Source organism: Orbicella faveolata, unplaced genomic scaffold (genome assembly GCF_042242905.1).
Source record: "Orbicella faveolata isolate gen_17 unplaced genomic scaffold, um_ofav_v1 contig_46, whole genome shotgun sequence".
Lineage (NCBI taxonomy): Eukaryota > Metazoa > Cnidaria > Anthozoa > Scleractinia > Merulinidae > Orbicella > Orbicella faveolata.
This window is the reverse complement of record NW_028301576.1, coordinates 24,817,168-24,880,029: the sequence shown is the minus strand read 5'-3', so window position 1 is coordinate 24,880,029 and position 62,862 is coordinate 24,817,168. Positions and strand designations below refer to the sequence as shown.

At 42.5% G+C, this 62,862-nt stretch overlaps 6 protein-coding genes, 2 non-coding genes and 2 pseudogenes across 9 annotated transcripts; 4 read left to right on the top strand and 6 right to left on the bottom strand.

The window, feature by feature from the left end:
* Nucleotides 1–5,159: 5,159 nt before the first annotated feature.
* LOC149099073 (uncharacterized) lies at nt 5,160–24,466 on the top strand (annotated as a pseudogene).
* A 571-nt stretch (nt 24,467–25,037) lies between these two features.
* LOC149099064 (uncharacterized) lies at nt 25,038–59,194 on the bottom strand (annotated as a pseudogene). The gene is made up of 4 exons (XR_016203902.1): nt 58,818–59,194; nt 28,637–29,022; nt 26,807–26,976; nt 25,038–26,075 (listed from the first exon to the last, which is right to left on the bottom strand). The product of XR_016203902.1 is annotated as an uncharacterized LOC149099064 (transcript).
* LOC149099072 (uncharacterized) lies at nt 36,456–37,629 on the top strand. Its single transcript, XM_089277746.1, has one exon. It carries the CDS (start codon nt 36,488–36,490, stop codon nt 37,541–37,543), a length of 1,056 nt encoding a protein of 351 aa, XP_089133872.1. The 5' UTR covers nt 36,456–36,487; the 3' UTR covers nt 37,544–37,629.
* Nucleotides 39,542–40,519, bottom strand: LOC149099071 (uncharacterized). The gene has a single exon (XM_089277748.1). The coding sequence runs from the start codon at nt 40,517–40,519 to the stop codon at nt 40,022–40,024; it is 498 nt and encodes a 165-aa protein (XP_089133874.1). The 3' UTR covers nt 39,542–40,021.
* Nucleotides 41,069–42,553, bottom strand: LOC149099070 (uncharacterized). The gene has a single exon (XM_089277745.1). It carries the CDS (start codon nt 41,810–41,812, stop codon nt 41,069–41,071), a length of 744 nt encoding a protein of 247 aa, XP_089133871.1. The 5' UTR covers nt 41,813–42,553.
* On the bottom strand, nt 43,244–45,329 carry LOC149099069 (uncharacterized protein F54H12.2-like). The gene has a single exon (XM_089277588.1). It carries the CDS (start codon nt 45,325–45,327, stop codon nt 43,939–43,941), a length of 1,389 nt encoding a protein of 462 aa, XP_089133714.1. The 5' UTR covers nt 45,328–45,329; the 3' UTR covers nt 43,244–43,938.
* LOC149099068 (uncharacterized) lies at nt 47,741–49,044 on the bottom strand. Its single transcript, XM_089277589.1, has one exon. The coding sequence runs from the start codon at nt 48,919–48,921 to the stop codon at nt 47,827–47,829; it is 1,095 nt and encodes a 364-aa protein (XP_089133715.1). The 5' UTR covers nt 48,922–49,044; the 3' UTR covers nt 47,741–47,826.
* Nucleotides 50,029–51,454, bottom strand: LOC149099067 (uncharacterized). The gene has a single exon (XM_089277590.1). The coding sequence runs from the start codon at nt 51,286–51,288 to the stop codon at nt 50,461–50,463; it is 828 nt and encodes a 275-aa protein (XP_089133716.1). The 5' UTR covers nt 51,289–51,454; the 3' UTR covers nt 50,029–50,460.
* On the top strand, nt 52,918–52,989 carry Trnam-cau (transfer RNA methionine (anticodon CAU)). The gene has a single exon. It is a non-coding gene; the product is annotated as a tRNA-Met (tRNA).
* Trnah-gug (transfer RNA histidin (anticodon GUG)) lies at nt 53,452–53,523 on the top strand. The gene has a single exon. It is a non-coding gene; the product is annotated as a tRNA-His (tRNA).
* Nucleotides 59,195–62,862: the final 3,668 nt, after the last annotated feature.

Below are 62,862 nucleotides of genomic sequence, written 5' to 3'. Positions count from 1 at the left end.
GTGATCCCAGTTCCTTATGAAAGCTTGAGCCTGCTGAAGTTCCACTCATAACTTTGAAAGAAGCTGTTGCTGCTTCCATCATATGAGCTGTGAGTGCCCACCTATCTCGTGTTCCCTCCATGCTAGTAACTCCAACAATTCCTCCTTTAGTTTTGGAATCTCTGTTCACTGTCTGTTCCAATGCCATGTCTGGTTGGACAGAATTGAACGATGACTCGGAAGATGATGTTGAAACAGCATTGGCTCTATTCTCAGTGAACTCTACATGTAATGTTGGGGTGTCCTCTTGCAGCATCTTCATATCTGTTCAGTAAACCGTTCCCCAACTGAAGTAGTTTAGGTGGTCAAATGCTCTGTCATAAGGTAGCATTACACTGAATGTTTCAAGATGCAAAAGCCAATTAGCATCTCTGTCACCATGGATGAAATTCAACAACAGCCACACCATTTTCATGTATTCATTCCAAAATGCAAACAAAGCCGAGCATTTACAACCGTGTTCTTTGAACTGGATATACAGTAGACTAATCTTCTAAATCAGCAAGTTACCGAGCTCAATTGCGTTCTGTCGGATCTCGCTTCGTTGTTGTAGTACAGAGTTCTGCCCTTGTTGGAAAAGACCGAGAAACTCCTGCTTTTTCTCTCTGATGCAATTCATTTCTTTCTCATCAATTTTTCCGATTTTCTCTAACCATTCCATAAAGGGGCTCCACTGTAATCTCTCCAATGCTTCAAGAGTTAGTTTATGAGCTCTTATTGCTCTGTTATAGTGCGTCTCGCTGATTATCTTTGTTGCGACATTGCTACCACATATGTCACTCTCGATCCAAAGATCCTCAACACCTGATTCTGCCACGCACTTGCCAATAACACCGAGTAAGTTTTTAGCTTGATGAAACCCTCCCAGTCAAACAATTACATTGTCCAGCTCTTGTGAAATAGCCCACTGAATGCGCTCGGCCTCACAGTAAATTCCTTCGTCAAAGCATGGTTACCACTACATTCTTCTGACGAAAGCTCTCGCGGAAAGTCTTGTCCAGACTTTTCAGGCATGCGTAGACTGTGTTTGGTTCTTTAACAGATACAGGAACCATTGGAGGAAAACCTATACGGATTGGCCGAGAGTTGTTCACGGTGACTATAGCATGAAAGCCAGTCCACCCAGGAACGTTCTGCTTGGTTTGTGTTTGACGTACTTAAACAGTAACCAGCTTTGTTGGGGCATTTCTGGTAAACACCCAGGCTTGATTCAATCCTTGTAACTTCTCTCTCCAATGCACACTGTTGAAAGAAGTTTGCCCTGACTTTTTTGACAGAGGTGAGTACTGGCGTCTTACTGGTGAACGCAAGTTCTTACAATTTTGTCTCAGCAGATTTTAATACTCGTCTTCTGACCTTGCTAATTTTTTGCGCCGGGAGTACCAGGTTATTTGGATCTAGTGCAAACCCCCCTTGGTAAAAAGCCTTACTCATCACGTGTACACTGTCGTTCCCATCAACGGTATCCTGCAAGTAGTTTGCATTGTCTGCAGCACTTTGCACAAATGCATCACTCACAATGTTCGAAGGAAGAATTGCTTGATAATATCCATCTTCCTCTTCAAATTGATTCAAACTCATTTCTGGCCATTTTGTGTCGATCTGTTCACATTCCCAGTAGTTTACACAGTGCCCATAATGGTTTAACATGGTAATTATTTCCTTTCCACGCACCGTGGTTTTCATAGCCAGCCCAAGACCTACATTTTTGGGCATTTTCTTCTTGGCCCCTGAATTACAAGATACAATATCTTGGCCGATAGCTAAAATATTTCTTGTCTCGTTCTCCTTTAGAACACTTTCATTGCAATAATCATCTTAAAAATTGCTGCGTCTTGCAGGTACAACTTCTGTAGTCTTCTGTATACTTAGGTCAGATACAGTATAAACCCCTCAGGTGTTTCCCTTTGGTAAGATTTGACACATGGCTAACAGGCCTAACTTTGCTAACATCAACTGACTTGAACTGAATTTTTTTTTAATCCACCCCTTTTGTTTCAATTCAAAAAATAGTCAGTGAATTTTAAGTGAAAAATGTGACGTATCGATTTTCAATTTAAAAAGCTCGCAATTTAAAAATGAATGGCGCTTTTTCGCACCTCTATTTCATTCAAGAATTCGTTGGGTTTTAGTTTGTACCGCCGTCAAATCTGCCTTAAACTGGTTTCTTTTTTTCTTGCAGGTGAGGTCGACAAGCCTTTTTTAAGGCTGTTTACTTATTTCTAATTCGTCGAGACCTCTTTTACCTCGACTAATTATTTATCTTTGTTATTTTTTAACGAAATAAAACGTATTCTATTTTTTTTATTGTTATTTTTCCATTTAGTGTTTGCAAGTGTGTAAAGAGAGCACTTCTGTTAAAATTTACACTATTCTTCAAACAGTCCTTTGTTAATGACTGAAATCGTCCCCCAGTATTACTCATTTAAAATTAACTTAGTTGTATCGGATTCTATATTATGTGCTTTTGTATCTATTTATTACAAACAAGTATCGTGGTTTTCTTGGCACGGCAGATGTGTTTTTTTTTATACTTCTTGTATGACTAATTCACCTTCCTTTTTGAAACTTAGCTTCGAGATGCGATCCAATAGGCTGATTCAAATAACTTTAGTATTGAGAGAAAAAGCAAATTACGAGGTAAACTATAGATGAATAAAAACAGTTGACGTTTTTGTGAGAACTTACCTTGTGGGGCAAAATAACAACCACCATGTTCCCAGAATCAGACAAACTGCAAGTACTAAACATACCCTGACAGAACATGATACCCAAATGTATTAAGGGAAATAAAGTTTGTAATAGAAATGGATAGACGGAAAAATGAAGGGGAACAACAATAACATTGTGTTTTTAACTTTTAATCCCTTATTTTTAATAATGACATTTTTTGAAAGCGTATCTTTTTCAAAAAAAATATAATATACGTGTAAAATATGTAACTTAGTCTTAAGAGCATGTCCACCAGAGGACCAGGCAGAGGTGATACATGCCATCTCACCGATTTCAGTGAAACTTGGCCAGATTGAAAGGTATACCCAATAACTCAAAAAGCCAAAACGGTTTCAAAATTGCAATTTTCCGGGGGGAGTTACACCACCCCCCTACTTTTTTCACATAAATTTCTTTAAATACTACACTAAATGAGGGTAAAAGTAGGGGGCTCTTAAACCTGAGCAATTCATCTAATTCAATTGTGGCTATACATGAGTGTAGATTAGTCCTACATGAGTTATGTACGGGAGTTTCATGTAATTTGATTGATTACCTGTCAATCAATGTAAGCTAATAACTACCCATGTAAAATGGCATAGCAAAGTATGGTGATTTTGAGGCCAAATATCTCCTGTGGCCAAGTCCCTCCCAAAGAGATATCTATACCACGGTTCATTTCCACCTTTGGTCTGTACGAATTATCAAAAAAATTTTTGGGACCTGCCATTTTTTGTTCGCAGATCGAGCTCAAACCCTGCACATCTTGCACAAGATGTTAGTTTAATGACTGACATCGTAAAAGTTCCTGCACAAACCGCACCCGTAGATTAGCCATAACCCCAAGATGGAAGCTCAAATATTGAAAAGCAACGTAAAGACAATAAAGTTTGAAGTTCCAGTGAAGTTCTAATCGGTATAAAAACAAAGACAACCAAGTGCGGTTTCAGAACACTGATACAGCGGCTGTTGCGAGCCTTCAAATGCATTTAAAAGTCTTTAGATAACAAATTTTCACTTGTTATACCTTCTCGTCTTCCTAATTCACTCTTCGTAAACTTGAGATTTTCTCTTGATAACATTATCGCTTCGCCGGAACACTCCATGACATTCAACTTCGTACACCATATCGAAACGATACGAATTAGTGCTTAGTAGCCAAACTTTGAAATGTGGAGAGGAGTCTGGGCATCTCAACGCGTAATAGAGGGGCTACGACAAAACACTGACCCCTGGTCAACTGACCCCCTACTTAACCCCCTTACCGATCCCCTCTAAAATTCACTGGAAATAATAATTAAAGAAAAATATACATTAAGGCCGACTTACCCAAGGAAAAAATTATTTTTCAATACCGCACAGTGTTATTACGCATACATAACGTGTATGAGCCGAGCGATAATTTTCACGTGCGTTATATCGTTTGCAGGTTCACTGAGAGACTTGAGAACATCACAGCATAAAACGAAAAAAAATGTTAGCATTTCCCCAAAACATTTGCGTTTCTGACGGGCAAAAAAATTGATCGAAAGGGGGAAATAAATTACTATTCCTACTGTAAACATTTTCACTGATGCGCCGAGGTTTCTTGCTTTGTTTACTTTTTGGCGCAAAGATAATTATCTGGCGTCACGAAATATCCCAGTTCATGTTTCACCGAGGTTTTTGAATAGTAAGTTCAAGAACAATTTCATGACCCTGAACTTGGAAAAAAGAAATTAACCCGACATTCCCTGAAAAAATTCAGAAAACTATTCCTCCAATAAGCCGAGACAGAAAATTACGGACATTCATAGTTACTGTCCATTTTCAGCTTAAATAAAACACTTCCTCGCCTTGTTTATTTCAAAGTACCTTTCCTTTTTCTTTTTAACAGCATTTCTTAACGACTATTATTAAATATATTTTTGTGAAATTGTTCTTGAACTTATTGTTTAAAAACTTCAGCGAAACATGAACTGTGATGTTTCGTGCGCCAAATGATTACGTCTACACTGAAAAGTAGACAACTTTGTCTGCGATTGTAAGTGGGACCTTCGCACAACAAAGTCATTTTCTTCGTGACCTTTACGTTGTGAAAACAATGTCTAATCTTTCCTGTTCCTTCGCCTCGCACTGTGACTCTCACTGCGATATTTCATCCCAAGGAAACGAGCTTCTTTCTCTGAGCTCTTGCTAGAGATATAAGTGCTCATCTTCGACAAATCTCTGTATCCCAAACAAGTGTCTCTTCTGAGAAAGAACTAATTCTTGCACGCGTGGGGTTGTTTGATGAAGGCGGCCGTGACTTCACAATTTGTCCAAAACACCGGGATCAGTTAGGCGTCAAGTTCAAGGCCTCGATAAAATGTCAGCATCCACTCCATGGAAATCGTAAGCGTAAGAGGGAGAGGGGTGTTAACCTGCGAATGGCAAAGGAAATCAAGAATAAATGGAATGTTGTTGTCCCCGTTGGAGCAGGTAAACTGCTTTGTCTCTTTATCTTCGAATCCAGCTAAAGTACGAATTCCTACCTTGATTTGTTTTCAAGAATTATAAGCTCGATTACCAGTCAGTGTTCCAGAAAGCGGAGAAAATCTGGCCTTACAAATAAATGATGTCATATTCTATGTACACAGGTATTTGTAGAATTTGTCGTGGGAAACATCAAGCTGCCATGAAATTCGTGGCAAATGCTTCACCGCCCCAGGAGCAGAGAGAGGAACAAAGTTCAGCAGACCTACCCATGGAGAAGGCTGACAGCACCATTGTTGATCCACAAGCGCACGTGCGATTCTTGTTACCACCGGAAGAACCATCAGGTGAGGTATTACACATGTGTACTCAGTTATCTATTAGTTTGTTATGGTAACACAAGAGTATTTTATACGTAGATACGGTTCCAAGAGATTTTCGAGTCGATTTTTGAAAGAGAGTTTTGAAGAGGCAGATGAGGAATACATGCCTTTGGTTACACAGCTCATTAACTGCAGAAGAGATGAGTATATGCCCAATTAGCGTTAAAATATTTAGTATTTGAGAATTATAATGCACTGTTGATCCTTTTTGATAAAATTATTAGCATTGTAAATAATTATCATTATTAGTTCTTCTAGTTTAGCTGCGACTGCTATCACTTTTAAAGCAACATTTATCCATTGGATTATCCAACTACTCGTCTGTGTGAAGTTTTTCTGCTGCTGTAGTCGTTCAAAGATCTTGATGGTACGTAGTATCCCTCTAAAGTAAATAGGTGTCCTCTTGTGTGTTGTGATGCCCAGACTCCTCTCCACATTTCAAAGCTTGGCTACTAAGCACTAATTCGTATCGTTTCGATATGGTGTACGAAGTTGAATGTCATGGAGTGTTCCGGCGAAGCGATAATGTTATCAAGAGAAAATCTCAAGTTTACGAAGAGTGAATTAGGAAGACGAGAAGGTATAACAAGTGAAAATTTGTTATCTAAAGACTTTTAAATGCATTTGAAGGCTCGCAACAGCCGCTGTATCAGTGTTCTGAAACCGCACTTGGTTGTCTTTGTTTTTATACCGATTAGAACTTCACTGGAACTTCAAACTTTATTGTCTTTACGTTGCTTTTCAATATTTGAGCTTCCATCTTGGGGTTATGGCTAATCTACGGGTGCGGTTTGTGCAGGAACTTTTACGATGTCAGTCATTAAACTAACATCTTGTGCAAGATGTGCAGGGTTTGAGCTCGATCTGCGAACAAAAAATGGCAGGTCCCAAAAATTTTTTTGATAATTCGTACAGACCAAAGGTGGAAATGAACCGTGGTATAGATATCTCTTTGGGAGGGACTTGGCCACAGGAGATATTTGGCCTCAAAATCACCATACTTTGCTATGCCATTTTACATGGGTAGTTATTAGCTTACATTGATTGACAGGTAATCAATCAAATTACATGAAACTCCCGTACATAACTCATGTAGGACTAATCTACACTCGTGTATAGCCACAATTGAATTAGATGAATTGCTCAGGTTTAAGAGCCCCCTACTTTTACCCTCATTTAGTGTAGTATTTAAAGAAATTTATGTGAAAAAAGTAGGGGGGTGGTGTAACTCCCCCCGGAAAATTGTAATTTTGAAACCGTTTTGGCTTTTTGAGTTATTGGGTATGCCCTTCAATCTGGCCAAGTTTCACTGAAATCGGTGAGATGGCATGTATCACCTCTGCCTGGTCCTCTGGTGGACATGCTCTTAATGTCATAGTATCACTGAAAAAGAATATTTCCTTAATAGGGTTGCTATGGAAATATACAATTTGGAGACTAACATGCAAAAGATGGAAGGGAATTTCGAAACTACCAGTTTTTCTTTATACTGCCTTGATTTGGCGAATATTCGGTTAAACATTGAAGCAGCTATTCTAAAAAAAAATAGGTCCGCGATGGGGATTTCATTGACAAGGTAGTTGTAAGGGTTTCTGATCGGAAGCAAAACTGTCGCTCGCCGTGAGTCGACGATACTACAGGGCTGAAATTAGTCAGTGTGGATAGTAATTTTTGTGCGGGAATGATTTAAACAAATACAGATCCATAGGAGGGATCTGGGGTATTAACTTATACATGTATCAAGCAATATGCCTTTCCTTCCCTCCCTGGAAGCTTTTTGGCGCGTTGTTGAAGGTTTAGTCATCGTTTTCAACAGATAAATTACCTCTTGGTGGCTTAAGCTATTTCTTTGCTTGTACGGCAATACTAAAAATACTTGGAACTGTAAATGTTTTCGTAACAGTCATTGAAAAAAAAATTAAAAAACTTTCTGCTACTACTTTTTACACATGGTCTCGTTTGCAGTCGTTGGTTTTAGTCTTGTCACTCAACGCTCCATGCCACCCTCCTAAAGATCACAAACGTAAAATTTTGTTAGTATGTTTCTTATTTTGAACAGCATTTGTTCAGCACACATAAAAAATGCATTTCTTAGTTATTGTGAACAGTGCACAAGTCAAACATTTACATGTATTGTTCTTTTCGACCCCCACCTGCTACCCCCAAAGGGGGAGACATTTCAAGGATTGTTATGAGCTCCCCAAAATACAAGAAAATCCTTTTCGATGCCCAGAAAGCCACAAAAACAAAAAGACTTGAAAAGAGCGCTAGTGCTAAATTTGTGACTGGTTGGACGACTGGTTGGACGTCAAAATCACCCAAAAGTTAGCATGGTTCAATGAAACTGAAAAAATGTAACTGGAGGACAATTTCAGCCTTGGACAGCAAACCGTTCGCTAGCAAGACCCTGAGAGCGTGGCGAAAGATACTGATGCGTTTTGCAAAAAAAAAAAAAAAACAGATCGGTGGAAGATGTTCTCTAGCGACGCGTGTGTTCTCCTTCGCACAACAGATACAGTCATTCATTTAAGGAATGCCTTCTAAGATGCATTATGAGTGAGTAACTGTTAGAGTTGCGCAGCATTAGCGAAAGTTGTACTTCAAGAAACACGGTTTTAAAGCTCTCCAGCTGTGTCATCTTGAACCTACTCGACATGCATATGAGGAAGGAACTCCTGCGTGAAAACCAACTTAGCATACCCATGCTTAAGACTGCAAGTATTTTATATGGTGCGTGAACACACAGTTTTTCCATCCAAGGCGCAAGGTGGACAACATTTGTGCATTAGGGAATGAAGACCCGGCTATCTCCTGAATCTACTGTGTGGTAATTATCCTCATGTTATAGGTTGGCAACTATTCAGTGTCAGACAACAGCAATGCGTTAGCAAACCTCGCGTGGAATTCCGTAAAATTCAAACGTCACTTATACTTCTAGCTACTTTATCATACACTATGTAAATTTTTCCCTCATCACGTTTCACCCATAAGCACTTCTCAACATTCCACGAGGGCTAATTCCCAACTTAATCCACGTGGTAATGAACTCAGATGAATGTCGACAGTTATGTATTTTAAGTACACAGATGTCCTCATATGAGGGTCCTTGTTCCCCTCAATAGTTGTTGTATTCCCTTGTTCCCGCAATTATCCGTGCTTGCTCCCTACTTTACTCAAATTTTCTTGCCCTTTGCCATGTTCCCTAACATTGTTTGCCTTTGTTCCCCTGTTCCCCAATCGAAATCGACCATGCTCCATTGTTCCCAAAGACACCTTCATGGGGGACCCTCTCGTATGGCTTGGGTTCACTTGACAATACGACTCTTAACTGGCGTTTAAGCTGGTTTGTCTACGCTAGAACCACATGTCCTCTCTGCTATTTGCTCATATTCGAATGAGCACATGTCGTGTAAGCTTGGCTTGGTTTAGAAACGACTAAATCACAATATCATCTACACCAAAGACAAATTCAAAAAAGTCAACATAATTTCTGATGACTGATTTATCCCATCTGTGTAAAAGAGAACATCATACAATCCAGCATATGATTTTAAGGTGCTCCCAAGTAGCTTATTTAAGAATGAATTCTTTGACTGGAGGTCGCAAGTCACCAGTGAAAACATTCATTTATCTGACTCAAGTCTTTTATACGGACCTACAAACTCACTTGAACACCATCAACCTCCAAGCTTGGTTTTGCTGTTGGCAAAATACTTTATTTACAAATGTAATTTGAGTGAACAATCTTTACTCTTCTCACTGTTTAAGATACAATTTCGAGAAGCCATAATGACTGAAAGATGCACCGAAATAAAAGACATAACTATCAAATGGAAATACCTTATATTGAATTATTTTGTCCAAGAAATTTTGCCACCACCAACGTCGCAATATGCAATAAGACAAATTAATTTACCTGCTATGTGTCAATGTTCCCGTGTTTTTAAAATTTCAGTATCAGTAAAAGCGCCTAGCATTTATTTATATATTGTAGTCTTCATAGTGCTGTAATTGTCTTTTTATGTGGTATTTACTTTAATCTATGTTTTATTTTCCTGAACGCGTTTTCTATGAATGAAAAATAAATAAATAATAATAAAAATGACCAGGTGTTCAGTTCGAAAGAAGCGTGTGTAAATTTGTGACCCAAACGTTCCGCTTCTGTTGTGAGGTACTTCATTGATCCAGTCAAGGCTATACCAGATTTTTACATTCACAGACATTGCCCGTAAAATTTCACCACACGCGTCCATTGCTGCCCTCCCCCTAACCCCTAGCCCCACTATCTCTCGGCCAAGTTACGTCAATGTCACGTGCGACTTTCGCTCTGTGTTTTGGCAAAACTGCTGAGGTTTCCCGTCGGGAAAATCCTACTCGAAGGTAAGGAATAATTCCTAACATTAAGTGCATTTGATGGTTGCCTCCTTGTTAATACTGCCGTTTTCTTAAAGCGAATTTTAATATGTAATCCGGCGATCAACCTGTTTATACGTCTAAATGCGAAGTGGGTCAAATTTTATAGCGGGTAGATGCCTCCAAATTCAAAATCTAACTTCTTTTACCTGAGGATATGCCAGGAAAGCAAAACAAAAGCAAAGAAACGTATATTCCGACGAATGAAAGTCAAATTAAGAGCTGCCGTGTGTTGATTTCCGAATGACATGAAAGGTCAAAGGGTCGCTCATATTGCTCAAGTGACCTGTTTTGAAAATACATACATACATACATACATACATACGTTTATTCCCCGTCCCCAAGGGGCTTTTCAGTGATCTCAGAATTCGCCGATTAATTACCCCAATTCTTTTTTCGCCCGACGTGTAGTTGAAATGATTGTTCTTCCCCAGAGTATAGTCTCGTTGGGTGAAGCCATGCACCAGAGTACTTTTTTGAGCCTTGAATTTCGTCTAAATTCAGAGTTGGTGAGCACTGTCGCGAAGCATAAATTAAAAAAATTCGTCAACAATTCACGGACAACTTTCAATTGGATTTTACACCGCGAATAAGCAGAGGAAATAAGGTCTTTTGATTTCCTAGGTTAATCTTTTCTAGAATGCTTTCACTTTTTAAACGAGAGCTTCCGAAAAATGCCCAATTTCGGCGTCAATTTAGGCTGCCGCGAGCGCAAAATACAAAAAAAATTGCAAAAAATAAATAAAAATCTAAACGACCTGAAACTTGTATTTTTAGAACTAGTTGACCTAGGGCTTTATTCTGGCCAAGTTTGGGAAAATCAGTTTTTTTTTTATCTTGCATGACCTTAGTTGATCCTTACAGCAAACTGCTCTTAAGTATCCGTGACAAAATCTTAAGTGAAAAGTAATGGAAACATTTATAGAAATAGTTAGAAAATTTCTTAAAAATGGGCGTTATTTGGAAAAGTATCTTATGAATTTACAGATTTAAAGAAATGGTTTCATGTAATATAAATTACCTTAGATCATTAGCTACAACGAGGGATTTATTGTGGAGAGTACAAGAAGATAAAGACTGAAATCAGCTTATTTAAATTGAGTATAAAACGTTTGTCAGCAATTTGTGAGGAAGTTGTGAATTTTAAACGAGCTCTGTCACGTTATTTCGGTCCGCTGTAAAATGCGTAAAGATGTCTTTAAATATGGGAAAACCCAACAAATAATGAAGCAGTTTATTTATCTAGACTGTGTTACTGCACTGAGACTAAATACTGTCTTGTGTTACGGATGGCAAGGATGAAAATGGATTGCATTTTGAAAAATTTAGCCTACATTTTTCACATTCTCACACGTTATCTTGAAGCTCAGGCCAAAAATGTACTACTGGTGACTTTTCCTGCAAAAACTCAAGCGATGTCTTTCTGCTACTTTTCAAGGGATGTTTCGCATGGGTCTAGTCATTAGGTAGTATTTTTGTGTAGTCTTCGCCGGAAAACAGAAAAACCCCCATGACAGATCTCCTTTAAATTCAAAAACTTTTTACAGACGTGAACACGACTAGCGGTAAAATGGGTGCATTGTAAAGCACTTTGTTAATTCAGATAATGACAAACTGAAATGATCCGAAAATTGCTGCTAAAGGTTCTCTCATGAACATAGTTTACACTTTTTATCTTTTTCAAAGACGCTATAATTTATGAGACAAACAAAGCACATAAAAATAAGCTGTTTACAAGCAGCCGATTCGGCACCCTGACGAAGAATCAAGAGGTTACCCCTATGTTTAAGATCTGACCCTACAGATAGCCCACCCAAGACCAAAGACAGCACACGAGGGGTGGCCACGGCCAGAGATTCCGCCTAGCGGTTGTTTTAGGTGACACTGTACAGCCAGGAAACGGGGCCTATCGTTTTTCTGTTGATATCCGAGAAGATTAGAGGGCCTAGCCATTTACAAACATGCGCTCCTGTACGACACTAACGGCAGTGAATTTTTGCCTTGGACAGAGTTAACCTCATTAAAACCTGAGAGGTCCTTTTGCAACTACACCTAATATGAAAACGTTTCATGACCTCTTACACATTATTACAGGCGACCCAAATATTTGGCTACCAACGATTCAAAACAGTTTTTTTCTCTTTACAAGGTCCAATGAAGCATCATTTTTTTAAAGCAATTTACAACACTTTGAAAGTACTTTTGCAGTTGAAGAAAGCACGCCAACAGGCTCAGTCTCTTCAGCCGTCAAGATATTCATGTGTCTACCACTTGAAACGAACATTTCTCCGGCAACAAGTCGCGGCTTCATGATGGTACAACTTCGATTAACGGTGCAGCGTAGATGTTTAATAATAAACTAAAAACGCATTTGCCACTGAAGTCTCGAAACGTCTGCCTTTTCTTTCCACTTTTGGCGCATCTTCAAAAATTTTCCCATTTATTTATTATTTGCATAACGGTACGTTGAGCGAGATGCGAAAAGAGTTTGTTTCTTTTGTACTAGAGGCCGACAAATTCTTTCTTTGGCATTTCTTATGCCTCCTTTCTCGAATCTAATCTCTAAAACTCTGAACTATCAAAAACGCTTAAAATATCCTTACTCACTAATTGCTACTTGAATTTAAATTGTTTACGAATTCTAATGTTTAGGCAATGTTTATTTAGGCAAAATATTATTATTATTATTAATTTTTTTAACAAAGCCATTCTGGTCTTTCATGACAAAAAATATTGTTAACCGTGCGGCCATGGGCCGAGCGGGGTTCATGTTTTACCCGTGGTTTAATATTTTTTTTTTCGTCGTTTTGTCGGTGACCAGACCCAAACTTCCTCTCGGTCAAATTCTGAATCACGCAACCTGTGATGTTTATTCGCCAAAAGCTGTTGAAACATTAATACACGGACAATGTTACGGATACTGTTTTCTTTATTGTGTGTAAAATATATTTTCTTTTGGTTTTATCGAAGCGTTGGATTCGAAGGGAATAATAAATACGCTAAGAAAGGTATTACGTTAGCCATGGAATGCGCTGACGTTGCAGCTTTCTCTTTCGCCACATGACAAATAAGATTTTGTTTACTTCGCACGTTTATTTCACCAGGAGCGAGTCTTTTCAGTTTTCCGAGTATTTTTCGTGTTTTTAGATAAGAGAAGTGAATTGCATTGTCGAGCTCTTTTATTGAAGCGAGTTCAGAGATCGGAAGGAAAATAAAATATTTGCAAGCCAAGCAAAGAACGTCTCAGAACGTGCAAGGATTACGTCATTGGTAGGGAAATAACCACCGTACTAAAGATAGCAGTGGATAACGTAATTCTTGAACTATGTGACTCGTGTGACTTCTTCGCTAGCCCTTCATTCAAGGAAAAAACAATTAAATTTAATCTTGACTTTTAAGAAAAAAAGCTGTTGTTAAAAGTGTTCGTATCTTCATGCCCATACATATCGCGAAAAAAGTTCCAGATTAAGACTATTACGTCATCGCAGATTTCACAAAGTCTAAGAGTGATGGTGCAATAATACAGTTTGTGTTGATCAAGTGATGTGGTGTCTACAGTGATCAACGAATCATCGAGGACTGCTTTGGAATATGCACTGCATTGCGACTGTGGTGCTAAGAAAAAAGTTAAATTTTAAAAGCGCGGTTATAAGATCTAAGATCTCCTTGTTTTGTTTGTTTTTGGAAATGCTGGTAATCAAATATCTCTGGACTGTTCCCAGCATGCCAACCCTTGTATAGGTTATTTTCACATACCTTGAAGTAGAAATAAGAGCTGTAATAAATGCGCGGACCAGAATCGCGACTTATCTGTAGCTTGAATGGAAAACTGAGTATCAGTTTATGTTTCCAGTTCACACTCTTTTAACCAGTTGACTTATAAATAATTCACAAGAATAGTGGGAGGTCAAGGAAGTTTTGTGTTCGGTTATTTTGTTTGGCGATAGATGTTAAAATCCACTAGCTTTAACTGGATTGGCGAAATCCGTTTTGAATATATAAGGCAAGAATATATTGAGTAAGAATTCGTGGAGAAGTTTAATAATATTTCCTACTGATGACAAATTAAAGAAAGGTTTAAATCTCGAGAGTACCACAAGCTTTGGGCGATCAGGTAACCTATTCAAGTGCGTAATTGGACAATAAGCCACCCTCTTTAAAGTTCATTACATTTTTACGAGCATATTTGAAAGACTTTACAAAACGTTTAAAGTAAATAATAAGAGGTTATAAAGAGAAAAAATTAGACCAAATGTAAATTGTAAAAGGATTGCAATAAAGCAAGTTTTTGGACGACCAATCGACCAAACAGGATATAACATACGTAGACGACCAAATGAAACAAAAAGATAAATAATTTAGTATAACAAAATGGTAAGACGATAAATTAGTGTCCCTTGCCACCAATCATTACACGATCAGCGACACATTCGTGTACATGCATGAACGAAGGTCCTGAACTGATAACAACGACGATTCCCCAGTGTCCTTTGACCTTCAATCATGGACAAAAGTCTTGGAACAAATTTACACTTTTGGCGCTTTTGCGCACACGCCAGACGCGAATACAACTTCACCTGCTTAATCTCGCCCCCCACCTCCTGTACAATGTGGAAAACTACTACCTGCAATTTCTTCTGATTTTCAACATTGTTTTGGATGGGTAGGGGGAACAGCAACGCGTTTTTAAAAGGAAAGCAGAGCTTTTTTTCAAACTTTAGTAGTAAAACACAGATAATTCGTTAAATTACATGTGTCCCAAGGACTTTTGTCCACGATTGTATGTTTCTTCAATTTTTGCTAATAATCCTCGGGAAAGAAACGATATAATTCCTTGCGGACAAGGCCTTCAGCAACAACTGGTTTAATGAGAACGGCTACAAAGGATCAAATTTCCTGTTTAACGGTTACAAATCCTAACCCTATATCAGACCAAAACATTCCATTTTCCATACCAGTTTTTAGACCTGACGCTGAGGTTCCAAATTTTAATACTGGCTTTGTTGTAGTGTAATTAAGCTCCCATCAGTGCCGAAGCCAAGAATTGGTAAAATTCAGATCGACTGGATATATTTTGGTTACTTTCCTTTCTCTGTTATACATTTGAAGTTTAAAAGACAAGTACGTTTATACGCTGTCGTTGTTCCCTTGAAAATGATACCCGATTTACGACCGTAATGGCCAAACTCTATACCGGTTTTCAGGCCAAAACGGCTCAAAAGCCATGCTCTTATTTATGTTAATTCTTCGCGCCAAAATCGCTTTAAATGTTGTAATTTGCATGATCTAACACATATTTTTTCTTGATAATGGAGTCATGACGACTCCGAAACGTCGGATTTTATCGTTCGTTTTTTCCGTTTTATGTCTTAACGAGTGGAATAAACTGGAAAAGTATTTACCACATAGATAGGTTACACAAGGCGTCAAGCTGTTTTGTGACAAGTATCGGTCTTAAAGGAGCTCAGTGACGGTTTGCGCATATTGAAAAGTTTAACCGCAATTGTTAAAATTCGTCTTTTTTAATCCGTGTTAATCTTCTCCACCCTTAGTCATCCTTGTTCTTTTATGGTTTATCATTATCTCTTTGGTGTTTTTCTATCTTATTAAACTGTTATTTTCAGGTTTCCTACCATTTAAAGGTAATTTTGTATGTGGCCAAAATAGCTCAAAATACTGTGACTGAGCTCCTTTAACATGTGACGCAATAGGCGTGGACAGAGGTCAAGCACTGTTATTTGAACCGAGATACAGACATGTTGTATCACTACCACGAGCTCGTACAGTTATCGTTCTATTTTGGTTGGTCATTCGGAGGGACCTTTTGGGAGCAAATCTCCCATGGTGGGGACCTTTAACCTGTCAAATGCCCGTCAAATGCCCAGGAAGGGATGACCACACTTGGTATTGACAGAGCCATTACGGCTCAGTGATGTTGTCCATTTCTCATTGAATACTCTTCCGATGCAACCAAAGGTACGAACAAACTTCTAAAGACTGCTGTGACAGATTCTTTATCTGAATTAATTAACCGACATAAGACAAATTCTCCAGTAAAGACGACGTCAAGAGCTAAGTACTGAGGCTCGAGATACGTACAGTCAAACCTGTATTAAGCGGACCCCATATTAAGCGGGCACCCTCTATTAAACGGACAGCAGTGCAAGCTCCATTTTTCTTTTCCCACATTCACAGTAAATAATACCTGTATTCAACAGACACCTCTATTAAGCGGACGCGGACACCTTAAACCTAACTTTTATGGTCATTTCTACTGTTAGAAAACTGCATTAAACGGACACTGCAAAAGAATGCATGATTTTAAAATCTTAAAAGTTGTTGTCACTGACTAAAAATCTTAAAATAGACGTTTCGGCTAAAATACTATAACCTTCTTTAGTGATGAAATGAATGTTAATGGCGTCTAAATGTAAATGAGATGTTTATAAGAATGTGAGGAACTCGCTAGGGATTAATTTAGCATTTTGTAAATGTCTGGAATATGCGCGTGGTCATTAATTGAGTTCGGTTCGCGAATGGAATGCCATTAACATTCATTTCATCACTGAAGAAGGTTATAGTATTTTAGCCGAAACGTCTATTTCAAGAAGTTTAAGTCAGTGACAACAACTTTTAAGATTTTATTACTATGCCTGACTACAACAACAGTATTTTTAAATGCATGATTTTTTTGTCCACGTTTTAGTAGATCGGTCATTCAAGTTTGCCAACAAACTGAGCTGTCACAGAAATGTAATCTTTTGTTATTCGGTTTTGTTTTTACAGAACTTTTGTTCTTGTTTGATTTTGTGAACCTTCACATGATTCGATCAATATAGATACTGTTACTGTATATTGAAACCGCTTTGCCTCATGCACTTGTCATTGTTTAAGGAAATACGGTGGCAGAGTTATCGATCGTTCACAAGAATGCTATTTGTCCCTTTCAAGGTCTTTTAATACCGACCAGTATTGATATGACCCTTTTAAGACGAGGCGAATTCTGAGGGAACCTGTTTTCAAAGGACATCCTGTATTAAGCGTACACTAGCAAGGGTCCTGAGGGTGTCTGCCTAATACAGGTTTGACTGTACTCCCTAATTCTCGAATGTCACATCAACCGTCATGTGCTGAACTTCGAAAAAAAAAAAAACTATTATCATGCAAGTATGTTTTGTACTGCTCGGTTATGTAAGTACCACAGCAGGCTCAGTTGGGTACATTGGTTTTACTGAGGCTCGTTCTTGTATTAGAACTAATTTTATATTCAGTCAACCGTTCTTCACAGTCAGTGAAACGAAATTCCTCGATCCCATCGGAGAAGGTCGATAAGGTTGGTTTCCAAAGCAAAAGTTTTCAGGAAAATTGACTGGCCATGGGAGATTGGACGTTCCAATATACTGAAAATTTAATCTGTAGAAAACTTCATGATGTATTCAGTAGCTCCTGGGCCGGGTTGTTCAGAGCCCGATTAAGCTAACCCAGAGAAAGGTAGAATTTTGATTTGAGTTTTGTAACTTTGCGGTGAGGTTTTCTGTATATTTTTTGGCCTTCTGTTTTGAGCTTTAATAATCACTATATACACAGAACAAAGCAGCAAAAAACATTTGTATAGAAGAAAAAGTTATAATTCGGTTAACTTTGACGAAATTTCACACCGGAAAAACACTTTTGGAGAACTTAAATGGTGAACTAAATGCGACTAAATCTGTTCTTTAATACATCTTTCTTTTTCTAGTATCTGAGTTACTCGACCGTTCGCTCGTTAGATTTTTTACGAATGGTTTGCAGAGTCTGCAGACGACGCGTAAGCCAATTCAATGACAAACCTGCGAAAACAAACCCACTTGTAACCCAATTTACCGCAAGAAAAAAAGATAAACATGTTATTGTCCGGCTTAGGGTCGGTCCGTATAGTGGAAAACTGTGACCTCGACCTTGAAAATGCTGCCCTCGGCCTGCGGCCTCAGGCAGTATTTTCAAGACCTCGATCACAGCTTTTCACTATACGGACCTCCCAGCCGGCCAATAACATATATGTTTTTATTTAAGATCCTTAAAGAACCTGCTTTAACTCGTTTCATGGCCTCAGGATACGAGGTCTACCCTTAGCAGTAAACCAATTGGCTATAATCACTGTTGTTAAGGATGTGATCACAGGCTGACTGAACCGTAGTGTATTTTGAGCTAGGCTGGGTGTTTCAGTTCGCTATTTTGAACTGCGGTCCACCGAAATTCCGCTTAAGGATCGAACCTAATTTTTCATTTTCTAGCCTAGAATGTATTAGCAATCCGATAAGTAAGCAAAAGGAACAGATTTTTGGTGTCGGCGTGTTGATCTCCTGCTTTAAATGAGCAACGAAGGAGAGGAGAATAGTTTTAAATGAAGTAAAACTGGTTTACGAGTGATCTAGATGAAATCAGTACTGAAGTCGGGGTAAAACGTCAAACATGATATGACGCGAGCCTATTGTTTATAGTCTTTCTGGCATCTCGATGAGTCAATGCGTTCGTTACCACGAACTTGTCAAATTGCAGAACACAGAAGATATTCTACAGTCAAATCATGCAATAAGGTTCAGTTATGTCCCTAGAAACATCTGACCATTGGGCCTTATAGACTCAGGTTTTATATTTTAACAAAGTTTATACTCTTCTTCCAAAAAGATCACAGGCGGCCCAGACGTTGAACACGATTAATACGTGACATTATTCTGTTGGCGATTGCGTTACAATTTTAGCCGTTTATAAGACAACGTATGAGAATGCTTCGAAAATTACTCTAAATGCTACGTGTAGAAAACAATTTGTATAAAATGGCTTACCTTGTGTTTGCATTGCGTTATTTTGATGTCTCTGGGTTCCTGGAGGTGGTTTAGAGCCATTTAGGCGAGTTTTACTTTCTGGCGGTTCGCTTCCCCTAAAGAGAAACGAAAGGCGGGCGACCCACTGGCCCGACGGCACGCACTCAAAGCTCTGTACAAACATGGTCTAATCTCGTCAAAATTGCCTCATGGCAGCCCTCGATTACTCTTCTTCCTATTCGCTTTCTCCCAAGATTCCAAAGTTTATGTTAATCGCCCGAGAATCGCTGGTTTTCCAGCTCTTGCTTTCCATTTCTGCTCCGTCTCGATCCGTAACCGATTATCTTGGGCACAGGATTTGAATTTTAGCTTAACGACCACGCCATCGTGACAAAGTCGCTTCCAACCGCCGAGAGGCACGGGACATTTTTTGATCCTGCAAATTGCACCGTGCCGCAGTGTTAACAGAAATTAGCGCCTAAAAGCACTGTTAATTGCAAAAATACAAGAAGTAAACAATGTTCAGCTGAATTTAGCGCCTAAAAGTACTGTTAACTGCAGCGAGAGATGGCAACAAGTAACTGACCAATTCCCCGTGCCTCTCGATGGAACCTTGGGAGAAAGCGAATGGGAAGAAGAGTTATCGAGGGCTGCCATGAGGCAATTTTGACGAGATTAGACCATTTTTGTGGAATTTACGGAGCTTTGAGTGCGTGCTGTCGGGCCAGTGAGTCGCCCGCCTTTCGTTTCTCTTTAGGGGAAGCGAACCGCCAGAAAGTAAAACTCGCCTGAATGGCTCTAAACCACCTCCAGGAACCCAGAGACATCAAAATAACGCAATGCAAACACAAGGTAAGCCATTTTATTCAAATTATTTTCTATACGTAGCATTTAGAGTAATTTTCGAAGCATTCTCATACGTTGTCTTATAAACGGCTAAAATTGTAACGCAATCGCCAACAGCATAATGTCACGTATTAATCGTATTCAACGTCTGGGCCGCCTGTGAAAAGATCAACTTTCCAAGAAACGCTCTCCGGCGTATTCTTACGGTGTTTTCAAAATTTAAATTCTTAAATTTTAACCTCAGTCTCAGCGTTGTTACCAAAAGGGTTCCTGTTCTATTCAGGTTCACGTTCGACCAAGTGACCACTAAGCCTGTGCTAAAAGGTGAGGTAAGGTCTTATTAGAAATTAAACCAATAACCACATAGACCGCGTTTCAGTAGAGTGACTTGACAAATGTGTTTATCACTTTTAAGTCGAATTATACCATAAATTTCTGAAACGAAGTATTAAATTTAATTAGATCACACGTTAAATCAAGATAGGCCCATTTTGTTTTGTGGAAAGCGGAAAGTAAAACAAGCCACAGTTTTTTAAACACTCTCTAAGAATTGTCCTTTGTAAAAGAGAAGCACAATGAGAGCTTATTTGTCTTAATGCACCCTTCAACGCCATTTACAGTATCCTGGAAACATGGTTTCTTATCGCGTAAAATGTATTCTTTTAGCTCGTTAAGTGTCGGCAAAAGCTTTTATTATTGTGGTCTTTCGATTTTCTGGTCGGAGAAAGTGTTAAGTAGAATTTTTCCTCAGTTTCCAACCGCTTTGGTTGCTAAAGAGTGGTTCTGCCTGTAATATTCCTAGCGGTATGTATTTTCTGTTACTGGATAGTGCACGGCTTCACAAGATTTGTTCCTTATTTCGGATTCGTTCAGTTGCATGGGGGGTTAAAATTAGGAGAAATTCTTTAGATTATTTGCAAAGAGTATTCACGAGCATTGAATCCAAACGTTATCAAAGGCAAGGTAGTTTCGTTGGTTTATTCGTGTCTGAGTTTCGTCTTGTGCACTTAAATATTCGTACAGCAAGTTAAATAATTCACGTGTCGACTGAGAATAAAGACTTCAAGTGGGTGGATCTGTCAGATTATTTTATCTGCGTTCAACGGGCTTGAATTTGAACTCCGTGAAATAGATCAGAGCCATTGTGTGGGCGGCTTACGTTTGTCAGAAAAGTTGAGTGTGGTACAACATATACGCATATTTACTCTAATCTATTTCACGGACGTGGAGTCTCTCGATCATTAAGCGAAATTCACCGAGTCTTTCAGTTTTCCAATTTAATATTTCGTTTTCAAACAACCTGTGCACATTGTCGCTTTCTCGATTAGTTACGTTATCAATTGTTTTAGTAGAGGTCTTATTCTTGTCTACAGTCTGCCTTAGTCCACGTGTCCAGCGGTAAACAACATAATTTTCATGCCTTCTCAAAAGGCTCTACATTTGAATATTCTCGTTTACAACGCACGATTGGTCATTAAAGGTCATATTTTGGAAAAAAAAATTGTTTAGGTGACCTCTCCTGAAAACTATTCGCTACACGGAACATTTTATGTGCAAGGAGAAAGATCAGATAACAGTGAGAAAGCGCAGGGGCATCCAACGGATCTTTTCGGTAAATTATCTGTTCAGAAGCCCTTTAAATTAGAATAATAAGAATGCAAGATGAACAATTTATGATTTTTCTGTTCAGGTATATACCCAACCCCGGCTTAACAGCTTAACAATTTGTTATAACAGCCTTGCATGCTTTACGTTGTGGCAGATGATATACCTTGGTGTTTTATCGCTTGGCCTGACCCAGGTTAAACTGCGATGGCGTGGATAGTTCTCAGTCCATTTGACCAGGGGTATTGTGGCACAATATGTAGCCTTAATCGATAGCAAAACTCGGTTATACCTTAGATGTATCATGTACGTTGGAAATATTTCGCATTTTTAAGCACCCAGACATTTTCTCGACTTATCATTGAATATGGGCATTGAAATAAGATGTTGGTTGTTTTAGCATTTACGCGGAAAAGCCGGTTCGTCAACGGTTTGTGCAAATGGTAAGCAAAAATCTCCGATGGTAAGTTCCGTTCCAATTAAGTTCGACGTTCCGTTTACTATGACAATATGACCGAAGTTACCGGAAGTTCAGGGGAAATGGTAAACAATCATTGATTTAACTATAAACAGATGGGAATTCACAGCAGGACATTTTCAGGAATTTTGAAAAGTTGGTTTTTGTAAAGGGCGGAAGACCGAAAAACTCGGAAATTCGAAACCAGGCTGCGTTTGAGCTAGGCGGGCCCTCCACCACTGTGCAATCAATCTACCCCCCCCCCCCAGCCGATATATGATTTATAGATCTATTGTTCGCATCGGTTTTTTTGTTGTCATTTTTTTCTAATCCCTTTTTTAATTTCACTTCACAGAATATTCTTATTGCGACACCATGACGGGAATTCGCTTGTGTTCTTTCAAACCCCTCGTTGCTTACTTTGGAATCGCCATCTTGGTACTAATAGCAAGAAGAAATTTCCTTCGGAAGAATTCACCTTCCACGAAAGGATGGAGTACATTCTATCAAGAACTCGCACTACAATTAACCCATTCGCAAAGTACGCTTGTATTTTATGATACTAAGTCAGGATTTCTTTTTAGAATTGAGAAAACAGAGCTTTGCAAGGCTATTTTCTTGTAGGAAACTGGATTTTCAATAGAGTAACAAAACTCACATTACTCGGACGGCTTTAACCTGAGTGAGGTAGTAAAATAACATGGAAGAGTAAAACATTTGGAAGCTGATTTAGCTTGATATTTTTTGTCTATTATTTAATTTTTACAGTGCACACGAGGTCCTTTAATCCCGAACGTGTACCAGAGAGCCTTACAAGACTATTACGAATGTACGATGACGTCAAAACGTTCGTCATGTTCATTGGATACCCCCATACCATAAAAGTGTTACAGGAGCCATATTGGACGCACATCCTGAAATTCCTATTCCTCAAGAATACGATTTTATTGGAAACTGGAGGATGTACCAGCACAAAAACCTACAGGACTCTGGCCAGCAAAAGCATATGTTGGTTTTCGATATGCATTATCTTTCTACTTTTCAAGCAGTCTTCAGAAACAAAACCAATAAACCGAGCCAATTCTGGTTATGGACTTCTAAAGGCAATGGTATACACTATAACTTTGTTCCTGATGCATGGCAGGGAACAATTAGTGGGAAAGTAAAGGTTAAGCAATTTTACTTCTCGATTTACTGAATTTTCCAGTTAGATAAAAAAAACTTGGTTGATGCATGATTTTACCAGCTGATATGAGTTTGCTGAGCAACGATTGAAAAAACTCCAGGAAGAAAAAATGAAAGTGAAGGAAACAACGAAAGAATTTCTCATTTTCACAGAATGGAGTAGTTTTGAACCACTGCTATGAGTGGATAATTGGCTGCTTTATTGACTGATGACTAACCAAAAGGAGTAACAACAATAACACGACCAAAAATCCACGTGTTTTGACGAACGTGTTAACTCTACTAGCAATCTTTAATAAACAAGTTAAAATCATTTTGCCTGACCATAAACGTTTTGGATATTTCCGATGTTTTGTTAATTTAAAAAGGCACGCTAGTCGCCAGAAAAGAGCTGGAATATTGTGGGAAAAGTCATTTGATACATCAGCATCAGATCGAGGTTATAGCCATTTTATTGTATATGTGATCTAAGCGTGAATATGGTATTACAACCTGCATCGTCCCCGATAGACCACATTCGATATAGCAGTATTCTGACACGGCTCCGAGGCTTTCAGGACAAACGTCTATATTTGATGCATGGTGTTTTCTTTTCATCCAAGTCTCTTTTGGGGATCGAGGGACAAAAGAACTTGAAATTTGACAATTTTATCCTGAAAGCCTCGGCCCCATGTTAGAATATCGGATGTATCGAACGTGGTCTACTATAAATAATTACTTAATCTTAGAACCTGATAAAGTGACCATGAATAGGTTTGTGCTATGCTTTTGAAAAGCAAATTGAATGTTTGCATTTCACGTGGATTGACAGGTTTTCTGAGATGGAAGTGGATGGGAAACATCTAAGAAACTGATGGAAAAACCAGGAACCTTTAAAGTATTTGAAGACATCCAGAATGTAGTTGGTGTTCCAGTCAAGTTTATTTACGTTATTTCAAATCCATAAGATGTCATTGCTTCCAGTGTAATTAGTCACCCGTTTGACCCCCACAAAAAGGTAAGACAAAAAGGTATGAAGCGTTAATGTAACACCTGGGTTCTAGAGCAGATGAAGAAACGAGTGATAAGCTTTGTTTTAAGCTCAGATAGTGATTTTTCTCATATATGACTCAATGCTTAGGATGTGACAGCCCTCTTGTTTGATCGGTGGTAAACAGACATGGTAGCCATATGGAGCATTTGCCTGAGAATAGCAGCTTTCACTTAGGAATTCCACATGTAAGTAAAGGAAAATATCAGTTCTATCTATGAATATGGAGTGAAAAGACTTTGAGCTTTGTAGCTGCTATGCATATCTGTCTTGATGATTTGAGAGACTGTTTCCAACTAATGAATATTGATTCTTATTTCATTTTCAGATGAACGACACCGGAGCAGTTCGCAATGCCGTAGAAAACGTCTTTACACTTGCGGAGACCAATGAACGAGTAAGGAAGTTATACGGTGATGCAGTCTTGGACATCTCTAGCGACCAACTTATTTTTAGCTCAAGGGAAACGCTAAAGAAGATATGCATATTTTTAGACGTCACGTGTGTCACAATATTGCCTTCTATGTTCTTTATTTAACGACGCAACGGGTACTACACGACACCAAAAACGGCCAACATGGCGGATACCAGAGGTTCTTCTTCAAGCTCCCGAGGCCCGATGGGAGGACGTGGCATGACGTAATATGACATCTCCCTTCCTTTAAATTTAACAACAACAACAACGAAATGGAACGTATTCTATCCCTAGTCTCACCTCTCCTGAGTCGGTGCCAAAAATTAATGTGAATTGTCATAGACTCAATCAATCCGACTGACAAATTAAATTTTTTGAGCTTCGCTGTTTCATTTCGATTTACTAACTTCTCTTTGTCGTAGTCACTTTTGGAATTTAACACTCAGGGTTAAATTATTACCACAACGGCTTTGTGCATTCGTACTTATTAGTCTAAGTCCCGAAAACTCTTAAATGTGTTACACTTAACATTTAAGAGTCCCTGTCCATAAATACGGAAAATAACTCGGCAAGGGTCGAAAATTCGATTTCGCTCATATTTTTACGGTAGATAGGCTAGGGCATGACAAAAACTACTAGATAGTTTTTTTGGCAAAATATCCTTTTATTTCAAAGAAATATGCAAATTACCAAATCCCGTTAAAATCGTCATTTGACGCACCATTTTATTAAATACGTTTGAGAGCCTCGCGTGGAAAACCACATCATTCTTTCGTCTTTAAAACGTTCAAATATTTTTGTGCAATGCTGAAATGTGTACTGGGTTGATTTTAGGGAATGCTGCGTTGTCTTTTTGGATGCAAAAGAATTAAATTTCAAAGACATGTATTTCATTCACTTAAAAGTACTTCGTGAAAATAATTGATTTTCACCATGTGCGAAACCTTCAAATGGATTAAGCTTCTGGTGGTTGAATTGCAGAAGGATGGCCTACAGATTCCTGTAAAAATTTCTTTGGGCAAATGATTGTGGGCGACGCGAGATCTTTTCAAAGTACGTCAAAAATGCAGATATTTGACCATCCGTCGTCAAATTTCAATTTACGGGTTAGACATATATTTTAGCACGCGCCACATGTCTTGAGCTATATTAAGTTGAAATAGACACAGAGCTGATAATGATTTCGAAATGTTCTATTAAGCGGCCACCTCCCATTTCCCCGAGGGAAGCCCACTGTGTTATATGTAAACCAAAGATAATTGCACAGCGCGAAAAGACCTAGGTATGAGGTTAGCGTTTATTTTCGAATATTTCGTGTTAAAGTAATCCTCGGCCATGGCACAGTAAACTACATGGAAAAGTCACAGGTTTGCGATATCCGTGCATGATGATATCAGTAAGTTTCATCAAAATTAAACGATTGCAGAAAAGAGTATTTCTTCATTTCATTGTAAACTCTTTGCTTTTGTTCCTCAGTCCACACCACTGTTGTTCTTGTTATCGATGGTTTGCCAAAAAGGATGTTTTCTGCTTGATGAAGGTAATCCTCATTACATTTGACTCGTAAAAATGAACATATTGTCTTCATTGTTTCTCTCGGTTTTAATATCAGTTCATGGCTTAAAATGTCCAACACTGCTTGATCGCCATAAAGCTGTTTTATTCTTTCGTTGGTCTCGATAAGCTCAAAGAAGGACTTTATGGCATTGTCTAATGCTGCGGGTTTGTCTATCTGAAAATTGATAAAAATAAATAGATATACATCCATAAGTGATCAAAGTGGCTGTGAGCAACTGAACTCAGAAAATAAATTATAAAAAGTCAAGTTTAAAAAAAAAACACAAACACAAAAAATACTCTCTAGACCGTCTAAACAATTGACGAATCACAGAGTGGCTGTGAGCCACTGAACTCGGATAATGATTTATGAACGGCTGAGAATGGAGTTTTTGCATTAATTAAATAACGCGAGTCCATTCATAGCGTATGTCCGAACGTAGTCGTTCGAAATTAAGGTTACATCGTGTTGTACAGTCTCCCACTACTCCAGCTCCATTGAGTGACGAATGACGCCATTGTCAAACATCCAAACAGATCCACGAATCAGCACGAATGAGAAACATGACCAGAAAGACAGCTATTCACCTCCTCGAACGATGAGCCATCGACTCGTAAGACTTTCGCGCGACTCTTGCGCCTGCTGTTCTAACAACCAAGCGTATATAATTTGTAGAAAGCAATATAATAAATATGTTTCAACGCATTTCTTCAGATGTCGATATGGCGCAGTAGAGTAGGTGATTGCCCGCCAAGCGAGGGATTGTGAATTCGATGCCTACCGGGCTCAATATTTTTTTTTCAATTTTTTCATTTTTTTTACTTTTTTTTGTTATTAACGGCTTCTCGTACCCTCGTGTGCTGTTTTCGGGTTTCCCACTAAATTATTTCTAAGTTTTTCAGTACCTTGGTTTCCCCGTCGTTTACTTGAAGTCTTACGTTAAAGGATTTCTAATGACGTGAAGAAATTTTAGGGGAATTCCTAGAGTTTCGTTAAGTTCCTTAAGAATCGAAAACTTCTCAGGTTTCTCTGTTAGCTCCATGGTTGTTCCTCCTCCTCTCTTGTCTCCAATGACCTGTAAATTGAAGGACCACTGACTGTTATAATTCACTTAATACACTTTTTAGCAGAAATACAGACAAACCAAAAACCGGCACAAAGAAGTGGATTTGAGAGAGAGCCATGTAAAATGATGGCAAATCTCCCAACCCTAGGGGTGACTGTTAGTTTAATTATAGCAAGGATATTTATTTCAGCGTTGGAGCCTTCGTCTAGCTGGATAAGTGAAGCTCACAGGAACGAATAGCTTTTCCCCACTTGCCCTCTTGCCGACCGAGTAAACGTTATTTTCCACTTCTGGTGACATTGTTTATCTCGCTAGAAAGAGCTAGAAGTACCAAAATGAACGAAGAAATTCGGGAAGTAAGGATTCGATACACCCTGCTTATGGCTGGTAAAAAACCCAATTGGTTAATCCTAGAAGACACAACGATAAATGGTATGGAAGGCGTATGCTATACGCCGAAAAACCTATGTCATGTTATAAAACCCTTGCATTTGCATTGTCTACGGTAGTCTGAATTCTTGCCTCTTCCTATTAAAAATAGTCCTTGAAGATTTTGCAAAACTGTCTCCGTATGGTGGAAATTTGTGAACACTTCATTTTCCTGAAATCGTGCGTACAAATTGAAACAGATCCTGCGCATGCTCTGTTAAGACAGAAGCTGAAGCAAAAGTGGATTATATTTACACAGGGCCTAAATGATGTGAAGTTTATATGAAATAATTCATATATGAACTGCGGTTGTAGATGGAAGTGAAGAATGATCATCGCAGTAAATTTTCCAATTTAAGCAATTGGAAAGAAGAAGCCTGAAAAACTCAATTAAGTGGCCTCGCTCCCAATGCGTGGCTTCATAGCTCAGTTGGTAGAGCATCGCACCGGTATCGCGGAGGTCACGGGTTCGAATCCCGTTGAAGCCCTGATTTTTTTCAGGCTTCTTCTTTCCATTTGCTTAAATTGGAAAATTTACTGCGATGATCATTCTTCACTTCCAACAGGGCCTAAAGTTCAATGTTGACTAATAACATTCTTGGTACTTTCCGAAAGTAAGCTGTTCAAAGTATTTTACGTCAGGAAAAGTAGTAAAGTGCAAGTGGTTTCTTGAATTGTGGCGGCGATTGAGGCTGAAAAAAAGTACAATTTCCCACACTTAGGGGACAATTTTTCCCTTTAAAAGTGCCATTATACCTTTTTTCTCCCTGCCTGTTCTTGGGATTATCCAAGCTATAAAACCGTAACAGGAAGCTACAGATCTAAATCTACTTTGCAAGAGAAAATCCGAGATTTCTTGGTGTTGTCTTAACATAAAGGAAAAGTGTTGGTCCGAAACTGCCTTTCAGTATTCAATTACATCGTTGCCACATTTTACCTGTAGGCGGCCTACAGGAACATATTCAATATTTTTTCTTGATGAAAAGCAAGCGAAATTTAAAACTGATCGCCGTGGACTACTGTTGAGGTTTAAGAATTAATTTTTACGAAGGTACCTATGAACGACCGTTTCCAAAAATATTAAGACTAGCTATTGTCCAGATACACCTAATATGTCCGGCGTCAAAATGAAGACATGGCTTGCAGATGAAAATTCGGATGAACTTGGTGGGTGTCGAATGTGTCAAAAATGTCAACGACATTCGACTATATGAAGCACAAGACAATCGATCAGAATTACCTTGAGTTTGCCGTTGAAAGTTCCTTGCCACGCGCCGGGAACATGATACGAATAGATTTTATCGTCAATAATAACAGGTTTTTTAGCTCGAACCCCGAAGGCTGCTTGCCACGTGGAAAGTGAGTGTAGATTATAAAAGAGAAGATATTTTTTCATGTCAGAGTTTCTTAGGGCGTGGTCTCGGTAGACGTTCCAGCGCTGTATAATGTGATATTCATTAGGAATGATGATTTCTTGATGTGCGTCTAAAATGGATCCCACCAGACTGTGTGAACTTCTCGGGTATCCAATAAACATAACAAACGTTTCAACATCATCGTAGAGCTCGTAAAGTTTGGTTAAGCTGTCAGGAAGGCTACCAGGTATGCAATGAGAGTCCTGAAAGACTATGCAAAAGACCGTAGCATAAAGCACCCGGTAAATAATAGAATCAGCAACAATAAGATGCAGACAAATAGTCAAACTGAAAATGAATGGGACTTCGGGGCTCTGGGGAGGTTTCTATCACAATCGCAATTAACTAGAAACAATGTCAGAACCCCTAAGTAGTTTACATTCGCTATTAAGCAAAAATTCACCACTTTTCATTAATAATTTCATAAACAAGAATTTGATATTCGCAGTTTTTCGCTATTAATTTAATAAGAAAATTGAAATGCAAGCAATATTTGCATTATCGTTTTACAGTAGCTTTACAACCATATGCATATGCGAATGTACTATCGTCTCGAACCCATCTTTCATCATCACAAAAATTAAAGATACTTTACTAACGGATAAATCATAAGATTTACCTCTTAAAACATTCATTTTATTCATCATTGGACCCTTATTGAACAATGTATCTTGAGACCGTTGTAATCTTACATGTTTTTTTTTTCATGTCATTTTTCTTCACACATCACTAACTTCTTTTTTTTTTCAAATAAGCAAACATTTTACTTGTCGAGCCACAGAATTCACCTGAAGGAAAACCTCCGCATTCATCTTTCATTTTCCGATGAGTTATTTGTTTTCTTTAAAATATTGTTTGGAATTTACGTTATAATCTGAGATATCAACCATTCTTTTTTCCTTCAAAAGTTTTCATGTACATATTAAATATTTCCTCTGTCCAATTTGGTGTGTAACCTTCATCAGATACTTTCCTCTTATAGAGCGTTTTCACGTGACGTCATCAGATTCTCAAATCCAAAACTAAAGAGCCATCAAAGTTAGTAGTGTAGGACGCTTGTGTGGGCGGTAACCAATCAGAAGGCCGTGCATATCATTAAAAAAGGCTCTCGACCAATCAGAGGGCCGGATTTGCTCATTAATATATTCATGAGTTAGGGGGTTATCAAAATATGCGTCTGCAGTGACGTCACAGGTCAGCAGTCTTTTGCATCCCAGGTCACGTGCGTGCCCAAATAAGGCGATAGACAGGAAATGAGTTTTCAAAGATGATTTTTATTGATTTTACAGGAAGTAAAAAATTACAATGGTGTGTATCCGTATGGAAACGACATGAAAGTGTTCGTGTCTACGACGCGTTTGTCGAAGACAAGTCCGTAGTGTTTGGTGCGTGTGATGACCTTGAGATGTTTGGTGGCTGGGTTTCTGTAGAAGAAGTTGGGGTTAACGACGGGGATGTTGCGTCGTCCACCGTCCTCGAGAGGTTGTGTGAGTTCGTCGAGTAGATTTTGTTCCATGACGTCGTAATTGAGTTGTTGGGCTCCTCGTACATTGAGGGAGAAGCCTCGGACTTTGCAGCAGACTTTGCCTTGGTGGGTTTTGTACCCGTAATTCTTGGGTCCAGCGGAGGTGAAAGTGGTAATGAAGTCGCCGTCGTCGAGCTCGTTGGTCATCTCTCCGAGGTAATCGCCTAGCGGGACATCGGCTTGACCTGGTTTGTGCGAGTAGATGACGGAATCGGTGTCAAAGTAGAGGACTTGTTGTTTTAATTGTTCCAGGTAGCTGTATAATTTGAGTCGAGCCCAACAGGTGGTGAAAGCGGCGACGAAGATGTTGATTCGTCCGTTATCGGGTTGATTGTCTTTGAGTTCGGTGTAGACGACCTCTAGGGCTTCGTCGTGGGCGATTCTGACTTGTTTTATGTCGTTGAAGTGATTGGAAACGAGTTCGAAGAGTTGTGCTGCAGTGTAGACGACTTCGGTGGTGGGTTTGGGTAGGTTTTCGCCGAACTTGCCCCAGAAAGAGTTGAGCATGAGTTTGGCGGTGGCTTTGCGTCCGGGGTTTTTTTGGATCATGGCCGGATCGAGAGCGATGCCTTCTTTCTGGCGGTATTGTTGCACGTACTGTGTCTTGTCTTGGGGGGTGTGACACCAGTGGGGGTAGCCGGCGGATTCCTGTTTGATTTTTAGCCAGGTGTTCACGTAATCGGCGAAGAGTCCTGTACGACGTTGTCTTTCCGGGAAATGGTGGACTTCGTGGATCTTGATGAGCGTGTATCCCATGGCAACGGCTTTCTCGATTTCGGGGGTGCACCAGGTCCCTCGTAGCGTGCGTTGCTCGGCCGTGTGAGAGCATCGATGTGATTTCTCAAGGAGGGGTTTGTTCATTTCGTGTTCCACGCACGATCGGCAGAGTGGGAAGGTGAGTTTACCCCTGTGCCGAAAAGGTAGAACGGGATGGTAAAGTTCGTGAGGTGGTAGTATGTCCACTTTGGCCATACCGAAGTAGTGATGGATGTCTTGGTCGTCGGGGTTGACGATGACTTGCGGGTGTCCTATGGGGTATTTGCTTCCCTTGTTGACCCAGGGGTAGAGCGACGTCACGTCGATGTACTTGATTTTCTCTCCTTGAGCCACGTCGGCCACGTGATGTAGTTTGACGGCGTTCGTGCGTCCTCCGAAGAAAGCTTCTCTGGGTTCGAGCGGTTTGACGATTTCGAACGTGTCTAGGAACCGACGTAGATCAGGGTCGGTTTTGACTTCTATGTTCCAGTCGCATTCCCACTTGACGCAGAGCTGATAGCCTTGACGACTGATAAGGTTGTGTTTGCGGAGTGTGGCCTCGTAGACTTCCTGCATGGTGCGATCGGCGTGACAGATGGGATATCGGTCTCGATGGGTCGGGAAACAGCGAGGACATCCGTGCCATAGACATCCGTGGAATTCGTAGACGGTTCGAGTGGTCGGATCGTATCCGTCCACGAGCTGATTTGCTAGTCGTACTTCGCCGCCGTTTCGTACCGTGAGGATACGATCGCCTTGACCCGTGCGTTGCAACGAGTGTTCTTGCCAGGCTAGCCATTTCAGGGCTTCGACGGACTGATTGGATCGGGCACCGTGCCATCCTCTCGGGGGTCTGGAGGCGATGGTGTTGAGCGGGACGAGTTTCTTGCGCCAGAATCGGTTGCAGGCGGAGGCGATGGTGATGCATTTCTCCATGGGGTCAAAGTCGGCTTTTTGTTTGAATTCTTGCCGGAACTTTTGACAGCCCGCTTTGAGGAGTTTGACGTCCGACTCGCAGTAGGCTTCCATTTCTTCCCTTAGTACGAAATGGTAGTGGTCGTTGACTTTCTCTTGGTACCACTGGTCGAATTCGGCTTTCTTTTTGGCGGACATGCCGTCGGGATCGTACATGTCTCGCGGTGGCATGGGACCTTCGTACTCTTGATTTTCTAGAGTGTTGAATTTGTGTGGGAAGAATCCTTTACGCAGTTCCTGGATTCCGAAGGTGGCGGGAAAGTTGGCCAGCGGGAACGGGAGAAAGCAGAGGGAATCTTTGAAAGTCAATCTGTCGGATTTTAGGGACAGTATCTTGGTGCCGACGGTGATTGGGTCGGTGACTTCTCGATGGGTGGCGTAACAGTGTTGCAGGATGAACATCCCGTCGTAGCCTTTGAGATTGTGAAAGAGGACGATGACGTTCCGTTCGTCTCCGTCCTGGTCGACGGCGAGGGATTCGAGGTGTTCGAACATGTCGGCGGTGCAGTTGGGCCCGTAGAAGGAGTGGCATATCTCATCTTCGTCGTCTTCCAGGCAGAGTAGAATGGGTGTCTGATTCCCTTCGGCGTCGGTGATGGCTTCGTAGTCGCAGTACACTTGAAGGGGCGGGTCTTTGTCTACCCAGACTCGCGTGTCTGGATCGTCGGGTCCGGGTTCTTCGAAGGGTCGCTCGTTGACTTTGTCGCGCGACACGCGTATCTTTTTGGGCTCGTCTTCGTCTTCGGGGAGGCGTTGGATGTAACAACGGTGCGTCTCCAGATAGACTTGTTTTTCACAGATGCTGCATTCGCCCCATCCGCACTTGTGACCACGGGGACGCCCTCCTCGCTTGTTCTTGCGTTTAAGCTCGTAGACGTGACAACACTTCTCACACTTTTTGTAAGTGTTGCAGATGGAGTGTTTGCTGTGACTCTGGACTTGCGAGTGAGCGTCGTAGCATCGGTCTCCGAAGAATTGTCTGTGACACGATTGGCAGATCTTGGTGGGTTCGGGAAACTTGCCTGGCGCTAGGGGTCGTTTTTTCTCGATGAAATCGGGGCAGTCTTTTCGTTTGCAGGCGGTGCACCATTGACCGAGGCAGGGATGATGACGAAAGTCGTCGTGATCGTAGCCTCGATTGCATTCGTCGCAGAAGTAGGATTTGCCGAGGAATCCCTTAAACGAATTGCATCCGTCGTAGTGATCGCCTTCTTTGATGAGACGAATGATCTTATCCGAGGGTTCGGGTCCCGCGTAGATGATCATGTGGGGTGGGTCGATGGACATGACTTTGAGCTGGTAACCAGGTAACGCTTTTTGAAATTGTTGCAGTTCGGGAATGCCGCAAGGTCCTTCGGGAACGTTGGCTCGACGGTGGAGGTCTTTGGCCAATCGCTCTTGGACAGGATAACCCTGTTTGAGATTGTGGTAATCTTGGTCACGCGTATTCATGTCGGCGTCTACCAGGGCTTTCATGGTGACGATGGCGCGAGCGCAGCAGAGAGTGTCTTTGTTTCGGATGGTCACGCGCGACCGTTTGACGATTCCCCGCACGGCGGCGCAACTCGGCCTGTATCGTTTTCCGTTCCCGCTGCCACGACCCGGGGTACGTATGAAAGTGGTTTCCATGGTAAACGTGTCGTCGGGGGTGAATTCTTCGTTGGAGTTCAGTTTGGCCGCGAGAGACTGGAGATAAGTGGCTAGTCTTTCACTCCCTTCTTCGAATTCTCGCACGGTGAAGGTGGTGGATTGAAAGGCGTGCGTGAAGGCACGGGACTGCATGGTGAAATGGACCGTGGAGTTGGGTGTCAGTGTAGGATCCTGAGCGATTTGTTGCTCGATGGATCGTTGAAGGGCCTGAGTCAATTCTTGGCCTAGATTGTCATCGCGAGTCACGTCTCTGTGTTGTCTGAGCGTGGCTTCGTACCGATGTTTGTTGAGGACGTTTCGCCAGCGACGTCGAGCGCCTACGGGTCTTAAGTCGAAGTCTAGGAGGGGTCTTGTATTGTTGCCACCTCCGGTTTGGATCATCACTCGGTCGTCGAAGGGGAAGGCTTCGTCGTAGGTCCGTCTGTTCTGTAAAAGACAACAAACACAACGTTTTTTAATTAGGCAGTTTTTATTGTCGGGTCTCCGAAAAGAAGCGGACAACTTCGCGGGTTGGTTTTTCTAAGTTGTCTAATGCGTTCCTGAAACTACTTCCCATATAGAAACTCCTTTTCTCGCCACGCTTGTTGGTACAATGTCCATATATTTCATAATCCGCCTTACATTGTCCATGTATTTCATAATCCGCGTCCCAATATCCATATATTTCAGAATCCGCGTAACAATTACAGAAGTTTGTGCAGCTTTTAGACGGTCGTAGTTCTATGTGCCCGTAAAACCATTGTCTTTTCAGTTGGTTATATTTCGAGATTTCTCTGTGAAGGTTTCTCATTTGATAATTTTTCCTTCTATCGCGTATGTGTTGCCAAGTTGCTAAGTCAAGTACGTAACGCTTTAGTTCTTCCGGTAACCAATCCCAGTAACTCTATGAAAAAAGATTAGGGTTAGAGTTCTAAAGATGACTTTCTTACATGAGGTACACGTCATACTCACTGCTTCATATTGATCCATAAGTTGGTTCATCTCTTCATCGGTCACTGATTCATATTGATCCATCTGTTGGTTCATCTCCTCGTCGGTCAGCTCTTGTGCCATGATTTTTTTCCAGCGCTCGATACAAGTCAAAAACTCAGAGTGACTTGAACGGTTCGACTCGATTTTTTTATACACACGGTATAATGGTGTCCAGTCTCCGACCGAGTGGGGGTATATCCACCTATCCCCTGGATCGGTGGTAACACGTGACTTGGTCTCGATCTGTGATTGGCTGGACAGATCTTCAATGTGGCTTACATGACGACATTGCGAAATCACCCAATTTTAAGTCAAAATGGCGGCGTTTTGTTGAGCGAGCGAGCGATGTGCATCATTTCAACGTCCTGAAGATGTTTTCGGAAGCGGACAACATTCCTAAAGGTATTTGAAGTAAATACGAATGTAATTTTACGGTTAGCAAGAAATTAGAAGCGAAAATTTTAAGTAAGTGAGCTTGCATGACGTTCGTCATGTGCTACTCAAATTCAAATTCAAATTCAAATTCAAATTCAAATGCGACTAAATTCCCTTCGGACCACCGTTTTTCCGTTTGCAATCTCAAATAATTCTTGAATTATGTGTCTTGAATCGTTTTTGGGATCGTAGAGCTCAGGAACTTTGGAAAAAAGCTTCGTTTTGTTGAGTAAACACACTTTTCGAAAAGACGCGTAACTCGATTCGAGTTAATATTCAACTGGCTGTTGCCATGGTGACGGAAATGCGAGATTTTTTTTTTTTTTTTTTTTTTTGCGAGATTTTTTTATTTTTTTATTTTTTTTTTTGCGAGATTTTTTTTTTTTTTTTTTTTTTTTTTTGCGAGATTTTTTTTTTTTTTTTTTTTTGTGAAGTTTAATTTATTTAAATTGTTTAAAAACTACTACAGTACAGTAGTAATGTTAGCGCGAACTGTGTGACGTCACGGGCGCCATGTTTTAATACCAAAGGCGCCATCTTGTTTATGCAAATCGAAAATACTGCCATCTGATTGGTCGAGAGCATTTTTTAATGATATGCATCGCCTCCTGATTGGTTACGGCCCCTATTAACGTGCTATACTACTCATGGTGACGGAAATGCGAGATTTTTTTTTTTTAAAGTGTAATCACTGCATGCAGGATTAGAACCTGCGCAGGATAACATTCCCACTGGATTTTCAGCCCAGCGCCTTAAACCACTCGGCCACCATAGCTTGCTTAATCTTTTGAAAGAAATATTGTAGTATTAATGCAAATTTTGATGGCTTACCGCCTGGGTTTTTTTTTTTTTTTTTTTTGCGAGATTTTTTTTTTTTTGCGAGATTTTTTTTTTTTTTTTTTTTTGCGAGATTTTTTTTTTTTTTTTTTTTTTTTTGCGAGATTTTTTTTTTTTTTTTGCGAGATTTTTTTGCGAGATTTTTTTTTGCGAGATTTTTTTTTTTTTTTTTTTTTTTTGCGAGATTTTTTTTTTTTTGCGAGATTTTTTTTTTTTTTTGCGAGATTTTTTTTTTTGCGAGATTTTTTTTTTGCGAGATTTTTTTTTTTTTTTTTTTTTTTGTGAAGTTTAATTTATTTAAATTGTTTAAAAATTACTATTAGCTTCCATGAAGGAAAACTTTTTTTCTAGAGAGTATTTTTTATGCTCTTTTAAATGAGATATAGTAGATATAGTAGATATAGAGATATAGAGATATAGAGATATATAGATATATAGAGATATAGAGAGATATAGTAGATAGATAGAGCACTATTATTCTCCACGCTCATTTTAGAACTTGTATGAGCGTCCATTACGGAAGACCATGCCTGCCCGCTCCGCTGAAGCATTGAAACGACAGAGAGTGAGAAGAAGAGAGTTCGTGCGAGAGTGGAAGAAAAGAAATCCGGAGAAAGTTCGCGAGCAGAAAAGACGGTATCATGCACGGTACAAGATGCGTGACATGGTGCGCGACGCGTTAAATCGTTATAGGGAACGCAAACGTCGCTCCCGTTTACCTGCAACACGACAGTGGGAAGAGCATGATTACGATCCGGATGAAATTCTTCGGGGTTTGTTGGGAGTTCGGGTTGAGCTGACGGATTTCAGGAAAACAATACCACCGTCCAACACCACGACCACCGCCGCTAAGAGCACTACCACTGCAACACGACAGTGGGAAGAGCATGATTACGATCCGGATGAAATTCTTCGGGGTTTGTTTGGAGGTCGGGTTGAGCTGAGGGATTTCAGGGGAACACTAACGCCATCCAACACCACGACCATCGCCGCTAAGAGCACGATCACCATTACCACTGCAACACTACCACTAACCAACACTAGTACCACCATTACCACTGCAGCACCACAGGCATTACCCCCACCGCAACGCCGTGGGAGGGTGGTGTCTTATTTCCCCACAGCCGCTAAGAGCACGACCACCGCCGCTAAGAGCACGACCACCAATACCACTGCAGCACCACAGGCATTACCCCCACCGCAACGCCGTGGGAGGCGGTTGTCTTATTCCTCCTCCTCTGACTCTGACTCTGAGCCTGATGAAGGGTTGGTAGCAGAGTTAGAACGCATGTTAGCGGAACCCGAGGATCCTGTAAAACGGAGACTTTCGGAAATCAGGAAAAATAGGAAGGAAGCAGAAGAAAACAGAGTAAGACGAATGCAAGAAAGACGGAAAACAGAAAAAATGATAACTGAAATAGCTGCTGAGCTTGATAAGATGTCGTTTATGTTACACGACATGGGTAGATGGTTTCAACAATTTGAACGCGAGGATAAGGTAGAGCAGGCTACTCAGTTTGAATATTCGCGCAATGTATACATTACCGCCGAACTTATGAATCAGTTGGAACACTATTTATAGGACAAAAGAGACTCTTTTTTGAAAAACAACAAAGCGTGTGTAACTTTAATTACAACAACAACAATAAAAGGTTTTACAATTTCCAACGTTTCTTGGTCTGCATGATTTTCTTAACAATGCGTTCTGTCATGGTTTTACGTCCGGGTAATTTGTCGATGGCCTGGATCATCTTGGTGTCGGCATCCCATTTGTCCTGTAAGTTCTTGGCCCTGGAATAGTCAATGTCGTGTTGTTTGGCCAGTCGGTCCAGACGGTTGATCCCGGGGTCTCCACGCGCCAGACGTTTCTTCAGTTTGGTACCAGGTCCCATGTACTGATAACCGGGCCAATGAAACTCGATCCCAGTCTTGGCCAACCATTTTTGGATGTCGATCCCATACCCTCGTTGGCGACGGCGACGTCGGGTACTTCTCCTCGGGGGTGGAGGTGCCTTTTTCCTCTTCTTAATCCGAGTCATAGTCCAGTCCCCTTCTCCAGGGGTCTTCGAAATCTTCCCACCCTGCTTGTAACTTTTCTGCGGCTGACGGTTTGACCTTCTTGTACTTCTTTGCCTTGCCTTTGGGACTGTAACCACCGTCGTCGTAGTCGATACCGAGTGATTTCAGTACACGTCTGGCTCTATCGGAGATGGGTGCTTTTTTCTTGGACGATAGGGGAGTTTTACCTAGCGTGACTGGTTTGGGTGGAATGGTAGGTTTGGGGGTTTTCTTCTCCTTTTTAAAACCTGACGTGGAGGGTATGGGGGTTTTCAGCTCCTTTTTCAGTCCTGTCGTAGAAAGGGGTTGTGGCGGGATGATCACGGGGGCTGCGGCTGGTTGGTTGACTCCCTTGAGGATCTGTTTCAACAGAGTTTCGACGGGTGCGTCGACCATGCCTTCGGGTTCTGTCGTTCCCTGGTACGAGATGGGACCGCTTTTACCCGTCCGTATACGTTTCACCAGTTTCCCTTCCTCGGAGGCGATGGGTTTGGTCATCTTAACGGCCATGCTGTCGGGGATGCGTTTGTCGTTCAGGATGAGATGTTCTTCGGCGGCCAGACGTCCGGCTTTGTTCAACAAGGCATTCTGGCTGATCTTCCCCTTGTAATAATCTTGCAGACGATTGAATTCTTGAACGGGCACCATCATGACTTCGTTCATACCTTCTGACTCAAGGTCGTGTCAGTGAACTCGGACAATTCTCTCAAGGCCGTCTCGTAACAGTCTTGCCAGTACCGTATGGATTCGTCTTTCTTTTCCAACTCGAGTTCGAGACTTCGAACGGTTCGCTTGCCTTTACCGCACTCCCTGCACAACTCGATGCACCCACCGGGCGGCGTGGTATCTCGTTTCGTTTGACAGGTTTGGCAGAAGTCACCGAACTTTAAAGCCATGTATTCTTGATACAGGTCGTGGTACCTCTTGTTCAAGTACTCGTACGAGTCTTTCCATCGGGCTTCGCGACGATTGGCGTCTTGCAACAACTGCACGAGTTTAGGAATGGTATTGTGGGACTCGTCTTCTCCCGGTGGGAAATTGGGTATGACGTCGATCCCCTCCAGCGGGTAACCGTCCTCACTGCGTCCTTTCACCGTACACAACATGCTTTGAAACAACCGTGCAAACCGCTCCAGAACCCCGCTCCGTTTTGGGTGAGGAGATGTTCTCTTCGACGCTTGAGAGAGTTTTTGCGTCTACCCACTTCGCGCAGAACCCTTTTATGTCTTTTCAGTTTCCCATAAGTCGTTGCGTTGATGGGTATCCTCTTTTTCAGCAAATTGAGAACCATCTCGCTGATGGCGTTGATCTGATCTTTGTCGGCGATTTGTAACATCCGTTGACGTTTGTTCCGATTGGCTTCTTTCAGGACGCGCGTCAGGAAAGGACGTTGTCGTCGTAACCGCTTCATCGTGGACTTATGCACACGAGTGGATTGACGTACTCCTTTTATCGCTTTCCTCGTCGCCTGAAGGCCGTTTGAAAGGGTACCCTGCGTAAGACTCTTTCGATCTTTCCCCTGTTCTTATGGATATGTCTGTCCATTAAACCGAAGGGTCCAGCCAGAGCACCCATACCCGCTGCTCTCATCATACTCGCCAAATCACCCCCTTTCTGTCTCCTTCTTCGTCTCCTCCTCCTCCTTCGGGCTGTCATGGTGACGAGTGAGGTGTACGACGACTAGCCTCGTCCTTTTATTTTCACATGATGGAGCATCGGAACTCTTCGCCCTTGTGTGGAATTTTTTCACCTCGTCTCATTCGTTCCTGCATCCTTTTGGTATGCGCCCGTTCTTGTCTTTCTCTCAGGCTTCCGATGCCTTTGGTGATACCCCAAGCCGCCTTGGGTAAACCCGCCACCACGCTGGCAAACCCTTCTCCCCTTTGGTACCGTCTTCTTTTAGTGGTTTTAGCGGTTTTACGCCTTCTCGAAGACGCTTTCTTTCTCCTTGACCTCTTGGGCATGTTGGTTCTGAATGAAGAGGATGACCGCGATGTCATTTTTATAGCGGCACGTGCCTAAATCGTAGGGCGTAGTCTCGAACGTATCGGTCGTACGTGGGAGATGTGAAATCCGTCACCACGTCGTCCAACGTTTGCATCTTGGTCAAAAACCCATCCAATTCCTCCACGCCACCCAGAGCGTAGTTCCTGAGTTCTGTCAGCGTCTTTTCGTACGTCGTGTAAGCGAATTGGGCCATGTCCATCTTGAACGAATACTTCTTGAAATCGTTCCATCCTTTCAGTAAGGTGGCGAAAGCCGTCAATCCTACCACCGTGTACCCATCTTTCCACACGGATCCCAAGACGATACTCACGGCCACCGTCAGTAAGGCCAGTCCGTTGAGAATGGCGTTGCACAATTTGTAGTAACCGAACATCTGCCTTCGACACCACCAATACTTGTGGTAGAAAGCGTACAAGACGTCCAAACGTTTCAGGGAATCCAAATCCACCACGGTGTTGAAAGGTTCATCCAATAAACAGACAGAAGTACTCATGACTCTTTTCCAACCAGTGCCAAACGTAGTCTGACTTTCTGTCGGGACGTTCGATCCTTTTAGCTTGTTGCTTGTATTCCCAGATCTCGTCCTTGAAGGCGGTTTCCACGGATTGGTTCAGGATGTCCTGGACTTGTCGGTAACTATCGCACTCGTCCGCGATCCGTTTCATGTCTTCGTGATCCATGCTGGTCGCATCCCAGTAAGAGCGAGAGCATCGACATAGATGCAAAAAGTAGGGGAACCACTCGACTTCACTCCTCAACATCTTGATTCGAATGGTTTTTCATCGACGAGGGGGTCGTCTTTTCTTAAGTCTCACGAGTCTTCGGATCCCGCGACCCACGCCCACTCCCACACCACCAATGGCAGCGGTCGTTCCAGCTCGGATGCCTGTTTTCACGGCGCGACCACCCAACGCTTTGGCCAATCCCAAGGCAGCCCCTTTACCAATGGGTAACATCGCAGACAGGGCATTCGCAAGAGCACCGCCCCATTGCTTTCTCCTTTTCGGTCGACGACGGCGTCTTCTCATGGTTGTTGTTGTTCTCAGTTACGTACACTGGTCGAATTGCGTGTGACGGTAGGACGTTGTCCGTTTTTATAGGTGGTCGTAATCGTGTTGGTGGTCGTGATGCCCGCAATGCGACGACCCGCGGCCGTCTGTTGTTGTTGGCGCAAAATCTCTTCCAATTGTTGCTGCATCTGGGCTTGGTCGAGAACACGGTCTCCTCGCCTCCTTCTTCTTCCTCCTCCTCGACCCGATCGAATCGACGAAGGCGGAGTGGAGTCACTACCACTTCCTCCGCCTCCGCCTCCGCCTCCGCCTCCGCCTCCACCTCTGCCTCTGCCTCTGCCTCTTCCACCGTCGCTACCACTAGCGCTACTTCGTCTGCGGCTGCCGGAATCACTGGAGGACGTCGGTGTATTTTGACGTGGGACGCGTCTCGGTCGTTTCCCTCCTCGAACGGCTCGTGCCAAAGGGGTGGACATTGTTATCCTGGGTGCCCCGACACCTGCCGTGACATTGGCGCGCGACACCGATCCAGCACTGCCGACACCCACCGTGACGTTGGTCTGCGGTGCACCCGAGCCAGCGGTGCCCACTCCGACGGGCGAGACATTGGGCAGGGGCGGTGTTGCCAGTGACGATCGCGGTGAAGGAGGCGTGTTCAGACTCGTACCCACACCCGCGGCAGACGGAATCGGAGTACTCGTCCGAGCCGGTGTCCCCCAAGGCGAATAATCTTCCAGAGCCGAGAAGTTGAAATCGTCACTACCATAAGAGCTCATTTTTATCCATGTACCTTTCTCTTTCTATCTTCTTCTCGGCGAGTTCTCGTTGTTTATGAACCAAATAATCGAAACCTTCACCGTTATATGCGTTGATGATGGACCGTACTTGACGGTAACTCTCGCATTCCGTGACCTGTCTCATCGGTTCGTAGTCCAGCTCGTGGGGGTTCATGATGTATTTGAGCCTGTTTTTACACAGGTGAATGAATAGCGGAAACCACTCGACCTCGCTCCTCAACATGATGGGGTTGCAAACTGATGGCATCGGACGAATCCTTCGTCTTTTAACACATGGCTGAGAACGCGTTGATCGTCCTGACTGGCTGGATGAAGATCCAATAGCATGTAACCGTAAGGTCGATCGGTGACCTTGCGAAACGTGTCCAACACCTCCTGCCATTGCGTGGGAAACGATTGCAGAAGTAAATTTCGTATCCCCAACTGATCCCGAGGGTTCTTGAAGGCCGCGATGTAATGCGCGTTTCTGGAAATGGTCTTGGCGAATTTTCCGTTGGGGAATAGATCCTGACACAGGTAGATCACCGTGATGTTCCGATGATGCGAATGTTTGGTGAAGAGATCCAACACGCGCTTGTCGTTACCACCCTCGTCCATCAGATCGTCCAAGACCAACACACCCCCTCCGGGAAACCATCGGGGTAACTGTTCGCTGTCGGGGATGCCTTCGTAAAACTTGACTCCACCCTTCTTGAGCTTTTGGAAACCGTCTTGCCACGATCCGTAGCGGTAATGAATACTCTTCGGTGTCTGTTGGAACAAGTCGCTGTTCTCCAAGAGCAGTTTGGTGGTGAACACCGTCTTGCCGCACCCCGACGGACCCGCTATCAACAAACTCGACGGCGTGTGAAATTGAAACGCTTTGCGTCGTTCCATGATCATGAAATGGTCCATGGTCTCGAGACGTTCCGTTTTTATCTGAACAACTTGGCCAATGGGGTCTTGACGGCCGGGATGCGTTTCAACAGACCCAATAGGGTGACCTTACGATTGAAACAGATGGGTTTTTTCTTGGCCCTACTCCTGATCTTGGCCATGGCCCTCTTGGCAGCGGCTCTCTTGGGACGTCCTTTTTTCTTGGCAGGCGCCGATCTCTTTTTTCGAGGTTTTTTCTTGGCGAATTTACTCAAATCTCCGAACTTGTCCTCGTACCAATGCCTCTTTTTCATTCTTCTTTTCCTATCTTCCTTCTCGGAAAGCTTCGGCATGGCAGGGGCGGCTCTTGCGTTTCCTACGCGTGGTCACCGTCGCCGGTAATGCACCGGTGTCCAGGACGGACGGCGGTTGAAAAGACACTTGTCTTCTGGCGGGTTGAAGTATTTTCAGATTGAGTTGTCGTTTTGGCGGTTGGTTTTTCTTGAAATGAGCCTCACTGGGTTGAGGCGTCTTTCCACCCGCTTTTCCATAGCGTTTTTCTAACCTGGCTATCACGTCGTCCAAATGTCTATGCCCTTGAAACTGAAGAGCCATGACTACCACACAACCTCTTTTTCAAAAATGAACCTCTTTTATTTCGAACAGCTTACTTTATAACAAATGACGCACTCCTCGGGAGGAACCGCTCGTGTCCTGGTGACACGGGGTTTTACAAATCTTGCGCCAGGCCAACTCGTCCACGATCAGACGTTCTACCATGTGTCCTACTTTACGATCGTTCTCCACAAACTCGTTTTTCTTAAAACGATTCAAGAACTCGTTCATGTCACGACCTTCGGCTCGGTCGATCAGGAACATCAGGGCGTAACCGCCGCAACTCTGGCTGAACAGGGACTGCAGACTCTTGCCGTTGTGAATCTGGTACTTGAAATGACGATCCAACCATGCTTGGATCGGTTCGGCGGTTCCGTACGCGTCCAACGGTAGACCGTAACTGTCCAGGATCTCGCACTTGTTCTTGTCGGCCCACAAAGCGATCCAATGCACGCCCGGTTTGTCGTGAGGGTCCGTGTTCACGATGTAAGCGGTCGGTCCTTCTTGAGGGACTGTCCTGGGAAGCCGATCGCAAGGGACCGTGCCGTAAAAGACACAGCGTAGGGACGGATTCGTCCGGGCCAAATGATCCAATTGTATATTATTCAAGGCTACTTTCTCCATTTTTTTTCTTCTCATTGGTACACGTCGTAGATGACGACTCGGTTCTCGTTGATCTCCAGCAAATTCTCGAATTCGCCGTACAACAAGATAGTCAGGTTTTCTCCAGGATTGGCTCCGAAATCGATCACCAGACGCAGTTCACCTTCTTGCTTGGGGTTCAACACTGGACTGTCCAAACATCCATTGGCCGTGTTGTCAAATACAAACATGTTGCATCTCTTGCCGTCCCCCCAATCCACTTTTCGGACCATGTTTCCTTTTCCCCTGCACAACGCTCCTGAGGCTTGGAGGAATCTGTAGTAACCTCTCTGATCTTTACTGTCCCCATCGTGATCGAGCTCCAAGGTCTCGTAGGGGTATTCTTCACCTCTCACCAATTGTTTGATGGAAGCCAGATTGAATTTTCCAAAATTGAACGGATTGATCGTCACAGTTCCGTTGAAGGCAGTTTGTTTCATCAACAACACCACTAACCGATTAGGCAATTTATTGTGGAAAGGATTGCTGCACTCGAAATGACGATTGTCGTTGGGATGCGAGTAAGTGCGAATTTCACCTCTCACCGTGGGGTAAGTGGCCACTCTTCCTCCTTTCAGGCTGGTCATGATCTCTCGGTACACCGAGGGAGTCACTCTCACTTGAGACAGGAACAATCTCACTTTCACGTCGGCTTCAGTCAGTCTCAGAGTATCATTATCATGCCATCGGATGGTCCACAGGGCTGGGGCATTGAAGTACATGTCGATCTGGATCTGCACGCCAGGTAACAGTAATTTGCTGAGATGAAACACTTCCAGGAAAGGTTTGAACCTCAAAGTCACGGCTTCTCCGTCCAGAAACTGGGCTCGTCCTAGGACCAAATTCTTGAGATCTTGAGTTAAAGCAGTATATTCAGCGTGAGGAGTAGTAAAATCCAACGCGTTGGCTGTCAATTCATCGGCATCTCCGTCGTCGGGTACACCGAGACAGTTGTACCATCCGCTGGGTGTTAGGATCGATTCACCGTCGTCTCGGTCGTGGTTCAACAGGGTCTCGATGTAAGCTTTGAGGTGGTAAGTATCCGTCTGGGGGCTGATGAGAGTCCCATTCAATCTCACATTGATCTGTTTGAAGAGGGTGTGTGCCAGATTATTGGCGAGTCCCATGACATCCGCTGTCAACAGATTCGTCGCGTTACTTTTCTTGACGGTCAATTCCACTTCGAAGAAACTCTCGTTCAAGTCGATAAAGTCTTCTTGAGGATCGACTTGGAAGGTCACGGGATTGATCCCCGTATTGAACGGGTTGATTCTCACCAACCGTCGAGACGACATGCTGACATCCGTGGGAGGGGTACTGAACATGTTCAGACGAGGGTTACGAACCCCCGCCGACCGGGCATGAGCCACGAGGTCCGTCATCGTCTACGTCGTCGTCGTCTGCGTCTCCTTCTCAGGGCCGACTGCACCCAACGATAGTTCGGGCGTTTTGATCGGGACGGGAAGATCGATCCGCCTTTATACGTTCGTCGTATCGGGATAAGTCTCACGCGCCTCGAGTAAATGGGATTCATACTCCAAAGAGATCTTTTCTCACTTTTTTCGCCAACGCCCGTTTGATCTCTTGCGTCGCTTTACGTTTCACGGCCCGTGTCGCTCCTCTCTTGACCCCGGCGAGTCCACCTCTCCAATTGGGCTTTCCTCCCTTGCTGCCCGAATTTAAACCTTTCAGACCTTCCGTGGCCGTCTCGGTGATAAAGTCTTGGAGAATGCCGGGACCGCGTTTCTTGACACCTCTCCAAGCCATGCCGAATCCGTCTCCGGATTGCCTCATTTTATCGGGATGAAATCGTACCAACGTTCCACCGATCATTCTTTCTTAAAGTGTAACGTCACGATCGTATTGCCAGGTCCAAATCTCACCAGTTCTCCAGTTGTCTCAGCCACTTGCACCTCTATTATGTCAATGACGTCTTTGCGCACGGGAATATATTGAATGTGGTAAGGCTCGAAATACTGAACACCCGCACCTGTTCTAATCAAGTTGACCTCTCTCAGTACATCCGTGACTTGATTTCCCACCACGCCACTTCTACACACGTCCGAGTAGACGAACAAGGAACGCGAACTGCTTCCCACCACCACCTCGAACGCTTTGTTCAGGTTCAGAAAACGCCAATTGCAATAGATGCTGAGTTTTAAAAAATCTCCATTTCCTCCTGTATCTGTGATGACACCCCAAAAGACAGGTGATCCGTCCTTGTCATGGACGTCCCCGACGACGCTAATGTCCGGAACGACATCGTCAAAAAGTTCCAACTGCAAATTAGGTCCCAGTTCGTAACCACTGCTGTTCTTTTTGAGCCATCCCATTTTTAAAGCCAGTTCAACATTGACGTGGAACGTGGGGAAATGTATGACCGGACGATAGGTGTTTTCATTGTCCGTGACCAGTTCATCACCTTCCCACTTGAACTTGACGTAGGTTCTCTTCCCATCATTCGTGACATATTTGGCTCCCAATTTGGGTCCGTAGTACTTGAAGACGCGTTGTCGCGTGAAAAAGGAGATCATGGATTTCATGAATCCGACACCGTCCACGTTGTAAAATACCTCTTTGAGGTCATCCGTGTCGAAGTAAGCTTCTCCAAACCTGTAATAACTACTCGATTCTACGCGTCTCCACGCGAAGGAGGACAAGACGGTTTTATCCTCAGAAGCGGTGAAAGAAGGCAACGTCACGTGCGCATCCGGCATGGCGATGCTACTCATTCCCACTTTCCACCCTCCTTCTCCATTCAGGCGTAGGGGACGTGGTAACCTGATCTTGAAATGGTTCGCCTTGTTGTCCGGGAACTCGCTCTTACCACTGTGACTGGGTAAGCTGACGTAAAAATTACTCATCCTTTCTTGAAATGCAACGTGATCGTGGTCACGCCCGACGCAAAGTCCACCAGTCGTCCGTCGTTCTCAGATACCTGCGTCTCGACAATGTCCAAAAAGGTCGTGCGCACCGGTAGATATAGGATGTGTCTCGGTTGAAGGTCGATCACGTCAGGATCGTAACGAACCTGTTTCAACAGGTCCGTGACTTGATTCCCCGTCACCATACTCTGTCCCACATTCGAATACACGAGCAAGGAACGACGCTCGTGACCGAACGCCTCTTCGTAACTGCGATCCAAATCCGTGAACACCCAATTGATGAAACAACTCAAATGTAAGGTGTCGGGGTCGATCTTGTAAAACGTCTCGTCCCCGTCATTCTGAGCTATGATCAAGTCCGTGGCCGTGGGTACGACTTCCTTGGGAAATTCTTTCCTCAAGTGAGGTCCCAAGACGTAACCCGGTCGACCGTTTGGCAAGGTTCCCATCTTAACCCATTTCATCTTCTTGGCCAATTCGATGCCGATGTTCATTTGCGGGTAGACGCGTTTACCGTTGATCAGGAGGCTGAGGCACGTTCTCGAATTGTCCAGGACGCATTCTCCATGCTCGGCCCGATGCATGACCGTGTACAGCAATTCGTTGGGACTGTCTTTCTTGTACATCGTCACGTCGGCATCCGTTCGATCTCTCATCCTACGCAGGTATCGATCACGTATCATGTTCATTAACTCGGTACCAGTCCTCGGCGTGAACTCTAAATCGCCCTCTCGCGTCGCTGAAGAGACCCTGCTGTATAGGTTTATGGAGGCGTTCACCATGTCGATCCACCAGATTTCAAACAGAAGAGAATATTTCAAGTCCATCTTACGCGTCGCGGACGGAAACGAGAGGTCGCTGATACCCACTTTCCATCCCGACTCTCTCAACTGCAACGGGTTCGGCAGACGGTTCTTGAAACTGTGGGCCTTGTTGTCCGGGAACTCGCTCGTGCTGGCATTGCTCATCAGTTGCACGTAAAAGTCGTCGACAGACTCATTCATACTTGAAGTGCAATGTCACCGTCGTCACGCCCGAGGTAAAGTCCACCAAGCGTCCGTCGTTCTCGGCCAATTGCACCTCCACTATATCCAAGACGTTGCTGCGCACGGGTTTATATTGAATCTGAGTCGGTTCGTACGTCGTCTTGAGCGAGTCGTGGGGGACTTCTCTCAAGAGATCCGTGACTCGATTCCCCGTGATGGTGCTACGACCCACATTCGAATACAGGTACATGGGACTGCGAGGCGGAGGGAGGTTCGGATGAACGACGACTCCACGATTGTAGGTCTTGGCGTATTCCTCGTCCAAGTAACTGAAGCGCCAGTTGCAATAGGGACTGAGCTGTAACGTCCCGTGGCTGTTCAAATTCCAAAATTCACGAGATCGATTGCTGTCATGGTTGGTCCAGTCTTTCTTGAAATCAGACGGGACTTTGTCGTTGGGAAAGACCTTGATCATATTCACGTTCAAGTGAACGGAGTAATACGATTCCTCGCGAATCAAACTCAACTTCTTGACCAGTTTAGTACCAAAATACACTCTGGGACGATGTCTGTCTCCGGACTCGTCGAGGAACGTGTCGGTGTTGTCGATAATCAAATCGTTCCCCTCCCATCGGAACACGGGGTAGTATTTTTTCCCGTTCGGTGCTCGCAGACTTTCACCCGCATGATCCATGTAATGATACAGCCGTTCGTGAAAACGATGGATGAGGTATTGCATGAGAGATCTGCCACTCGTCACTTTGTGTCGGTCACGGTTCAGTTCCTTTCCGCTGACGTAAAATGTGACGGGGTATCGATAAGGACGCCACGTAATCCCGTCGTCTAGCAACCTGAACGTTTCAATGGTCCAATCCATACCGAACACGTAGTCGTCGTCTTCAAAGTCGTGCGCTTGAGTGACGGGTACTTGATGCGGTCGTGACGGAGGAATCGGGTAAGACACGCTCGCCAATCCCACTTTCCATTCCTTGTCGGATTCAAACAGGAGCGGATACGGCAGACGATTCTTGAAACTGTTGGCCTTGTTGTCCGTGAACTCGCTCGTGCTGGCATTGCTCATCAACTGCACGTAAAAGTCTTTCATTTTTTCGTCTTGGGCTTTTGGGTCACGTACAGTCCCTTTTTATCCACCCAACTGTCGTACTTGACTGGCCAACCTTTCCATCGCACCAAGACTTTATCCCCTTTTCGTTTGACGATCTTGTCGATGCGAAACAGATCGTCGTCTTTCACGTCCACCTTTTGCAAATCTTGCGCGTAAAACGTGCCTTCGACCGCCGTGCCGTCCCATTCTTCCACCTTGTACGTGGTGACCTTCCCAGGACGCACTCGACGTATCACAAACACCTCTTCGGTCCAACCGGGTAAATACCCTTTCTTGAACTGACGGAACTTCTTGTTCAGTCTCACACGATCCCCGACTTTGAGTTGCGGTTTCTTCAATTTCCCTTTTTTCTTTTTTCCGTAAAGAGTCTCCCACACGTCCTCGCTATTGGCTAAAGTCACTTGATCGGGAGCCATCTTGATACTGCGATGATACGATCGATTGTACCCTCGGACTAGATCTTGTAACACGGGCACATACGTCATCGTATTCTTCACGGTGAAGTACCGGTACAAACGTTCTTTCAGGGTCCGATTGAACCGTTCCACTACACTGGATTTCGTATCCCCGCGCGTCGAAAAATGATGAATGCCTTTCTGCTTCATCAAATCCTGAAACGTCTTGTTGTAGAATTCCTTCCCGTCGTCCGTCTGGAGATTGATGGGTTTTCTACCTCCTTTCAGGATCTTAGCCATGGCCTCCGTCACCGCTTTACCCGTCTTGCTCTTCAAGGGCTGGACCCAGGCGTGCTTGGAAAACACGTCCACCACCGTCAAGAGGTAACGATACCCTCGATTGTACCTCGAAATATTGATCACCTCGATCAGGTCGGCCGTCCACTGCTCGTCGATGCCGAACACCACCACGGGTGCTGTGGGAAAACGACGACGTCTGGGTTTGTGCAACGTGTACCCCAAATCCCGTTGCAGGACCTCGCGAGCACGTCGTACCGAGATCTTATTGGCCTGGGCGAATCGCGTCAGACCGCCCAGACTACCGGGTCTGGAAGGATCCCGATACCGTCCCAGTAACCTTCCGGTCGAAAGCGGCTTTTGCTTCTTCTTCTTTTGACCTTTCTTCTTCATAGTCGATAAAGTTTGTACACGCACTGTCTCCACAACTCGAAACGTTGCTCCCGTACCTCGAGATACTTCTTAAATGAATCGGGTTGCCGTTTCAACCACAAGATATAAACCACAAAACGCATCACGTTGGGTTCGACGTCGGTATAGTCAAACACCTCCAAGGGCGAATCGCTGAAATGGTCGGGGATGGGTTCACCCTGACCGTATCGCTCGTAGACACTAGTGCACTTGGAACACAAGGTCGTCCAACACCATCGATCGGCTATGGTCGTACACATTCTCGAGATCAACCAACTCAAAGCATGAGACATAATGATTTGAACCCAATTCTTTATTCACACTTTCTTATATGTACAAAAACGTCGTGCCTGATTGGTTCTTACGAAAAATCGACTCTGATTGGATAACACGAAAAAGAAGGCGAAGAAAAGACTTAGTCTGAATCTGTAAAGTAATCAACATGTTCCATGTTCTTAAGATCTCGTCCATACTCATCATCACAGTCTTCCTCGTAGGTATCCATGGCATAATATTTACAATTTCTCCAACAACATTCCCCTTTACCGGGTCTCCACTTCAGGGCTTCCTGCTCGTCCCCCTTCGCATAGAATGCTTGTCGCATACTCTCTTTACACTCACCACACAGGTCCTCCCGATCAGTGTCCATGGCACGAAAGAAAAACCGATCCTTCCACACATCACGTTGATGCATGATATCGTAGATCAACTCTTCCAACTTCAGACACGTTTCCTTGTAATCTCCCTTGCTGAAAGTCAGTAACGACTTCACCATGGGACTCTCGTCTGCCTCCAACACCCGTCGTGATAGGTCGCGAGAGAAACGCAAGGGTTCAAACAGATCACGGATGGCATCGGTCATCATGTACGTGAGGTGATCCGTGGCGATCAAACAGGCCCGCTCGGCGTCCAGGGTGGGATCACTACAATGAATGAATTTGAATTGACCGCTACCACTTCTGTACATCACGCGACACCACTCACCACAGAACAAAAACACGTGTTCGTTCTTCTTCATCATCTCCAAAATCGTACCACCCCAGTCAGGACGACGTCTCATCAAGAGCTCAAAAGACCACAGACTATCGGGTATTTGACCTAACGGTTCGAAGAGATTGTCAAAAATGTACAGGTCCACTCTGACATCCGGAATGGCATCGAGATCTCTTAAAGTGTGTACCTTCTGATCCACGATCTGATCCACGAGGTCACAAATCTGGTTCGAGTTGCTATAGTAATTCATCTTGACACCCTCAGACAAACTCGTTAAACTTCTTTCCTTCTCGATCCGCTCGCTTCGTGATCTCCAAGCCCGACAAATGAGGATAGCAACTACGAACGCCCCAGTCAATCAAGTGCCTCTGGAGCCTATAGTACAAAGGAGAGACAAGACGTAATTCCAATTCAATTATCCTCGCGTGTAACGGTCTTTCGCCTTCTTTTTCGATTGTATCCACTACGTCAGAAGCTCGATTCAACTGTTGTCTAAGATCTTCAAGGATCTCTTGCACGTCTCTCTCATCCAAAATCCTACAGGTCATCACCGCGTCAACAGCAAGTCGAGAATGACTCGCTGCGTCCAAACTGGATCCTTTTATACCCGCGCCGTGGATCCACTTTCACTCCGTACTTTCCCGGATCACGTGCCCACTTCAGATCCCGCCAATCGGAACGAAGACCGTCACATGATCCCATCACACCACACGTCACTGATTGGTCAAAAACGTCCATAAAGTCGAACAACGCATTCCATCACGAGTCACTTTTCAGCAGAAGTCGTCATGGATTCACACGTCGAACCCGTCAGGAAAAAGAAAAAATTGTCCAAAAAGAAACTGGAACTGCTCTTACCCAAGAGAGTGGAAAGAGAAGTAGGAGGTAAACAACTATAATCCACTTTAGATAGATGGTTATTCAAAAAACCTCGTGCCAGACTCCGTTTCAACGAACGCGTCCTCTTCAAAGAAATCACCCCGGACTCGGTCAGTTGGACCACCGTCCCTCTCAAAGGCTTCTCGCGACCCTGGAGCGCCTTTTCGATCCAACGCCAAGAAGTCAAAAGCCAAATGAAAAGTAACCATGACAAGCGAAGGCAAAGACCGACCCCCAAGAACGTGCGAAAAACCACCCACATCCTAGAAACCATGCGACGTGAAAACACCTTGTTGGGATACTAACTCAATCTCTATCTTCACAGACTCAAAGCTACCTGCCATTCAAGGCGGATGCATGACCGTGATCAGAGACTCACCTCCTCGAACCATGCAAGTCCTGGAAGCCATGGGACTCGACAAATTCAAGAAAGACGACCTCGTAGAAGTACCCCCTGAAGTGGACGACCGAGGAGAATTCACCGAAGTCCAAGTGTTGGAGGAATTCGACCCCGATCAGTTCCTGAACCAACTGAAACCACAAGATTCCATCTGCCCACGTTGCATGGTACCCCTGACATACGGAAGCGTGCGAACCCCAGACGGTGGTACCTGGGAATATTACCGATGCCCCTCTTCCAGATTCTACACCAAGTGTTATGTGACCTGTGGCGTCAAAGAGGTGGGCACTTACCTGAGACGCGTCGAAGAACAGACCCACCCCTGCTACAGGAACATCGACCCGGCTCGTTTCCGATGTCTATGCAGCAAGTCCCTGGTCTTAGCCACCTCCCACTCCCAGTCCAACCCAGACAGGCTCTATCTCAAGTGTCCCAAGCGTACCTGCAAGTTCTTTCAATGGATCGACGAATACCCACGAGGAGTCGCCGAAGCCATACTGATTAATGGACAGACCCCAAACTAAGAAAAAGACAGACACAGTTTTTGTAAAAAACACACTCCGATTTTTATTTCACATTATTTTTTCAGTTTCTAAGAAAGGCAGGGTGGCGCAGTGGAAGCGCGTTGGGCTCATAACCCAGAGGTCCGAGGATCGAAACCTCGCCCCGCCCATTTTTAATTCACATTTCTTTTTTACACGTTGGGTAATTTGTCCTCCGCGTCGATCATGGTTCGCATCGTTACTTGATCACAATGGTTGAAAGTACTATAATAATCGTTTATTGATTGATATCCCGAAGAAAAAGAGGGCGCCGGTCAATAGGACCGTGCACACGTCCCACCCTGTAATAAGTGGAATGACCAATAAAAAGTTGTTTTTGTTCTATTTTCAGACTCCATGTCTCGATTTCCTAACCCTCAATGTCTATGGTGCAAGGAAGGATACACTTTCAAACACAGTATCAGAGACTACTTCCTGACACCCTGTTGCGACCAATTCTTTCACGGAACCTGTAAAGCCCGCCACACTGAGCGGTTGAAACCCTCGGAAAGACTCTGCCCTCATTGCAAAGCCGTGAATTTCGGACTGCCTCCCGATGACAACCCCAAAACCAAGTCCTAAAGAGGTAAGCGCTTCGATGGTCTAATGGTTAAGACGTTGAGTTGTGGCCTCAAAGACCCAGGTTCGATTCCTGGTCGGGGCATTAAATTTTTTTCTTTTTTATTCCCTATAGAGACGATGAAAAAATCACGCAACAAACCATGTACATTCTCTCGTTAAAGGATCTTTATTAGTGTTACAGGCATGAATAAAAATGTTTTTTTCACTCCTCTGATTCTGGTGGTGGTGTTTTTACAATTTGTTTGACAAATGCTCGGTACGCCAACTCGTCTCTGTTGTCCCAACTGCTCTTCCACGCTTCCCATCCGTCCTCAAATCCCTCCGGCAACTTCTCCAAACACACAGGGTCTTTAAACGAGATGGACTGGTCAGCAAGCATCTTCTCAGACAGCATTTTTCTGAACCTCATCACCTCAACCGTCAGCTTCGTCACCTCTTTCTTCAGGAGGACATCCATAGCGTGAGAAACGGCGCATTTCATTATCTTTCCAAGAATACCGTCATGAACAGCATCCATCACCCTCGCGGCAAGTTCTTCTATCTTCTCCTCTTCAGAAACCTCCACCTTCGTCTCGCTCTCCTCTGAAGACATCTTCTAGTCGCCGATCTCAAAAACAACAATACTCACTCGACACTCACGCAAACCCTTTTATTCCCATCCGAACCTCGATTTCATGCACGTCACAACCTCGATCTCATGGATTGGCTATCGCCTTATTTGGACATGCGCGTCACAACCTCGATTTCATATTTCTCCTTATTTGGACATGTTGCCCTTATTTGGGCACGCGCGTGACCTGGGATGCAAAAGACTGCTGACCTGTGACGTCACTGCAGACGCATATTTTGATAACCCCCTAACTCATGAATATATTAATGAGCAAATCCGGCCCTCTGATTGGTCGAGAGCCTTTTTTAATGATATGCACGGCCTTCTGATTGGTTACCGCCCACACAAGCGTCCTACACTACTAAAGTTTTTAATTCTAGTTAGGCATAAGAGGTACTAATTTTAGATCTGTTTGCAACTTTCCAGCTCAATAGCGTCCTTCGTTTGGAAACCAGCGCATTTTGAATTTCAGAGTTATGGCGGTGCGTGACATAAAGCTACGATCGCGTTTGTCGAAAAGTATGCATTTATCTCGTGCTTTTTAGCCATTTGGGACGTTAAAGTTTTTGGAAAGGTGCTTGTTTAAATGTTTGTTCGTTCAGTTCAGTTATTCAGCCGCCTAGTTAGCCAAAGCAAGTTCCAGATGTTAACACTATTTTCCTGCCGCCATATTGGTGTCCACAGAGGAACACCAACATGGTCGCTCCATACTAGGCTCTGTAAATTTGCATGGAACATTTCGACGAATATCTCAACTTTGGGACAACGCACACACTTTAAACTTAGAGAGCTGTGTTCTTTAATTATCTTCTATAACATCACAATTTCTTGACTTTATCCACTGAATGGTTTTTGATTTTATTTTTTATTGCGTGACAGTGAAAACGCTCTATATTTAGTTTTTCTACATTTTATCTGCAAGTTAAAATTGCGGTTTATTTAATTTTCTTGGCTTGTTACTATGGTACAGTACGTTACAGCGGTTATCAATCACACGCGACCTTTAGCGCCAAAAAAGTCTAGACACAACCTAAGTTTTGGTGGACGTCAATCATCTCCGCCTCCTTGCCGACTGTATGCAAAATTTACCTGAAAGTTAAACCCTGCAGCCGTCCACTCGTAAAAATTATCATTTTACTTTCGGTATGTACGGCTAACAACTGCATCCTTGAAATCTATAAATGAAAACGTTTGTCGGGTTTTTCAACGGCCATGCGCATGCATGAATGACCCCGAGAGCAAGCAAATCTACACGCAAACAAATTATTTCTGCACGTATTTTTCTTGGGGTTACGGACTGAACAATACTTAGTTCTATGAAACTTATAACTTATTACCTTACAAAATTATAAGGTTTATAGGACGTTTAAGTCTTGTTCAGTCCGTAGCCCCAAGACAAATACCTGCAGAAGTAATTTGTTTGCTCTCGGAGTTATTCATGCATGCGAATGGCCGTTTAGAAACCCAACCTGCCCGTCTTCAGTTATAAATTTCAAGGAATATTTACCGCCAATGTATTTAGTGAGCTAGCCGTACATACCGAAAGTAAAATGATAATTTGTTCTAGTAAACCGCTGTAAGGTTTTACTTTTTCAGGTAAGTTTTGCATACAGTCGGGAAGGAGGCGGCGATGATTGACGTCCACCAAAACTTAGGTTTTGTCCGGACTTTTTTTGCGCTGAAGGTCGCGTGTGATTGATAACCGCTGTAAGTCCTGGTAAAGTCCAACCTTTTTTGGTTTTGGTAATGAAAGTTTATTAACTAGAAATAAAAAAAACTGAATTGCAATCTCAAATAATTTATATGATTCAAATGGACCAAAATTCAATCAAATTGTACTTAACGAGATTCGTAAAAGCATTTATTCAGATTCAGTGCAATCATCTTTGCTAGTAGTGGTTATTTACATACAGTCTAACCTCCCTTAAGCGACCACCCAAAATGTCAAACCTACGAGAGATGGTCGCTAACGAGAGCTAAGACCATATTGGGCCAACATTTTGCCTCATTAGAATATGGTAACTGAATAGAATTGCCCCATGCGTCAATGCCGATGCAATGTTTTATTCATTTGAAAAGGCATTTTGAAGAACAAAAATCCGGTTTTTCCCATAGAGAAATTTCCGTCTCTTGTACTACCCAGGAATACGATAATGTTACAACACCTTATTTTCCAATTTACCCTCTATTTTCCGTCGAGTGGTCGCTTACGGGAGGTTAAAAGTAAAAGAAAATTTCAAACTTTTAGCTGTAAAAGTGGTCGCGGTCGCTTTCAAGAGGTGGTAGCAGCAATCTCAATGTCAAATTGAGAACGCCTTAATGGTTTTCAAGACTTTAAACGGTCTTGTTCCGGAATATCTCACGTCTAAATTTATAAAGCGAAATGAATCAAGCTATTCTCTGAGGGACTCGGTAAACAAACTTGTTGTCCCCTTTCCAAGAACTAACTACATGAAAAATAGTTTTAGTTACAGCAGCGCTACCCTTTGGAACAGCTTACCATGTAACATTAGAGAGTCTGGTTCATTAAACAAATTTAAACGCCTTCTCTACCATAATTTTTAAGCACGGCATTCATGGAAACCAGGATTTTTCTTAAGGGGCATATCAATGCGAGTTAATATAATGTTATGATTTGGATTTTTAGTCATTATTATGTAACTTTTTCTACCTGATATTTTTACCGTGTATAAATAATGATTAAAGAAAGAAAGAAAGAAAGAAAGTGGTCGCTTACAGTAGGTTCCAAATATAGTGATTTGACTGAGAAACTTTTGGTATTTTGGAAAACTGGTCGCTGAGGAAAGGTGGTCGCAACCGGAGGTTCGACTCTATTATAAGTGGGTAACAGTTAAATAAAGTCGCACGTGGCTAAAAATGATAGTCATTTCACTTCGCTGAAAGGTTTTCGTATGACTTCAAGGTTTGAATTGTCCAATTAAATTTCTCTTCATAATGTGTAAATGGCTTAGACCAATCAGGTTGGGCGTTACAATTAAATTAAACTGACGCCAACTTTGACCATTGCACTCGCTCTATAGTTTTTATTGAATGAAATGGCGGCGTCGGCGAGATTTTTCCTAGTTTCTGAAGATACTATTGCCCGTTTTATTCAAGAAACTGAAAAAAAAAAAAAATACCGAGCGGGACCGGGCTGTTGAGGGCTTTTTGAAGGCAAACAAAAAGTTACAGGATCTTGAAAAATAGGAAGCACAAGAACTGGATCTTGCTGTGAACGATCATCTCCACTTGCCGCAAGTATCGAAGGAAATCTGGAGAAGAAAAACTGCAGATATTCTACTACCCGGTCAAATAGCAATATTTTGCTTTTTCTGTGACACTCAACGATGATTAATTAGTGTATGTTTGCTCTTTCGGGGGCTGTTTGCGCAGGAGCAGATGATTGATTAAACTAAGCTCTGTTGTCCTAGTTTTTAATACCTTATCGCGAATGAGCGAATATTCGCGCTAACCTGACGCTAGGTTCTTTATTGGAAGTTGTACAGGTTCGATTTACGTCTTTGTTGCGTTTTATCGATGATCAATCTTAGCTAATCTCTAAGCTTTGTTCGTTCGCAAAAGGGTCCAAAAGAGGAATCCTCGCACCTTTCGCACTCTTCCGTCGCTACCGGCTCCGTCATATTTCGCTTCAAGCTTAATTTTATGTTTTTGTCCTCTCTCTTTATTACTTATTTCACACACTTCACGATAACTAGTTTAGTAATTTTTGCTGGACTTTGTACTTTACTTTGTGATAAAGTCTTTGTGCTAGAATTTAGATATGGAGTTTCACCATTTTCGTCAATTTTTGTCCGCCATTTTGTCTGTCGGAGCTGTCACGATCATTTACAATTTCACCTTTTTGCACTCAATTTTACTTTTCTGCACTGAGAAATATCACTGATTTGGGATTAATTGACTTGTTTCTTAGCCAATAACAATACGCAAGTTGCTGCTTGTATATTATCATGATAACAGATGGATTAAAGAAGATAGTGTATTTACATATGCACATGGTTATGTTAAGTTGATATTAAAAAGTGGCGAAAAATTAATTTTTAGCTAGATTTCAAATCTTCTTACAAAATTGTTATTGAAATTTTCGATTAACAGCGACTCTAAACTACTTAGGGGTTTTGACATTATTATTAGCTTACTGTGATCGTGATAGAAATTCGTGCCAGAACCCCGACGTCCTGTTACAATATGGACACAATAGATTGTTTATTGACATTGATATGATTTACGTGACATTTGATCATAGTATGATTGGCATCACTTATATGTTCAATACTCGCGATAGCTCACTGAACGTGTAAGATCACGAAAGTAAGAGACTTTCGATTGACTCCTGAAGAGCCGTTTGTACGTCTCCTGATAGTAGACCAAACCGAACGTGTTACACGTCGCAATCCTGATCACACGGAATATAATTATGGTAAATAATTTACACCTCGATCCCTTCCCGAAGTAGAGGCCAAAAGGAGGCAATGAACACATCTTATGACTACAAATTAAGATGATTTCCGCAGAATATTCGAGCAATAATGGCAAAAAATAAGTTACCAAAAAAACCTCATGGCATGGTAATATTTTGACTACAGTTAAGAAGATTCGAACTTATCAAGACTTTAGCTCTGTACTTAGTACCCGTCATTTATTGCACTCCTCCGCTCTTGTTGCACTCGCTTATACACGCCATAATCAGTTTAACACTTATTACTTATTTCAAAATTATTTCGATGTAAAGTTTGTGATTAACTTACTTGACAAGGATTGGTTTAAAGTTGAGTCTTCTGGAAACGATGAAATCTCAGCTGAACCGTTCCAAAGATACCGTCCAACGATGAGAACGAAAAGTAAAAATGCAAAGCAGATAAGGAGATATTTCAAAGGTTTCACACGGAATTTCATTCTTTCCTGTTACGTTCTTTGAAATGATTTCCAGGTAATTACCAGCAGCTGTTTGGCTTTCACAACGACTTTGGCCTTCTTAGCTTGGGGAACGCCTAATGGCGCAGGTTAAAATCAACTGCAAAGTGTGTTGGTAAAGCATGAGGTCACGTCGATGAGTCATAGAGGCGCTAATATAAACGAAAAGGTCGGACGTGGTTTCATTGAATATAAATGCTGCTATGCGACTCGCTAAGCCGTCGTTGCGTATGATACAATGAATAAGCAAATATAGCCCCAGCAGCATCAAGATTCTCCGATATGTTTGTACCTTCAAACGTTGTCTTAATTGTTTGATGTACAGCATTTCGTTAAGAGGAGGACCTTCTTAGTTGCTTTAACGTGTTCAAAAAAATGTAGAAATAAATTTGACTGTTTAATCATGGAAATGCTGTACATCAAACAATTAAGACCACATTTGAATGTATAAACAGATTCGATCCGCGCTTGTCTTTATTTACCTTAATTTGATTTATGTAAATTTGCAGGTCTTTACTCTTTTGAACTCGCTCTTTTTATTCATTCCTTGATAATGGCGTCATGAGGTCGCCGAAAAGTGGGAACATGATTTCGTTAGTTTCTACTCGCCTGTGCATTTCTAAACCTTTATTAACAACAGTTAATTTGTACCTCAAATAAAAGGGAAAAAATTAACATAAAATATTTTTGACGTAAAAAAGGTAACAGGGCAACAAAAATAACCATACGAAGCTAAACTAGTTAACTGCCTATTAAATGATATAAGTACAGTCGACTCCCGATAACTCGAGCCCTTGCTAACTCGAACCTCGCGCTAACTCAACCCAAAGTCGATATCCCCTGGATTTCCATCATACATTTACTGTAATTTTACCCTCGATAACTCAAACCTCCCGCTAACTCGAAGCAATTTTCGTTTCCCTTCAGGTCATTTTCTATATAATTCTACCCTCGATAACTCGAACCGTGTCTGTCAATACGTGACAAGTCAAAACAAACAGTGTACTGTACATTACACACAAAGTGTCAGTTCAGTTTATACGAAATTAAGCGTTGAAATGTGTTGTTCCATTTTCACTCGGCTTCCCTATTCTGTATAATTAAATTTGATTAAAATGTACACTGCATGAATATAAGAAGGAAATCCCATGCACTTTGAAAATGTAAATCGCATGAGCTTCGTAACGGTAGCCCGACAATGGGGCCATTTATACGAGAAAAATAATCCGCGGCTTACACAAGTCGCAAATTGAATAAGACGCGAACTTGACCATTTATACGTGCGTGGCTTATAGAAGATGCGAAAAGCTCGTATAAACGGTTCACGGCTTATTCGCAACTAATGCCTCGCTTCGGTGTTCGTTGTCATAGCAATCGCGGTCTAGTCAAGGAGCAACCAGGAGGAACGAAACGAGACGGCAGGCTTCTTCGCGAAGAAAACGATGACTCTTCGGGTTTTTATTAAAAACTAAGCTTCAGTTAAGTATTTTGCACTACGGCTTCTAAATGAAATTTTTGGAGTCTCTGAAAAAATATGAACGAAAGCCGAGACAAGCTGGGGCGATCAAGAATGGTGGGAGCGGAATGTGCAGGAGATGGATCTACATCTTACATTTTAACCGAGATTTCAGGCAAAACTTCAGGGTGTATATCGCCAGGAATTTCTTGCTTTGGCCTGTGCTCCTCTTGCGGACGCGACCGCGGATGAGGCATCAACTATCGCATCCATTTTTTTTTCCAGATCGGAACTGCACGAGCGCTTGAGCGAGCGCGGGAAAAACTTGCGCTTGCGCAGTGTGAGTTCGCGTCTTAAGTAAGGCGCAAACAAGCCGCGATACCATTTATACGAGTGGCTTCGCGTCTTACATAAGCCGCGGCTTATTTAAGCCGAGCTCAAAATCCTCGTCTTACACAAGCCGCGGCTTATGTATGACGTGAACTGACTAAAATGTATCGTTTATACGGCAAGCTCGCGTCTTATTTAATCCGCGGCTTGTGTAGGCCGCGGATTATTTTTCTCGTATAAATGGCCCTATTGTCCTCTTTAAAAAAGCCTGTACGGTTCACAGTTCCTGGGCTTCTCCCTGCCGCTTTCCTTTGTTATATCTTGCACATTACGTTACGTTCCCATTTATACAGTAATTTAGAGATGTATAGTTTTATTTTCACTCGACTTCTCCATTCTGTAATTAAATTTAATTAAAATAGTGCATGGATAGAAAAAACTTAAACACCGTTTTCCCCTTATTTCCGGTCATTTGTACTCAACTGCCGATAACTCGAACCTTTTTCAATTTCCCTTGAAGGTTCGAGTTATCGGGAGTCGATTGTACTAAAACCTTTGGTGAGAGTATTCATAATTAGGTACAGTGTAAATGAATAAAAACATCTAGATTGATTAGTTAATTTAGGACGTTCGCGCTAATTGTTTATGCACATCCGTACCTCGCACGCAAATTCACACGCCACGTAATGCATCGATGCGCGCGCTAAGTAAAATAATGAACAATGATAGGGCAGATGGCCATTGCTATAGCTTTGCCTGTATTTAACGATCTTGGACGTTCGGTGACCCCTATTTTTGTTTTGATGGATCATTTTCTCTATCGATTTTCTACGTTTAGCGAAAAAATGAAGAAAATCTGTTGACTAGAAGTTTACACTTTTTGCAAAATGCACCATCGAATTCCGTTCTTTTTAGCTCTTCGTTTATCTGTGCGACGGTTTCAAATGCCTCTTGAAGGGTTAAGTTTTGTGAAAACGTTGGTAACATTTGGAATTATTTACGCCACAGACCCACTTCTACAAAATATGACCAAGATCGTTTGCCTCCGTTAACTCACCATAAATATTTTAAACTACAAACCCCTGTAGACCATACTGAATAACGAGCGCAAATTTTTCAAGATCAGGGTAGTTTTCCACACGCTTTTATCTCTGAAGCGAAGTCGGTGACCTCCAATTTTTTTGCATTTCTGACACGAGTAACTCATTATCTGACTGCAGTAAAAATTAAAAAAAAATCTATCAACTGGAAAATTTTCGCGCGAACGTTCTTAACAGCGGTCGGAATCTACAGTTCAACTGAGTTATTGCACACTAATAGACACAAAAGTAACAAAGAAAAAAAAAAAGGAAGAATAAAACATACAGGGGCAAAAAAAAGTTCTGTCAGGTAGTATAGATATCAAAATGAAATCATTGTTAATACCTGCTAGTAAGCTTTGATTTAATTTGACGTTTGAAGGCTCGATTATTTAGGGTCTTATTTGAGTGGTCAATTTCATTCCAGAGTTTTGGCCCTGAAAATCTAATGTTAAATTCATATAGTTAGGACGAACTTCGGGTAGATAGAAAGTGGATCGAGAAGCAAAACGGCCACTTGTATACTGTGAATTTGCTGGACATACTCATAGTAGATAATGTTTATTCCCTTTACGCTTTAAAATTCACTCACCGCTAGCGTTAACGATCACTATCCAATATATTTCGCGAGACGTTCTATTATGCTATTGACGTGGATAGTTACAAGACCAAAGCAACAAAATTTGTACAAGCCGTAAGTTAGATCGAATACTGGCTAGCAGATATTCTCGTTTAAGGCAATTGATATTTAGAAAACCATACCACAACACCTAACAGATCTGAATGAGTACGCTCTTTCTAAAAACATCAAATGCTATCCACTGTCTAAACAATGTCCAAAATCGCTCTCTCCTAAATCTTGTCCGTTTTATGTTATACTTTTTTTTTGTTTCATTCACTGTTATTGTAATTTGCTTCGTTCGTTTGTAGTTTATTGTTTATTATTTTATTAATTTCTCCCGGCGCTCTTTTCTGATACCTCCCCTTTACCGAAAAGTAACTAATTTTGTAAAT

Excerpts from the sequence above, each read along its gene's own strand:
- LOC149099067 (XM_089277590.1), bottom strand. The coding sequence starts at position 51,288 with ATGAATTACTATAGCAACTCGAACCAGATTTGTGACCTCGTGGATCAG.
- LOC149099068 (XM_089277589.1), bottom strand. The coding sequence starts at position 48,921 with ATGAAAGACTTTTACGTGCAGTTGATGAGCAATGCCAGCACGAGCGAG.
- LOC149099070 (XM_089277745.1), bottom strand. The coding sequence starts at position 41,812 with ATGAGCTCTTATGGTAGTGACGATTTCAACTTCTCGGCTCTGGAAGAT.
- LOC149099071 (XM_089277748.1), bottom strand. The coding sequence starts at position 40,519 with ATGAGTACTTCTGTCTGTTTATTGGATGAACCTTTCAACACCGTGGTG.
- LOC149099069 (XM_089277588.1), bottom strand. The coding sequence starts at position 45,327 with ATGACGGACCTCGTGGCTCATGCCCGGTCGGCGGGGGTTCGTAACCCT.
- LOC149099072 (XM_089277746.1), top strand. The coding sequence starts at position 36,488 with ATGCCTGCCCGCTCCGCTGAAGCATTGAAACGACAGAGAGTGAGAAGA.